Source organism: Anomaloglossus baeobatrachus, unplaced genomic scaffold, assembly GCF_048569485.1.
Source record: "Anomaloglossus baeobatrachus isolate aAnoBae1 unplaced genomic scaffold, aAnoBae1.hap1 Scaffold_253, whole genome shotgun sequence".
NCBI lineage: Eukaryota > Metazoa > Chordata > Amphibia > Anura > Aromobatidae > Anomaloglossus > Anomaloglossus baeobatrachus.
In genome coordinates this window covers 219,755-291,843 of record NW_027442107.1, presented here as the reverse complement: position 1 = coordinate 291,843, position 72,089 = coordinate 219,755, and the positions used below count along the sequence as shown (strand labels likewise).

Sequence of the window (72,089 nt, the reverse complement as noted above, 5' to 3'; positions counted from 1 at the left end):
TTTAGAAACACAGCGAGGGGACTCCAACCACAGTCTCCCTCGTTGCCACTAACTGGGCCACACACACCCCACTTGACTGGCATCGGTTGAGCCCCCTTTTGAAAAAGAAAAAGATGCTTTGCATGAAGCACTCTCAAAAATACGCGTGCCTTTCCCGTCCCCTGGCTGACCCAGGGGAAGAAAAGTCCTCTGAGAGCCATGACTTGTTCATCTTGGTTCTTTTAGAAACACAGCGAGGGGACTCCAACCACAGTCTCCCTCGTTGCCACTCACTGGGCCACACACACCCCACTTGACTGGCATCGGTTGAGCCCCCTTTTGAAAAAGAAAAAGATGCTTTGCATGAAGCACTCTCAAAAATACGCGTGCCTTTCCCGTCCCCTGGCTGACCCCGGGGAAGAAAAGTCCTCTGAGAGCCATGACTTGTTCATCTTGGTTCTTTTAGAAACACAGCGAGGGGACTCCAACCACAGTCTCCCTCGTTGCCACTCACTGGGCCACACACACCCCACTTGACTGGCATCGGTTGAGCCCCCTTTTGAAAAAGAAAAAGATGCTTTGCATGAAGCACTCTCAAAAATACGCGTGCCTTTCCCGTCCCCTGGCTGACCCAGGGGAAGAAAAGTCCTCTGAGAGCCATGACTTGTTCATCTTGGTTCTTTTAGAAACACAGCGAGGGGACTCCAACCACAGTCTCCCTCGTTGCCACTCACTGGGCCACACACACCCCACTTGACTGGCATCGGTTGAGCCCCCTTTTGAAAAAGAAAAAGATGCTTTGCATGAAGCACTCTCAAAAATACGCGTGCCTTTCCCGTCCCCTGGCTGACCCAGGGGAAGAAAAGTCCTCTGAGAGCCATGACTTGTTCATCTTGGTTCTTTTAGAAACACAGCGAGGGGACTCCAACCACAGTCTCCCTCGTTGCCACTCACTGGGCCACACACACCCCACTTGACTGGCATCGGTTGAGCCCCCTTTTGAAAAAGAAAAAGATGCTTTGCATGAAGCACTCTCAAAAATACGCGTGCCTTTCCCGTCCCCTGGCTGACCCCGGGGAAGAAAAGTCCTCTGAGAGCCATGACTTGTTCATCTTGGTTCTTTTAGAAACACAGCGAGGGGACTCCAACCACAGTCTCCCTCGTTGCCACTCACTGGGCCACACACACCCCACTTGACTGGCATCGGTTGAGCCCCCATTTGAAAAAGAAAAAGATGCTTTGCATGAAGCACTCTCAAAAATACGCGTGCCTTTCCCGTCCCCTGGCTGACCCCGGGGAAGAAAAGTCCTCTGAGAGCCATGACTTGTTCATCTTGGTTCTTTTAGAAACACAGCGAGGGGACTCCAACCACAGTCTCCCTCATTGCCACTCACTGGGCCACACACACCCCACTTGACTGGCATCGGTTGAGCCCCCTTTTGAAAAAGAAAAAGATGCTTTGCATGAAGCACTCTCAAAAATACGCGTGCCTTTCCCGTCCCCTGGCTGACCCAGGGGAAGAAAAGTCCTCTGAGAGCCATGACTTGTTCATCTTGGTTCTTTTAGAAACACAGCGAGGGGACTCCAACCACAGTCTCCCTCGTTGCCACTCACTGGGCCACACACACCCCACTTGACTGGCATCGGTTGAGCCCCCTTTTGAAAAAGAAAAAGATGCTTTGCATGAAGCACTCTCAAAAATACGCGTGCCTTTCCCGTCCCCTGGCTGACCAAGGGGAAGAAAAGTCCTCTGAGAGCCATGACTTGTTCATCTTGGTTCTTTTAGAAACACAGCGAGGGGACTCCAACCACAGTCTCCCTCATTGCCACTCACTGGGCCACACACACCCCACTTGACTGGCATCGGTTGAGCCCCCTTTTGAAAAAGAAAAAGATGCTTTGCATGAAGCACTCTCAAAAATACGCGTGCCTTTCCCGTCCCCTGGCTGACCCCGGGGAAGAAAAGTCCTCTGAGAGCCATGACTTGTTCATCTTGGTTCTTTTAGAAACACAGCGAGGGGACTCCAACCACAGTCTCCCTCGTTGCCACTCACTGGGCCACACACACCCCACTTGACTGGCATCGGTTGAGCCCCCTTTTGAAAAAGAAAAAGATGCTTTGCATGAAGCACTCTCAAAAATACGCGTGCCTTTCCCGTCCCCTGGCTGACCCCGGGGAAGAAAAGTCCTCTGAGAGCCATGACTTGTTCATCTTGGTTCTTTTAGAAACACAGCGAGGGGACTCCAACCACAGTCTCCCTCGTTGCCACTCACTGGGCCACACACACCCCACTTGACTGGCATCGGTTGAGCCCCTTTTGAAAAAGAAAAAGATGCTTTGCATGAAGCACTCTCAAAAATACGCGTGCCTTTCCCGTCCCCTGGCTGACCCAGGGGAAGAAAAGTCCTCTGAGAGCCATGACTTGTTCATCTTGGTTCTTTTAGAAACACAGCGAGGGGACTCCAACCACAGTCTCCCTCGTTGCCACTCACTGGGCCACACACACCCCACTTGACTGGCATCGGTTGAGCCCCCTTTTGAAAAAGAAAAAGATGCTTTGCATGAAGCACTCTCAAAAATACGCGTGCCTTTCCCGTCCCCTGGCTGACCCAGGGGAAGAAAAGTCCTCTGAGAGCCATGACTTGTTCTTCTTGGTTCTTTTAGAAACACAGCGAGGGGACTCCAACCACAGTCTCCCTCGTTGCCACTCACTGGGCCACACACACCCCACTTGACTGGCATCGGTTGAGCCCCCTTTTGAAAAAGAAAAAGATGCTTTGCATGAAGCACTCTCAAAAATACGCGTGCCTTTCCCGTCCCCTGGCTGACCCAGGGGAAGAAAAGTCCTCTGAGAGCCATGACTTGTTCATCTTGGTTCTTTTAGAAACACAGCGAGGGGACTCCAACCACAGTCTCCCTCGTTGCCACTCACTGGGCCACACACACCCCACTTGACTGGCATCGGTTGAGCCCCCTTTTGAAAAAGAAAAAGATGCTTTGCATGAAGCACTCTCAAAAATACGCGTGCCTTTCCCGTCCCCTGGCTGACCCCGGGGAAGAAAAGTCCTCTGAGAGCCATGACTTGTTCATCTTGGTTCTTTTAGAAACACAGCGAGGGGACTCCAACCACAGTCTCCCTCGTTGCCACTCACTGGGCCACACACACCCCACTTGACTGGCATCGGTTGAGCCCCCTTTTGAAAAAGAAAAAGATGCTTTGCATGAAGCACTCTCAAAAATACGCGTGCCTTTCCCGTCCCCTGGCTGACCCAGGGGAAGAAAAGTCCTCTGAGAGCCATGACTTGTTCATCTTGGTTCTTTTAGAAACACAGCGAGGGGACTCCAACCACAGTCTCCCTCGTTGCCACTCACTGGGCCACACACACCCCACTTGACTGGCATCGGTTGAGCCCCCTTTTGAAAAAGAAAAAGATGCTTTGCATGAAGCACTCTCAAAAATACGCGTGCCTTTCCCGTCCCCTGGCTGACCCAGGGGAAGAAAAGTCCTCTGAGAGCCATGACTTGTTCATCTTGGTTCTTTTAGAAACACAGCGAGGGGACTCCAACCAGTCTCCCTCGTTGCCACTCACTGGGCCACACACACCCCACTTGACTGGCATCGGTTGAGCCCCCTTTTGAAAAAGAAAAAGATGCTTTGCATGAAGCACTCTCAAAAATACGCGTGCCTTTCCCGTCCCCTGGCTGACCCCGGGGAAGAAAAGTCCTCTGAGAGCCATGACTTGTTCATCTTGGTTCTTTTAGAAACACAGCGAGGGGACTCCAACCACAGTCTCCCTCGTTGCCACTCACTGGGCCACACACACCCCACTTGACTGGCATCGGTTGAGCCCCCTTTTGAAAAAGAAAAAGATGCTTTGCATGAAGCACTCTCAAAAATACGCGTGCCTTTCCCGTCCCCTGGCTGACCCAGGGGAAGAAAAGTCCTCTGAGAGCCATGACTTGTTCATCTTGGTTCTTTTAGAAACACAGCGAGGGGACTCCAACCACAGTCTCCCTCGTTGCCACTCACTGGGCCACACACACCCCACTTGACTGGCATCGGTTGAGCCCCCTTTTGAAAAAGAAAAAGATGCTTTGCATGAAGCACTCTCAAAAATACGCGTGCCTTTCCCGTCCCCTGGCTGACCCCGGGGAAGAAAAGTCCTCTGAGAGCCATGACTTGTTCATCTTGGTTCTTTTAGAAACACAGCGAGGGGACTCCAACCACAGTCTCCCTCGTTGCCACTCACTGGGCCACACACACCCCACTTGACTGGCATCGGTTGAGCCCCCTTTTGAAAAAGAAAAAGATGCTTTGCATGAAGCACTCTCAAAAATACGCGTGCCTTTCCCGTCCCCTGGCTGACCCAGGGGAAGAAAAGTCCTCTGAGAGCCATGACTTGTTCATCTTGGTTCTTTTAGAAACACAGCGAGGGGACTCCAACCACAGTCTCCCTCGTTGCCACTCACTGGGCCACACACACCCCACTTGACTGGCATCGGTTGAGCCCCCTTTTGAAAAAGAAAAAGATGCTTTGCATGAAGCACTCTCAAAAATACGTGTGCCTTTCCCGTCCCCTGGCTGACCCCGGTGAAGAAAAGTCCTCTGAGAGCCATGACTTGTTCATCTTGGTTCTTTTAGAAACACAGCGAGGGGACTCCAACCACAGTCTCCCTCGTTGCCACTCACTGGGCCACACACACCCCACTTGACTGGCATCGGTTGAGCCCCCTTTTGAAAAAGAAAAAGATGCTTTGCATGAAGCACTCTCAAAAATACGCGTGCCTTTCCCGTCCCCTGGCTGACCCCGGGGAAGAAAAGTCCTCTGAGAGCCATGACTTGTTCATCTTGGTTCTTTTAGAAACACAGCGAGGGGACTCCAACCACAGTCTCCCTCATTGCCACTCACTGGGCCACACACACCCCACTTGACTGGCATCGGTTGAGCCCCCTTTTGAAAAAGAAAAAGATGCTTTGCATGAAGCACTCTCAAAAATACGCGTGCCTTTCCCGTCCCCTGGCTGACCCAGGGGAAGAAAAGTCCTCTGAGAGCCATGACTTGTTCATCTTGGTTCTTTTAGAAACACAGCGAGGGGACTCCAACCACAGTCTCCCTCGTTGCCACTCACTGGGCCACACACACCCCACTTGACTGGCATCGGTTGAGCCCCCTTTTGAAAAAGAAAAAGATGCTTTGCATGAAGCACTCTCAAAAATACGCGTGCCTTTCCCGTCCCCTGGCTGACCCAGGGGAAGAAAAGTCCTCTGAGAGCCATGACTTGTTCATCTTGGTTCTTTTAGAAACACAGCGAGGGGACTCCAACCACAGTCTCCCTCGTTGCCACTCACTGGGCCACACACACCCCACTTGACTGGCATCGGTTGAGCCCCCTTTTGAAAAAGAAAAAGATGCTTTGCATGAAGCACTCTCAAAAATACGCGTGCCTTTCCCGTCCCCTGGCTGACCCAGGGGAAGAAAAGTCCTCTGAGAGCCATGACTTGTTCATCTTGGTTCTTTTAGAAACACAGCGAGGGGACTCCAACCACAGTCTCCCTCGTTGCCACTCACTGGGCCACACACACCCCACTTGACTGGCATCGGTTGAGCCCCCTTTTGAAAAAGAAAAAGATGCTTTGCATGAAGCACTCTCAAAAATACGCGTGCCTTTCCCGTCCCCTGGCTGACCCCGGGGAAGAAAAGTCCTCTGAGAGCCATGACTTGTTCATCTTGGTTCTTTTAGAAACACAGCGAGGGGACTCCAACCACAGTCTCCCTCGTTGCCACTCACTGGGCCACACACACCCCACTTGACTGGCATCGGTTGAGCCCCCTTTTGAAAAAGAAAAAGATGCTTTGCATGAAGCACTCTCAAAAATACGCGTGCCTTTCCCGTCCCCTGGCTGACCCCGGGGAAGAAAAGTCCTCTGAGAGCCATGACTTGTTCATCTTGGTTCTTTTAGAAACACAGCGAGGGGACTCCAACCACAGTCTCCCTCGTTGCCACTCACTGGGCCACACACACCCCACTTGACTGGCATCGGTTGAGCCCCCTTTTGAAAAAGAAAAAGATGCTTTGCATGAAGCACTCTCAAAAATACGCGTGCCTTTCCCGTCCCCTGGCTGACCCAGGGGAAGAAAAGTCCTCTGAGAGCCATGACTTGTTCATCTTGGTTCTTTTAGAAACACAGCGAGGGGACTCCAACCACAGTCTCCCTCGTTGCCACTCACTGGGCCACACACACCCCACTTGACTGGCATCGGTTGAGCCCCCTTTTGAAAAAGAAAAAGATGCTTTGCATGAAGCACTCTCAAAAATACGCGTGCCTTTCCCGTCCCCTGGCTGACCCAGGGGAAGAAAAGTCCTCTGAGAGCCATGACTTGTTCATCTTGGTTCTTTTAGAAACACAGCGAGGGGACTCCAACCACAGTCTCCCTCGTTGCCACTCACTGGGCCACACACACCCCACTTGACTGGCATCGGTTGAGCCCCCTTTTGAAAAAGAAAAAGATGCTTTGCATGAAGCACTCTCAAAAATACGCGTGCCTTTCCCGTCCCCTGGCTGACCCCGGGGAAGAAAAGTCCTCTGAGAGCCATGACTTGTTCATCTTGGTTCTTTTAGAAACACAGCGAGGGGACTCCAACCACAGTCTCCCTCGTTGCCACTCACTGGGCCACACACACCCCACTTGACTGGCATCGGTTGAGCCCCCTTTTGAAAAAGAAAAAGATGCTTTGCATGAAGCACTCTCAAAAATACGCGTGCCTTTCCCGTCCCCTGGCTGACCCCGGGGAAGAAAAGTCCTCTGAGAGCCATGACTTGTTCATCTTGGTTCTTTTAGAAACACAGCGAGGGGACTCCAACCACAGTCTCCCTCGTTGCCACTCACTGGGCCACACACACCCCACTTGACTGGCATCGATTGAGCCCCCTTTTGAAAAAGAAAAAGATGCTTTGCATGAAGCACTCTCAAAAATACGCGTGCCTTTCCCGTCCCCTGGCTGACCCAGGGGAAGAAAAGTCCTCTGAGAGCCATGTCCACATTGTCAGTGGACAGACACGTGTGCTTATCTGCCAGCAGACCCACAGCAGCACTGAAGACAGGTTCCGAGAGAACGCTGGCTGCAGGACACGACAAGATCCCCAAGACGTACGTGGCGAGCTCAGGCAATTTATCAAGATTGGAAGCCTAAAATGAGCAGGGCTCAAGTTGCACAATAATGGAATCGATGTTTCCATGCATATACTCATATATCTGTGTGTCCTCCTCTTTTTCCTTGTCCAGCTCTTTTGTTTTCGCATGAGTATATGTCCTTGTCACTTTCCCATGTGTTGTGAGTTGTTTGTGACCTTTTGGACACCTTTGAGGGTGTTTTCTAGGTGTTTTTCTGTGTTTGTGATTGCCTGCCATTGTTTCCTATGCAGTTCGAGTTCGGTTCGTCGAACGTTCGACGAACCGAACTCGAACGGGAGGTCCGTTCGGCGAACCAACCTCGAGCCGAACCGCGACCGGTTCGCTCATCTCTACTTATTAACAGCACTAAACCCTTCTATTATGTCCCTTAGCCTTTTGAGCTTATCCTCTGGTAAGCGGAAGACCATGCCTCTGGTATCGATCTCAGTGCCTAAAAACTGTATTACAGTAGCCAATCAGAATACAAAAGGATGCATAGGAAGCGTGACTTTATTTCAATATTTTAAAACAATCCAATAAAATGAAGAAAAGTCACTCATACAAGATCCACAGAAGTTGTATAATACATACATAAATCAAAACACTATAAGGCCTGTTTCACACGTCAGTGATTCTGGTACGTTTGTGCTTTTTTTTAAACATAACAGAATCACTGAGATACGCAGATCCATTATAATGAATGGGTCTGCTCACACATCAGTGATTTTTCACTGCACGTGTCTCCGTGCGGCGTACCCGCGTGTCCGTGATTGCTGCACGGAGACATGTCCATTTTTTTCTGGCATCACTGATAGGATGTCCATAAGGTGGCAGCAGAGCATAACAGAAAAAGGTGCCTATTGTGCACTGAAAAGACCCAATGTGATGCACCAGACATATAGAGCCCTAATGGATTCACAAATATAAGATATATCATGAATGACTACTGCATAATGAACGCTAGCATGAAAAAAGAAAGGAATCCATAAAAATAAATAAAAAATGGTGCACATATGTTAGAGCCCCACCGAAGGACAAAAAAAGTCTGATGGAAATAGAGAGCATATAGGAACAATAAGAATGTGCAACAGAGAGGAAGGTGAGAATGCAGGATCAATCACTGCCTGTCAGATATTAATAATCAGGGAAATAACTCTGGAGCAGACGCACAAATTAGGGTCTTACCTGGTAAGGTAACAAATAATTAATAGTAGTTGCACTCACCTATTAAGGTTGTGCCAGTCACAACCCCTAAATGCACGTTACAAATGGCGACAGCCGCAGCCCCTAGTAGAAGAGCAATAACGTATAGGAGGAAAATCGGGTGCGTGCCGCGCTGTCACCAAAGGAAACTGATGTTAATTATTTCATCTCTTTATTCTTTTTTCCGGTCAATGTGTTTCAGAGATCACTGTCTCCTTCATCAGGGCAAAAAAAGAACAGTATGCAATCAAAGGAGGAAGAACCTCTATATATACACATATGGAGCTACGTCAGAGGACTGACTGCTGTATTTCAAATACTGCCGGGATGGTCAACTGTTACAATACCGGCCATAAAAGTTCTCAAGTGATATATTGAGAAACATTTATAAAATCACTGGGGTATAGTGTTTCAAATTTCATCAGCTTTTTGAGACAAAAATCAGAAAAAGAAGAAGAAGGACAAAATGAAAAAAAGAAAAAAAAGAAGAAAAAAAAAACAAAAAGGGAGCATTGAGCTCCAGACCCTGTATTGAGTCTTAGAAGTGTAGTGACAAGTGCATCTGTCCACAACCCTGTAAGGGTGAACGGGATGACGGACAAGAAAAATTATGTTCGTGGCAAAAAATGGTGGTGTTGCTATATAAAATTGCATTAAGAATAAAGAAAGGAAAAATTTCTTTATAAAAGTAGTGAAGAAAAAAGTGGAAAAAAGGGGAGTGTAAGCCATTTTACTAATAAATAGTGATGAGCGAGCATGCTTGTTACTACTCGGTACTCGCACGAGTATCACTGTACTCGGTCTACTCGACGGGGACCGAGTAATCTCGCGATACTCGTGCTGTACTCGTGGTCTTCATCCCTGCATGTTGGCGCTCTTTTGAGAGCCAGCCCTCATGCAGGGATTGGCTGGCAGACCACTGCAATGCCACATCCCTGTTAGTTGTGGAATTGCAGTGATTGGCCGGCCTGCACAGCGTGACCGAGCCTTTATACCGGCGGGCGCGCTGTGCTCTGCTCACAGCTATCCAGACAGTCAGTGCAGGGAGAGGGTCGCTGCTTCAGGGAAAGGTTTGCGGCCCTTTATAGCTATTTCCGTAGCAGGGCTGCAAACAGTGTGACCAAAAGTCCTTCTCAGGACTATTCTAGTTGTATACAGGCAGGCAGGGTATAGCCAGGTCGGAGTACAGTAGCAGAGTCCTTCTCAGGACTATTGTTGCTGTATACAGGCAGGGTATAGCCAGGTTGGAATACAGGCTAATGACCAAAAGAGTCCTTGTCAGGACTATTGTAGCAGTATACAGGCAGGCAGGCAGGCAGGCAGGCAGGGTATATAGCCATTCCTAGTGGTGACCGTATACCAGCCTTCATCATATCTGGGGCTGGTGTACACAGTCTAAAACAGTCCTGATAGTGTGAGATAGTGTCATTAATTATTGCTCCTAAAACCTGTGTTAGGTTCTTAGTGCGTCCGTGCTTGCATTTAAAAACCGCACGTGTGTGCCTGTCGGTGGCAGCGTACAGGTGCACTTGTGTGCGTTTTTACCAAACTATTATATAACGCACAAGTGTAGTGTATAATACACGTCAGTCAGCAGTGGCTGATAGTGTCAGAGTTCTCGTCATTAATTTTTGCTCCTAAAACCTGTTAGGTTCTTAGTGCGTCCGTGCTTGCATTTAAAAACCGCACGTGTGTGCCTGTCGGTGGCAGCGTACAGGTGCACAATTTGCACAAACTTTGATATAACGCCCAAGTCTAGTGAATACACGTCAGCACAGAATTGCAAAATGCGCAAGGGCGTTGGCAAGGAACAAGGAAGTGGACGTGATGGTGGTGCAGGCAGAGGCCGAGGTCGTGGGCAAGCTCTAATTTTGCCACAACAAAGGGCCACATCTAGTCGCTCGCACGTCCTGTCCCAAATTCTTGGGGACCGCAGCAGTACACCGCTCTTGAACCAAGACCAGTGTCAACAGGTTGTTAGTTGGATAGCGGATAATGCTTCCAGTCAGATTGGCACCACCACAAACACTCTGTCTTCCACACGGTCAAGTGTCAGTAGCCGTGATACTGCACCGCACATTTCAGAACCTGATCCTCCTTCCTACCACAAGGCTGAGTACACGTCCTCGGACATTAATGATCCCACACTTGGACACTCGGAAGAGCTGTTCACGTTTCCATTCGCACATTCTGGCCTCTCGCCAGCTCATGTTGAAGTGGGTCATGAGGAGATCGTATGTACAGATGGCCAAATATTTGAGCAGCCACGTTCTCACGAAGTTGGCAACGTGTCTCAACAAGGGGTGGACGATGATGAGACACAATTGTCAGGAAGTCAGGAGGAGGAGCAGGGTGCGGAAGAGGAAGACGACGTGGTGGATGATCCAGTAACTGACCCAACCTGGCAGGAGGATATGCAGAGCGAGGACAGCAGTGCACAGGGGGAGGGAGGCGTAGCATCCCAACAGGCAGTAAGAAGCAGGGTGGTGGCTCCAGGCAGAAGTCAGGCAACCGTTCCCCGGAACAACAACACGACACAAGGTGCCTGTACAAATGTTAGGTCTTCCCGAGTCTGGCAGTTTTTTAAGTTGGATCCAGATGATTCTAAAAAGGCCATTGCAACACCTGCCGTGCCAGCATCAGCAGGGGTACCAAAACTAGCAGCCTGACCACCACCAGCATGATCAGGCACATGTCAGCCAAGCACCCGACTTTGTGGGAAGTACAACAGAGTCGAGGAGCAGTGCTTGCTAATGTCACTGCTACGTCTTCGCTGGTTGTGCATGCGAGCCAATCCCCTGTCCATGCTGCCTGCGAACAAGCCTCCTCCGGTCCTGCACCTGCAGTTGCCTACTCAGAAATAACACCATCATCAAGCACGTCCTTGTCCCAGCGCAGCGTTCAGTTATCCATTCAGCAAACCTTTGAATGCAGGCGCAAATACACTGCCAACACCCCACATGCCACAGTTCTAAATACTAACATTTCGCGACTGCTTGCGCTGGAAATGTTGCCTTTTAGGCTGGTGGAGACAGAAGCATTCCGCGACCTGATGGCGGCAGCTGTCCCACGTTACTCGGTCCCCAGCCGCCACTATTTCTCCCGGTGTGCCGTCCCCGCGTTGCATAACCACGTGTCACAAAACATCACACGTGCCCTGAACAACGCTGTTTCACCCAAAGTCCACCTAACCACAGACACGTGGACAAGTGCTTGTGGGCAAGGCCGCTACATCTCGGTGACGGCACACTGGGTTAATATTGTGGAAGCTGGGACCCAGTCTGAGCGAGGGACGGAACACGTCCTTCCCACACCAAGGTTTGCAGGCCCTACCTCAGTCAGTGTTTCACCCACACTCTACAGCTCCGGAATGTCATGCTCTTCAGCCTCCTCCTCCTCCTGCGCATCCTCATCCACTGTACCCTCCACACCAGTCCCAAGCTGGAAGCACTGCAGCACTGCCTCGGCGAAGCGGCAACAGGCTGTGCTGAAGCTAATCTGCATAGGTGACAAATCCCACAATGCAGAAGAGCTGTGGACAGCTCTGAAACAGCAGGCAGATCACTGGCTCACACCTCTGAACCTAAAGCCAGGAAAGGTCGTGTGTGACAATGGCCGGAACCTGGTGGCGGCTTTGAGGCGAGGCCAGCTGACACATGTTCCATGCGTGGCCCATGTGCTCAACCTCGTGGTTCAGCGGTTTCTAAAGTCATACCCAGAGCTGTCTGATCTGCTGGTAAAAGTTCGCCGCCTGTCTGCACATTTTCGAAAGTCACCTACTGCTTCAGCCGGCCTTGCCGGCTTTCAGCGCAGTTTGCATCTTCCGGCTCACAGACTGGTGTGGAATTCAACTCTGCACATGTTGGTCAGGATATGTGAGCAGAAGAGGGCAGTTGTTGAGTACCTGCATCACCTAAGCCGTCGGGAAATGGGTCAAACTCCACACATAACACCTGAGGAGTGGAGATGGATGTCCGACCTATGTACCATCCTCCAAAACTTTGAGGACTCCACCAAGATGGTGAGTGGTGATGACGCCATTATTAGCGTCACCATACCGCTACTCTGCCTTCTAAAACGGTCTCTGCTCAAAACCAAACATGATGCATTGCAGACGGAGCGCGATGAGTTGCAGCAAGAAACAGTAGTGGGTGTGGGTGATAACACACAGCCCAGCCTCGTCTCATCACAACGTGCAGTGGAGGACTATGACGAGGAGGAGGATGAAGACATGGAGCAAATCTCCGGCCAAATTGAGGATATGACATGCACACCAGTCATATCCTCGGTTCAGCGTGGCTGGCCAGAGGACAGGGTAGATGAGGAGGAGGAGGAGGAGGAGGACAGCATGTTCAGTCAACGTGTTGGTCAGGCTACTGAAGTCCTGGCTGTTAAGAGTCTGGCGCACATGGCTGACTTTATGGTAAGCTGCCTGTCTCGTGACCCTCGCGTTAAGAACATCTTGGCCGACAATCATTACTGGTTGGTAACACTGTTAGACCCACGCTACAAGGAGAACTTTATGTCTCTTATTCCCGAGGCGGAGAGGTCAACCAAAATGCAGCAGTTCCGGAAGGCCATAGTCACGGAAGTAGGCAAAGCATTCCCCTCACAAAACGCTAGCGGCATAGGTCAGGAATCAGTGGACAACCAAGGCGTACAGCCGAGAGAGGCACAAGTCCAATCCGCCAGAGGTAGGGGAACAGTCTTTAAGATGTGGGACAGTTTTCTCAGCCCCTCACGTACCACAGCCCCTGAGGTGCGGGGTAGTGCCACAAGAAATCCTAAGTTTGCCCAGATGCTCAAGGAGTACCTTGCAGATCGAACAACTGTACTCCGACATTCCTCTGTGCCTTACAATTATTGGGTATCCAAGGTGGACACGTGGCATGAATTGGCTCTCTACGCCTTGGAAGTCCTGGCCTGCCCTGCCGCTAGCGTTTTGTCAGAGCGTGTTTTTAGTGCCGCAGGTGGAATCATTACAGATAAACGCACCCGCCTGTCAACTGAAAATGCTGACAGGCTGACTCTGATCAAGATGAACAAGGGTTGGATTGGGCCAGACTTCACCACACCACCAGCAAATGAGAGCGGAATTTAAAGTTTGTAACGGGAATTTGCCATGTACCTCCAGTCACCCATGGGTACACACTTCTGGACTTTGGATAATCGCTGGACTGCTCCTCCTTCTCCTCATGCGCCACCATGATGACCGTTACAAGAGTTAGGCCTTTGTTTCAGGTATACCCCCAGTGGTAAATTTTTTCGCCCATTCTTTGCAGAATGGACATTACAACGACAGGAGACCCGCTCCTTTGCAATGGGAACAATGTTTTGAGGCCCTCATGCACGTCTCTATGCAGGGACAACGTGGAGCCTCCCAATTTTTGGCTGCCCTGCCAAAGGGCTATACTATAATACACCCACTTCCTGACAATGGACACTTAATGTTTTGAGGCCCTCATGCACGTCTCTATCCAGGGACAACGTGGAGCCTCCCAATTTTTGGCTGCCCTGCCAAAGGGCTATACTACAAAAGACCCACTTCCTGACAATGGACACTTAATGTTTTGAGGCCCTCATGCACGTCTCTATCCAGGGACAACGTGGAGCCTCCCAATTTTTGGCTGCCCTGCCTAAGGGCTATACTATAATACACCCACTTCCTGACAATGGACACTTAATGTTTTGAGGCCCTCATGCACGTCTCTATCCAGGGACAACGTGGAGCCTCCCAATTTTTGGCTGCCCTGCCAAAGGGCTATACTACAAAAGACCCACTTCCTGACAATGGACACTTAATGTTTTGAGGCCCTCATGCACGTCTCTATCCAGGGACAACGTGGAGCCTCCCAATTTTTGGCTGCCCTGCCTAAGGGCTATACTATAATACACTCACTTCCTGACAATGGACACTTAATGTTTTGAGGCCCTCATGCACGTCTCTATCCAGGGACAACGTGGAGCCTCCCAATTTTTGGCTGCCCTGCCAAAGGGCTATACTATAATACACCCACTTCCTGACAATGGACACTTAATGTTTTGAGGCCCTCATGCACGTCTCTATCCAGGGACAACGTGAAGCCTCCCAATTTTTGGCTGCCCTGCCAAAGGGCTATACTACAAAAGACCCACTTCCTTCCAATGGGCACTTCAGGTTTACAGGCCCTCATGCACGTCTCTATCCAGGGACAACGTGGAGCCTCCCAATTTTTGGCTGCCCTGCCTAAGGGCTATACTATAATACACCCACTTCCTGACAATGGACACTTAATGTTTTGAGGCCCTCATGCATGTCTCTATCCAGGGACAACGTGGAGCCTCCCAATTTTTGGCTGCCCTGCCAAAGGGCTATACTACAAAAGACCCACTTACTTCCAATGGGCACTTCAGGTTTACAGGCCCTCATGCACGTCTCTATCCAGGGACAACGTGGAGCCTCCCAATTTTTGGCTGCCCTGCCAAAGGGCTATACTACAAAAGACCCACTTCCTTCCAATGGGCACTTCAGGTTTACAGGCCCTCATGCACGTCTCTATCCAGGGACAACGTGGAGCCTCCCAATTTTTGGCTGCCCTGCCTAAGGGCTATACTATAATACACCCACTTCCTGACACTGGACACTTAATGTTTTGAGGCCCTCATGCACGTCTCTATCCAGGGACAACGTGGAGCCTCCCAATTTTTGGCTGCCCTGCCTAAGGGCTATACTACAATAGACCCACTTCCTTACAATGGGCACTTCAGGTTTACAGGCCATCATGCACGTCTGTATGCAGGGGCATTGGTGAACCTCACAATTTTGGACTGCCCTGGCAAAGGAAAATACTACAAAGACTCAGTTCCTCAAAATGGGCACATTAGACTCAGAGGCCTTTATGTACGTCTCTTCTCAGGGACATCGGAGTGCCACACAATGTTTTACGTAAAATCTTTCATGTATTGATCTCAAAAAGTAACATACATTAGCTCTATCTCACTATTGGGTATGTGCCCTTAACATTTCCGCTATGAAAAATCATTTTGGTGTCATTTTGGAAGGTTTTCTGGTGAGTCCGTAAAAATGGCGTAAAACGCGGACAAAATTATTCACAGCTGTGACTTTTGAGTGATAAATGCTTCAAGGGGTCTTCCCCATGCTGTTGCCATGTCATTTGAGCACTCTTCGGAGACTTTTGTGCCATTTTTAGGGTTTCTACATGCTGCCGGTGGTCATTTCACAAAAATACTCGGGTCTCCCATAGGATAACATTGGGCTCGGTGCTCGGGCCGAGTACACGAGTATCTTGGGATGCTCGGCCCGAGCTTCGAGCACCCGAGCTTTTTAGTACTCGCTCATCACTACTAATAAACCTAAAAAATAAAAATAAATTGAATAAAAATCATGAATGTTGTGTTATAACAGGAAATTCGGTGTAAGAATGAATATCCGGGATGAGAGTTCAGCGAATGAGTTATAGAAATTGTTACAAAAAGGAGTGTGTACGGTTTATGCGTAAATTTTCAGAATGCGTACATGAAAATTATATGTATGTGAGAATGTCCCCCATGCTTTGTAAAAAGTTATTTATGAAAATGTAAATAAAATATATAAAAATGCCTAATTATTTATAATTTATGAGAAAGATATATATGTATGGAAGAATGTTATAAGGTGTCCAAGAACCATAAAGAAAAAGGGTGCATATATAATGTTAGAGGTCTAGAGTTCCACCAGGCTATATCACCCCTAAAGAAATAGAAAGAAGACCTTACTACCTGTGTACCCCAAAAAAAGCTATATTTCTTAGCCAGGATTATGGTGGAGATATGCACAAGTGAAATAAGAATATAAAGTAATACAATAAGATTATAAAACCAATATGTGTGCATTCATGCACCACCCGGTACGCTACCCTTGCCAAATTGCTCACTCTAGATCCCCACACGATCCATGAAGCCGTTCCCCCGGTCACACCGCCTGCTGCCGGTTCCCACTCATCCCTGGGGGAGTTAGGCGAGTGGTATCGAGAGCTACATGTCGGCACTGATGATACCCCCATACACCACAAGGAAGGGGTATACCGGGTGGTACAGGAGTATGAGCGGGTTTTTAGCAAGCACCCTCTAGATTTTGGGCAGATTAAAGGGGTTCAACACCACATCCCTACCGGTACACACTCCCCTATTAAAGAGAGATACAGGCCTATTCCCCCTGCGCACTACCAATGCGCCAAAGACATGTTGAGGAACATGAAGGAGGCAGGGGTTATTAGGGACAGCTGTAGTCCCTGGGCCGCTCCGTTGGTGCTGGTTAAGAAGAAGGATGGCACCATGCGGATGTGTGTGGATTACCGGAAGATTAACCAGATAACGCATAAGGATGCTTACCCTCTGCCCCGCATCAAAGAGTCCCTGGCCTCGCTGAGAACCGCTAACTACTTCTCCACCCTTGACCTCTGGCAGGTGGCCGTGGCACCGGAAGACCGAGAGAAGACTGCCTATGGGACCGTTTTGCTGTACTTGGATGATGTGATTGTGTACTCACAGACGTATGAAGCCCACCTGGAGCACCGAGCCGAGGTGTTCGCGTCCCTTGCCAAGTATGGGATGAAGTTGAAGCCCTCAAAGTGTCATCTGCTGAAACCCAGAGTGCAGTACCTAGGACATGTGGTTGGTGCGGAAGGTGTCGCCCCAAACCCCGAGAAGATCACCGCCATCCAAGACTGGCCGAGACCGACCACAGTGAGGGAAGTGAGGCAGTTTCTGGGCCTGGTGGGATATTACCGTCGCTTCATTAAGGGGTACACAAAGATGGCTGCCCCCATGCAAGACCTCCTCGTAGGACAGACCAAGGGTGGTAGATCCCGAGTAGCCCCATTGGTGTGGGAAGAAAAGCATGAGGAATCCTTCCGCCAGCTGAGAACAGCCCTGACCGGATAGGAAATCCTAGCGTACCCTGACTACAGCCGCCCATTCATCCTCTACACCGACGCCAGCAATGTGGGCTTGGGGGCTGTTCTATCCCAGGTCCAAGACAGAAGGGAAAAGGTAATAGCTTATGCTAACCGAAAAATCCGACCGACTGAGAGGAACCCTGAGAACTACATCTCCTTCAAGCTTGAGCTCTTGGCACTGGTGTGGGCTATCACCGAACGGTTCCGCCATTACCTGGCAGCAGCCAAGTTCACCGCGTACACAGACAATAACCTGCTGACCCATCTAGATACGGCCAAGCTGGGCGCGTTGGAGCAGCGGTGGGTGACCAGGTTAGCCAACTACGATTTCACCATCAAGTACCGGGCCGGCCGTACCAACGTCAATGCCAATGCACTCTCCCGGATGCCCCACCTGTCGGAAGAGGGGCCAGAGGATGATGACCTCGAAGAGATCGAGTTGCCTGCATTTCACCGGCCATTCACTGAGAAGGTGCACGTCTACCAACAACGGGTGAACCTGGATCCGCTGCCCCGACAGGACTGGCAGGAAGCTCAGGACCAGGCACCTGCTGTCCGCCTGGTCAAGACTCTAGTGGAACAGGGTTCTGCTGGGATAGACCCTGCTGCCCCTGCTGAAGCCCAACATATGTGGCAAGAACGGACCCGGCTATACCTACACCAGGGGAAGTTGTATCGCGAGCTGATTAATCCAAAGACTCACGAGAAGATCCGCCAGCTGGTGATTCCCCAGGCTAACGTGCCCACCGTCCTGCAAGCATACCATGATGGTGCAGTGCACTTCGGGTGGAAGAAGCTAGAGATGTTGTTAAGAGAGCGGTTCTATTGGAGTGGAATGCGGGAATCTGTGGAGGCCTGGTGCCGAGAATGTGGCCCTTGCGCATTGAGAAGGAAGGACGAGGCCAGCCAGAAGGCACCCCTACACCCGATCATTACACACCAACCGCTGGAGCTGGTTGCCCTTGACCATGTAAAGCTCACCCCCAGCCGAAGTGGGTACACCTACGCTCTGACCATCGTAGACCACTACTCGAGGTTCCTGGTGGTTGTCCCAGTTAAGGACTTAACCGGCTGCACCGCTGCTAAGGCTTTCCAGGCTTATTTCTGTTGACCGCATTGGTACCCGGAGAGGGTGCTTACCGACCAGGGTCCGGCCTTTGAAGCAGAGGTATTCCAGGAATTCTGCCAGTTGTACGGCTGCAAGAAAATCCGGACCACGCCTTACCACGCCCAAACCAATGGCATTTGTGAAAAGATGAACCACTTGGTCCTGGGCCTCCTCAAGACGTTACCACTGGAAGAGCGGAACCTGTGGCTGGAGAAGCTACCTGACCTGGTCGATATGTACAACAACATCCCTTCCAGCTCTACGAAATGCACTCCAGCATACCTGATGAGAGCTCATCCCGGCCGGCTACCAGTGGATCTGGAAATGGGCTTGGAAGCTTCAGAAGCACTCCTGTCGACAGCTGAATGGGACACTCGGCGGAGGACACAGTACCGACAGGTCCAGGAGTATGTTGAAAAGAACTTGTGCCGGAGTCGGGGACAACAGGAGCAGTGCTTCAACAAGAAGGCGCCTGCCGGTTCCTTCCAACCTGGGGATGTAGTGCTGAAGCGGAAAAGAAGGGCCCACAAGCTGGATGATCAATGGGAAAAAACCCCGTATGTAGTCCAGCCCACAGGATGGGAGAATGGGAAGGCCTACCAGATCAGCCGTGACCAGGGGGGGACTTTGGCCACGGTTTCCCGAGACCACCTGAAGAAGTGCCCACCAGCATTGAGAGTAGCGGATGAGGCTCCAGTTCCCAGTCCAGTGGAGAAGGAAAAAGAGGTAATCCACACCATGATGGGTGATTTTCCAGCAGACTGGCCTACACAGAACGGTGCGGTGATCCTTCCAGTGATACTGTTCCCACAACCCGTGGATGAAGAAATGATGGAAACGGTTAACCGCGAGCCAGTGCCCAGGGATGTACCTGTACCCAGCTCCCCTACGCCTCCGCCTGCCCCACATGATAGCAGGGAGGAGGAACTGACTGTTCCCTCTGCCCCACTGCCTGTCACCACTGACACCGGACCCCGAAGGTCCACTCGCCCCAACCTAGGTAGACCCCCACTTAGGTACAGGGAAACTACTCTTTAAAAGGGGGGGGCTTTATGTGTTGAGTGTACCAGTTTGAAAGTTTTAAATGATAAGTAAAGATGATCAACCAAAGAAGTTTACCTGATTGAACCGTGATTAAACCGGCCGTTGCCGGCAACTGTTGTCCCCGTAGGGACTGTGCAACCATTGCGTAAGGAACTGCTTACGGACAAGCCCGAGAACTTGCAGGGCAACCACAAACTTAGTGCAATGTAAATAAAAATGTTTGTTGGCTTGACACCGTTACCGCCTCCGGAGAGGCTGATTTGGGAGGATGGGCCTGGAGGAAAGGGATGGCCTAGGCCCGCCACTACCGTAACCGGTGGCGATCCTCCGGGGGTTCAGGGGTCCCCTTGGACGTGGGCCCCCTGAAAGAGACAGAACCCGCTCGGGCAACTTGGTGCTGGACTGGGGTCAAGGGGTGCTGCCCGCTTCTTAGGGGCAGCATCAGGGCCAGGTTGTTTGGGTGGGAGAAGAGCGGAAGCTGTACCGTTGTAAAATGTTTATGATGCTTTTACATGTTTTACCGTTTTATTCTTTTTCAGTTGTGAAAATAAAACCGGTGATGGACGGGCAGCCCGCGGACGGTCTGCATTTTACTATAGGGGAATGTGGCGCCCTGGACAAGCCAGGTCGTCACAGGTACTACACCAACACACTCTACACTCCGGCTAGGCACACCGAAGCTAAACACAAATCCTAGTTGCCTTCCTCCAGGGGCTGATGTCCACACCAGGGGGTGGGCCAGGCGGTTGATCCCACCCACCGAGGAGTTCACAGTCCTGGAGGCGGGAAAAGGAGTCAGATTAGAGATCAGTTTTGGAGTTAGAGAAGTGAAGAGGAGAGGAGACTGACCGTGTCCGGGTGTGTGGCCCGGGCACTCAGCAAGGTTGGCAGACGGTGGTGACCTTCTGCAGGAGAGGCTGATTGGAGTGAACCGTACGGACCGGGGATGGGCGGTGGCCCGCCGGTACCAGATCGGGGAGTGAAGAGAAGCCAGCACCATCCGGCAGGGCCTACGGACCCCGACCAGGCTAGGAGTCGCCGTAAAACCGGTCAAATCCGTTAGCGACAGGAACCTCCAGGGTTTCCCAGCAGTCAAGACCCGATTGAAGGCAACAGCTCACACCGTAGAGGGAAGCACAGTCACCGCCAAGGCTACAGTTCCCAGGGCCAGAGCCTGCGGGCAAAAGGGGCTCCCTCAGCATCCATCCAAGCTGGGGAGCGGGTTACCGGTGGGAAGCCCGCTAGATTTTGGGGGAATAAAAGGGGTCCAACACCACATCCCCACAGGTGCACACCCACCCATCAAAGAGAGCTATAAGCCAATACCACCTTCACATTGCCAGTGTACCAAGGACATGTTGAGCAACATGAAGGCGGCTGGGGTTATCCGTGACAGTTGTAGCCTTTGGGCAGCTCTGTTGATCCTGTTAAAAAAGAAGGACGGCACCACTCCCCGTATTGAGGAATCGCTAGCTGCATTGAGAACTGCAAATTATTTTTCTACCCTTGATCTCACTAGTCACTATTGGCAAGTGTCCGTTGCTGAGGCAGACTGGGAGAAGACCGCCTTCGCCACCCCTATGGGTCTCTGCGAGTTCAAAAGCATGCCCTTCGAGCTGTGCAATGCGCCAGGAACCTTCCAGAGGCTGATGGAATGCTGCTTGGGACAAGATTTTAGGGTGTATAAAAAGGGAGATTAGATCCCGTGATCCCAACGTATTGTTACACCTCTATAAATCACTTGTAAGGCTACATCTGGAATATGGGAACCAGTTTTGGGCTCCACATTTTAATAAGGACATTCAGAAGTTAGAGTCAGTTCAAAGGTGGGCAACTAGACTACTACAAGGAATGGAAGGCCTCCCATATGATGACAAGTTGAAAAAGTTATTAAGTGATTATTGGCTGCAATGGGGCTTTCTGGCTGGTGCCAGCCTCTCTTCTTAGCACACAGGAACCACAATCCCTACACCATGCTTCAATGGATTCTCTCATCCCAGCCCAGTAAAACTACATATTTTACACAGTCATAAGCAGCCAAAAGGGATCTATTCTATTCAATTGCAAATGATCTAGATAAGACTGAGAATAAGATACTGCACGGGACATAGCAGAGTTGGTCAAGTTGAGTGGAGATGAGTTTGCTATTTGGCACAGCTTTTTGCATCAATAAAGCAAGTAAAAGGTGTGAAAGATAAAAAAAAGGGTGAAAGTGTGAAAAGTGAATTGGCCAAATTGAGGTGCATATAAAGTTTTTGCTTTCTTTCAATTCACTAATGGGGCTCATTTGAATCAGGTGAATTGAGTTCTGCTTTTGGAAACTGGGTTAAGAAGGGGTGCACCGGTCCTGGAGGTACTGCAATACCAGGTCAATGCGTGCAGTGGACAGAGCAAGATTTTTTCCATCTCCTTGTTCTAAAAATCCATTTAATATATGGTCCCCAGAGAGGGGACGTATCAGATATTAAACTGATAAGAACAGATTTAATTTTTTTTTTTTCTGTTTATCAGTAGGACTTCAAAATAACAAAGGTGATCGCCTCCCGTTGCCTGGGAACCGTCCAGGCACAAGAGGGCTATGTGTCACCAGAAGGCGCACACACTTCCTCAAGGCCGGCAGACGTGCAATCCCAGGCACCTTCCAGTACCGACCAAGGTAGCGTCCTCCGAAACTACACTTGATCTTAGCCAAAAGGCCGAGAAGCTATAACCCGAATTGGTTACGGCCTTGAGTGGCACCCTGGCCTATACCGGACACATCTTAGGGAGAGGGAGACAAACCCACGCCTACAGAAGACATTTTGTCACCCAAGCCAACCCTTGAAAAGGCTGTTTTGCAGAGCAAAAACAAGAAGAATGGTGCTTTTTGCAGCCGCCGCCCACTGCAATGAATCTGAATAACTCCTCCTTTTGGACACAAGCACCTCCCCTCCCCCTTGCAGTCTTTCCAATTCATGATACAAAAAGACGGACGGACAGGACAGGACAGGACAGGCTGCCTGACTTTCCGTCACTGCCACCCTTTGCCATCCTTGCCCGTAGAAAGCCCTTTCATCATCCCCAAACCCTAATCTTTTCCCTTCCCTTCCCAGATGCGTCTCACTCCCTTTCATTAGGAAGTGAGCGCAGCCTTTTCTCCGTTCTGCACATGCGCGACGTTAAACACAAATGCGCAGGCGTGCGTTCCATTACCCTCACTGCATTCCACTCCCATACAGGAAGTGGGCGCAGTTATTACTACGGTCGCACATAAAAGAACCCACGGCCACCACTGCACATAGCTGACTCCACCACAGGACACCCACTTCTACACCAACGCAGGTAAGACAGGATCGGCACCTCTATGCTCCCGTTACAATCAGGCTCAGTCACCATGTGATAACGCTCTCAACTCTTTAGTTGCAGGCTCCCCTTGCTTCACCTCCACTGGCTGTGCTGCCATTTCCTCTCCCACCTGGAAGGTATACTTTATTCCACTATTTTCCTGTTTCTCTCTTCCCCCTTTTCCCATAACCTACTTTTATCTGCATTTGTGGGGTATCTATATGCTATTTACATCATAGTTTTATTCATTAATATGGAAGGGAAGAGTGCCCATGAGAGTGTTGAACTGCGGAGAGCAAGAGATTAAGCTGCTCCGATTTGCCACCATTGATAAGCTGTTCTCAGTAGATACACATGCTATCCAAACAGCAGCATCCACCATTGCTTCAGCCCACCCATTCAGTGACAGCTCACCAAGTCAGCCAGAGGAGTGGTGTAAGGAATTACACGTAGGCACTGACTCCACACCTTCACATCACAAGAAGGGGGTCTACAGGCTAGTGCAAGAATACGAGCAAGTCTTCAGCAAACATCCGCTAGACTTTTGAAGAATAAAAGGGGTCAAACACTACATCCCCACAAGTGCACACCCACCCATCAAAGAGAGATATAAGCCAAAACTACCTGCACATTACCAGTGTACCAAGGACATGTTGAGCAACATGAAGGAGGCTGGGGTTATCCGTGACAGTTGTAGCCTCTGGGCAGCTCCGTTGGTCCTGTTAAAGAAGAAGGACAGCACCACTCCCCTGTATTGAGGAATAGCTAGCTGCATTGAGAACTGCAAATTATTTTTCTACCCTTGATCTCACTAGTCGCTATTGGCAAGTGTCCGTTGCTGAGGCAGACCGGGAGAAGACCGCCTTTGCCACCCCGATGGGTCTCTGCGAGTTCAAAAGCATGCCCTTCGAGCTGTGCAATTTGCCAGGAACCTTCCAGAGGCTGATGGAATGCTGCTTGGGACACCGAAACTTTGAAACGGTACTGCTATACCTTTATGATGTTATTGTTTATTCTAAAGCAAACAAGATTTTAGGGTGTATAAAAAGGGAGATTAGATCCGGTGATCCCAACGTATTGTTACCCCTCTATAAATCACTTGTAAGGCCACATCTGGAATATGGGGTAAAGTCCTGAGCAGGTTGATAACCATTGGTTTGAGCATGGTAGGGTGTAGTGCGCATCTTCCTGCATCGGTAAAAGCTGCAGAAGTCCTTGAAGATTTCCGCTTCAAAGGCTGTGCCTTGATCTGTGAGGACTCTCTCTGAGTAGCCATGAGGTCTGCATAAGTGTGCTTGGAAGACCTTCGCTGCAGTATGGGCCATTAGATCTTTGACTTGTACCACAACCATAAATCTCGAGTAGTTGTCTACCATCGTAAGTGCATACGTGAGCTCGCCTCGATATTCTGCAACAAAACTCCCTTTTTCGATTTCAGTTTCAGCAAACACTCCTCTTCCTGTAGAAAATATTTATCATTACCTAAGACAGTCATTCTAATGCATGACAATATTAAGGCAATTTAGTTAAAACTTGTTTTAACTCACCTTTAAGGGGATTGATGTATTTCATGGTCAATCCAGGTTTGTCAGTGATGGCACTGACATAATGTATGGCGTCTTTTTCGGGCGTTATCCTTTGCCTTTTCATTGTGAAAATCCAGTTGCCTATATCAAAGCAAATTCTACTACTTGTAAAGTATTCAAACGCACAAAAATCTGTTATAGATATACAGATTTTCAGAAAAGCTCAAGAGAGTCAGAAATAAAAAATACTTTTTCTTTATTTAGATATTTTCACTATTAAAATTACATATATACAAAACTCCACTGTATAGTACCCATGGACTGGTCAAAACAGGTCAGAAAAATCATAAGCCCGCATTAACAAATGGATTAAGAATTCATAATGCCCTATACTTGAAATAAACATATATAAGGCTCTAATGAAAATTCAAACTTCTTTTTTCCAAATGCAGGGTTATTCAGTAAACAGTAGACATAGTTACATCATGTGGTAAGTGATACTAAAGTGCACATACCATTATAACATTATCCTATACTACTCTGGGATTCACAATCTATTTAATACACTCCCAAGTTATTGTGGATAGGAACCGGGTTGTAATACTATTGGGGTTGCACCATAATATGCCACCCAGCTTTCAATGAGAGCAGTAAACCCACTGAACCACCACAGAGATAACTAATGTCCGTTACCTGTTAGGGAGACCTGAATTCCACGTCCTGCGACCCCAACACGTGTTGGGGTCGCAGGACGTGGAATTCAGGTCTCCCTAACAGGTAACGGACATTAGTTATCTCTGTGGTGGTTCAGTGGGTTTACTGCTCTCATTGAAAGCTGGGTGGCATATTATGGTGCAACCCCAATAGTATTACAACCCGGTTCCTATCCACAATAACTTGGGAGTGTATTAAATAGATTGTGAATCCCAGAGTAGTATAGGATAATGTTATAATGGTATGTGCACTTTAGTATCACTTACCACATGATGTAACTATGTCTACTGTTTACTGAATAACCCTGCATTTGGAAAAAAGAAGTTTGAATTTTCATTAGAGCCTTATATATGTTTATTTCAAGTATAGGGCATTATGAATTCTTAATCCATTTGTTAATGCGGGCTTATGATTTTTCTGACCTGTTTTGACCAGTCCATAGGTACTATACAGTGGAGTTTTGTATATATGTAATTTTAATAGTGAAAATATCTAAATAAAGAAAAAGTATTTTTTATTTCTGACTCTCTTGAGCTTTTCTGAAAATCTGTATATCTATAACAGATTTTTGTGCGTTTGAATTTGTAATTGAAGCTTTACCACAGTGGTGGTGGGAGTATGTTACAAGAGGCAAAATTGTGAGTTACTTGTAAAGTATGCAGAAAATGAAATGTAGAACATATAACATCAACTGCTTAGGAACGCATCATAGGTTAGTACTTAAAAGGATATTGTCATGTTCTAGTCATAATGCAAGCTGGACATTTTTCATGTTACCCTGTAATCGCCAGCCTGTTCTAATGCTCACAAGCCAAGATATAGGCTCAGCTGCTAAGGCTTCCCTCTGCCTTCTGAATGAAACTTGAATATGTCTGGGTCACTGTGTATATAGCAGGTGCTCAGAAAAAATAAGAGTCAATTCAATAGAAATAGCTCTGGCACACTATAGTGATCAATAACGTAAGAAAAGAACTCTTGGAATGCTGAAAATTCTTTATTTGTGCAAAAGGATAATTCATCCAACGTTTCGACCTTGTTTTTAGGTCTTTATCAAGGATAAAGTTATCTAAGATCATAAAGGGTTACAAAACCATATAAACACGTAATTAGTACATAGTACAACATAACAGTACAATATATTGCTACTTGAGAGTACAATGGGTCAAATGACCATGATGCACATACAAAAAATTTTTCCAAAGCCATAGTGAAAACATTTGTACTGAGGAAAGAAAATTTCCACATGACCTATCTGGAGAAACATTCTGGATCAAACAACCAAAAATAGTCAAGCAGGTAAATACACACCTATATGGATAACAGGATGATATGTGTTCAATTGTATAGCGTCATTGCCATTAAGGTACAAATGGAAAACTTGCAATCCTATATAGTGAAGGAAATGAACACATATCATATCAAAGAACACAGGAACATGGGTGTGAGAAAAACCTCAATGTTTATACTTTGTTCTTTATAATGGTGTGAACATGTATATGTCTCAGTACCTTATGCACTTGAGAATTCTAGTGAGTAGATCATGAAAGCCTATTTCAGAACTGGAATCGGTAAATAATTGTAGGTGGAATCTAAATGAAAAGATGGTACAAGTGTTATCATGACACGTGGGCTATAACACAATGGACCGTGTGACAAAGAAGAAAGGAGAGAAAGAAGAGGAAGAAAATGCAACTACCTGTAACATTACGTGATAGTCACTGGTAAGTATCACTTGACAATTCAAGTGAAAAAGGATTCCTTTATTAAAGGGTTCTCAGTCGCCTCAGGATCATGAAATACTAGGGTAAATGATATGAGAATGGGTAAGAAGCACCACTAAAGGAAATATGAGATGCAGGACATATATCTATAAACCCCTGAACTACATGATAGAAATAAAAAGAAGAAAAAAGAAAAAAAAGAAGAAAGAAGAAGAACACATAGAATGCGGAAAGAGAATGGGTACAACTACCTGAGTTACTGCAGGGAGGCCCCTGGTTGGTATTGTGAGGGTTAGTGGAATTCCTTCACTGAAGGGTTCTCAGTTGCCTCAGGTTCGTGAAAAATGCTATAGACAAATAATGCCCGGAGAAAAGGGGTTCATATACAGCGAATAATGGTAATACAAGGTACATGTGTCACATGTAATAGTATATATATATATATTGTACTAAGCTCTACACCAGAAATAGAAAGTAGTCCCTCTGCCTTCTGTCTAGGTGCCCTGAGTTATGTCCTGTAAACTGTCACAGGGACCCAGACACACATGTGTAGTAGGGGAATATCCCTGCTGAGATGCCAGTGCTAGAGCACTCGTTTGCTGTGGAGTTGAACGCTATGTGAGCAGTTCTTACCTTCAATGAGCAGAAGTCTCTTTTTTCAGATTTCAATATCTCTGTGGGTATCTGGCAGAAATATGGAATACTCTTTACTGCTAAGACCCTGTACACCACTCCCACTAAAGGGGGCTTTACACGCTGCGACATCGCTAATGCGGAGTCGTTGGGGTCACGGAATTTGTGACGCACATCCGGCCGCATTAGCGATGTTGCTGCGTGTGACACCGATGAGCGATTTTGCATCGCTGCAAAAACGTGCAAAATCGCTCATCGGTGACATGGGTCTCCATTCTCGATTATCGTTACTGCAGCAGTAACGATGTAGTTCGTCGCTCCTGCGGCAGCACACATCGCTCCGTGTGACACCGCAGAAACGAGGAACCTCTCCTTACCTGCCTCCCAGCCGCTATGAGGAAGGAAGGAGGTGGGCGGGATGTTCCGGCCACTCATCTCCGCCCCTCCGCTGCTATTGGGCGGTCGCTCAGTGACGTCGCTGTGACGCCGCACGGACCGCCCCCTTAGAAAGGAGGCGGTTCGCCGGTCACAGCGACGTCGCCGGGCAGGTAAGTATGTGTGACGGGTCTGGTCGGTGTTGTGCAGCATGGGCAGCAATTTGCCCGTGTCGCGCAACAGATGGGGGCGGGTATCCACACTAGCGATATCGGGACCGATATCGCAGTGTGTAAAGTAGCCTTTAATAAACTGTGTAAAGGATTTTAAGTAAAAATCCACAATAAACCAGCGCTAGATGGGTTTTTATAATTTTATTAATAGACCACAAATAAAAAATTTTTTGCTATCCTTGTTTCAAGACAGAGTATTTGATAATATACAATACACTGATTATTACTAAAACCAAGGACCACATAAAACAAGGACCACATAAAATAAAAAATGAAAGTAATGAGAATAAAATTCTTTTGTATAACCAATTAACTTCGAGGTGATACAATATTCACATTGATTTAGTTTTACCAGTCTAATGTAATGCCCCGGCCGGTGGCATATATTTTGTTTGGTTAATAATTTAGACTTATACAATGAAAGATGTACTATACCACCCCTGGCTAACTTACAAGTTTTAAGTTGTACAATATAAGTTTGCGACGTTATATTCGCCCCCAGGGCCTGGGGGAATAAACCTCACAACAACTTGACCGCAAAAAACACCCCGGATTTCTCCGTTGATTAGGCTGGAACCGCTATGTACAGGATTGACCTGTTAGACTTCCAGAGCGGACGTTTTGAGGCCAGTGGCCGCGACTAGTGCTGGCTCTGGGGGAGATGTATGGTTACCGACATCCCTCTTTACAGAGCCTTTATAACACTTCACAAGGCCACAAACCAGCCGGTCCCGTATTCTCCCAAATGTACTTTCGAAATCAAGCAGTACGAAGCCACTGAAAGCACCAAGATGTTGGCTGCGGACAACAATAAGATCAGCGGTAACTACTCAGCCTCTCCAGCGGGCAGTCCAGACAGTATCCAGTGTCAGCTGACTGATTCCACACAGGAGGAAGTTGCTTGGCAGGTTAGCACCACACAAGGCTCCGATCTGCTTCCAAACGAGCAATGCAGAACCGCTGGAGGTACCAATGTATCCTGGTTGCAGACAAAGGAAATGTCAGCGGTAACCTCTCAACCTCTCCAGCAGGCAATCCGTACCGTGTCCAGTGGAAGCCGGTTGATTCCACACGAGGGAGAGATTACTTGGCAGGTTATCACCGCACAGGTGAGGTAGGCAAAAACAGAGTCCTGATCCGACGCGCGTTTCGGGGGCGTGTAACGGCCCCCTTCCTCAAGGATAACTCAGCTGTTGCCTAGAGCACTATTTATGCATATATTTAATTGGTTATAATTTGCATAAAATTAAACAATGTTTAAATTCAACCAACATTCAATGACCACTACATATATCAATTTGTGAAAGACCGTTCATAATAGCCATATAATATAATTATGTGCAAAGGTTTTTCTAAAGGTTTTTCTAAAAACACCTATATATAGCCTTGCTTGTATCATCATATACTGGGAAGACAATGTGTATATATGCATATGCTTTTTTTCAACAATAAATTTAACAAAAGGACATCATAAAGGTGTAATATAAATTTGCTATAATATGAAAAGCCCCTTATATCTACACCAACCTTGGGCAAGTGAAGCACCAATTTTAATATATATTATGCATATATACACATATATCTCCATGACAATCGCTTTTTTTTTTTTTTTTTTCCTTCTCTCCGTATTATTATCAGTACCTATTACTCCTCTACCTATAAAAATATAAATTAATTAAAAGCAAACAGTTCTATATCATTATTGAGTCCATATGGTTTCAAGGTGTTCAATTCAAAAATCCATTGGCTTTCTGCTCGTGACATTTTTTTAATGAAATCGCCACCTCTCCAATCCTTAGTTATTTTTTGTACGCCCCATACTTGGGATCCTTTAAAGGACCCTCCATGTTTTAACACATAATGTCTGGATAGGGGGTGCTTAGTACATTTATTTTTAACACTTCTAATGTGCTCACCCACCCTTTTCCATAGGGGTCTAATAGTTCTCTCAATGTATTTTTTCTGACAGGGACATTGAATGCAATATACTACTCCCTTTGATTGACATGTAATAAATTCTCTAATCATGACTTCTGACTGCCCCTGTAAGAAGGATTTCCGTGAAATATTTTTTGTATTCTTACATACTATACAGCTTTTGCATGGAAAAAAACCTTTCAGGCCAAATAATCCTCCCTTATTAGGTGCTGTAAGATTACGTATGGTGGGTGCCACTAAATTGCCAATATTGTTTGCCTTCCTATATATGAATATAACGTCGCAAACTTATATTGTACAACTTAAAACTTGTAAGTTAGCCAGGGGTGGTATAGTACATCTTTCATTGTATAAGTCTAAATTATTAACCAAACAAAATATATGCCACCGGCCGGGGCATTACATTAGACTGGTAAAACTAAATCAATGTGAATATTGTATCACCTCGAAGTTAATTGGTTATACAAAAGAATTTTATTCTCATTACTTTCATTTTTTATTTTATGTGGTCCTTGTTTTATGTGGTCCTTGGTTTTAGTAATAATCAGTGTATTGTATATTATCAAATACTCTGTCTTGAAACAAGGATAGCAAAAAATTTTTTATTTGTGGTCTATTAATAAAATTATAAAAACCCATCTAGCGCTGGTTTATTGTGGATTTTTACTTAAAATCCTTTACACAGTTTATAAAAGGCTACTTTACACACTGCGATATCGGTCCCGATATCGCTAGTGTGGATACCCGCCCCCATCTGTTGCGCGACACGGGCAAATCGCTGCCCATGCTGCACAACACCGACCAGACCCGTCACACATACTTACCTGCCCAGCGACGTCGCTGTGACCGGCGAACCGCCTCCTTTCTAAGGGGGCGGTCCGTGCGGCGTCACAGCGACGTCACTGAGCGACCGCCCAATAGCAGCAGAGGGGCGGAGATGAGTGGCCGGAACATCCCGCCCACCTCCTTCCTTCCTCATAGCGGCTGGGAGGCAGGTAAGGAGAGGTTCCTCGTTTCTGCGGTGTCACACGGAGCGATGTGTGCTGCCGCAGGAGCGACGAACTACATCGTTACTGCTGCAGTAACGATAATCGAGAATGGAGACCCATGTCACCGATGAGCGATTTTGCACGTTTTTGCAGCGATGCAAAATCGCTCATCGGTGTCACACGCAGCAACATCGCTAATGCGGCCGGATGTGCGTCACAAATTCCGTGACCCCAACGACTCCGCATTAGCGATGTCGCAGCGTGTAAAGCCCCCTTTAGTGGGAGTGGTGTACAGGGTCTTAGCAGCAAAGAGTATTCCATATTTCTGCCAGATACCCACAGAGATATTGAAATCTGAAAAAAGAGACTTCTGCTCATTGAAGGTAAGAACTGCTCACATAGCGTTCAACTCCACAGCAAACGAGTGCTCTAGCACTGGCATCTCAGCAGGGATATTCCCCTACTACACATGTGTGTCTGGGTCCCTGTGACAGTTTACAGGACATAACTCAGGGCACCTAGACAGAAGGCAGAGGGACTACTTTCTATTTCTGGTGTAGAGCTTAGTACAATATATATATATATATACTATTACATGTGACACATGTACCTTGTATTACCATTATTCGCTGTATATGAACCCCTTTTCTCCGGGCATTATTTGTCTATAGCATTTTTCACGAACCTGAGGCAACTGAGAACCCTTCAGTGAAGGAATTCCACTAACCCTCACAATACCAACCAGGGGCCTCCCTGCAGTAACTCAGGTAGTTGTACCCATTCTCTTTCCGCATTCTATGTGTTCTTCTTCTTTCTTCTTTTTTTTCTTTTTTCTTCTTTTTATTTCTATCATGTAGTTCAGGGGTTTATAGATATATGTCCTGCATCTCATATTTCCTTTAGTGGTGCTTCTTACCCATTCTCATATCATTTACCCTAGTATTTCATGATCCTGAGGCGACTGAGAACCCTTTAATAAAGGAATCCTTTTTCATTTGAATTGTCAAGTGATACTTACCAGTGACTATCACGTAATGTTACAGGTAGTTGCATTTTCTTCCTCTTCTTTCTCTCCTTTCTTCTTTGTCACACGGTCCATTGTGTTATAGCCCACGTGTCATGATAACACTTGTACCATCTTTTCATTTAGATTCCACCTACAATTATTTACCGATTCCAGTTCTGAAATAGGCTTTCATGATCTACTCACTAGAATTCTCAAGTGCATAAGGTACTGAGACATATACATGTTCACACCATTATAAAGAACAAAGTATAAACATTGAGGTTTTTCTCACACCCATGTTCCTGTGTTCTTTGATATGATATGTGTTCATTTCCTTCACTATATAGGATTGCAAGTTTTCCATTTGTACCTTAATGGCAATGACGCTATACAATTGAACACATATCATCCTGTTATCCATATAGGTGTGTATTTACCTGCTTGACTATTTTTGGTTGTTTGATCCAGAATGTTTCTCCAGATAGGTCATGTGGAAATTTTCTTTCCTCAGTACAAATGTTTTCACTATGGCTTTGGAAAAATTTTTTGTATGTGCATCATGGTCATTTGACCCATTGTACTCTCAAGTAGCAATATATTGTACTGTTATGTTGTACTATGTACTAATTACGTGTTTATATGGTTTTGTAACCCTTTATGATCTTAGATAACTTTATCCTTGATAAAGACCTAAAAACAAGGTCGAAACGTTGGATGAATTATCCTTTTGCACAAATAAAGAATTTTCAGCATTCCAAGAGTTCTTTTCTTACGTTATTGATCACTATAGTGTGCCAGAGCTATTTCTATTGAATTGACTCTTATTTTTTCTGAGCACCTGCTATATACACAGTGACCCAGACATATTCAAGTTTCATTCAGAAGGCAGAGGGAAGCCTTAGCAGCTGAGCCTATATCTTGGCTTGTGAGCATTAGAACAGGCCGGCGATTACAGGGTAACATGAAAAATGTCCAGCTTGCATTATGACTAGAACATGACAATATCCTTTTAAGTACTAACCTATGATGCGTTCCTAAGCAGTTGATGTTATATGTTCTACATTTCATTTTCTGCATACTTTACAAGTAGTAGAATTTGCTTTGATATAGGCAACTGGATTTTCACAATGAAAAGGCAAAGGATAACGCCCGAAAAAGACGCCATACATTATGTCAGTGCCATCACTGACAAACCTGGATTGACCATGAAATACATCAATCCCCTTAAAGGTGAGTTAAAACAAGTTTTAACTAAATTGCCTTAATATTGTCATGCATTAGAATGACTGTCTTAGGTAATGATAAATATTTTCTACAGGAAGAGGAGTGTTTGCTGAAACTGAAATCGAAAAAGGGAGTTTTGTTGCAGAATATCGAGGCGAGCTCACGTATGCACTTACGATGGTAGACAACTACTCGAGATTTATGGTTGTGGTACAAGTCAAAGATCTAATGGCCCATACTGCAGCGAAGGTCTTCCAAGCACACTTATGCAGACCTCATGGCTACTCAGAGAGAGTCCTCACAGATCAAGGCACAGCCTTTGAAGCGGAAATCTTCAAGGACTTCTGCAGCTTTTACCGATGCAGGAAGATGCGCACTACACCCTACCATGCTCAAACCAATGGTTATCAACCTGCTCAGGACTTTACCCCATATTCCAGATGTGGCCTTACAAGTGATTTATAGAGGGGTAACAATACGTTGGGATCACCGGATCTAATCTCCCTTTTTATACACCCTAAAATCTTGTTTGCTTTAGAATAAACAATAACATCATAAAGGTATAGCAGTACCGTTTCAAAGTTTCGGTGTCCCAAGCAGCATTCCATCAGCCTCTGGAAGGTTCCTGGCAAATTGCACAGCTCGAAGGGCATGCTTTTGAACTCGCAGAGACCCATCGGGGTGGCAAAGGCGGTCTTCTCCCGGTCTGCCTCAGCAACGGACACTTGCCAATAGCGACTAGTGAGATCAAGGGTAGAAAAATAATTTGCAGTTCTCAATGCAGCTAGCTATTCCTCAATACAGGGGAGTGGTGCTGTCCTTCTTCTTTAACAGGACCAACGGAGCTGCCCAGAGGCTACAACTGTCACGGATAACCCCAGCCTCCTTCATGTTGCTCAACATGTCCTTGGTACACTGGTAATGTGCAGGTAGTTTTGGCTTATATCTCTCTTTGATGGGTGGGTGTGCACTTGTGGGGATGTAGTGTTTGACCCCTTTTATTCTTCAAAAGTCTAGCGGATGTTTGCTGAAGACTTGCTCGTATTCTTGCACTAGCCTGTAGACCCCCTTCTTGTGATGTGAAGGTGTGGAGTCAGTGCCTACGTGTAATTCCTTACACCACTCCTCTGGCTGACTTGGTGAGCTGTCACTGAATGGGTGGGCTGAAGCAATGGTGGATGCTGCTGTTTGGATAGCATGTGTATCTACTGAGAACAGCTTATCAATGGTGGCAAATCGGAGCAGCTTAATCTCTTGCTCTCCGCAGTTCAACACTCTCATGGGCACTCTTCCCTTCCATATTAATGAATAAAACTATGATGTAAATAGCATATAGATACCCCACAGATGCAGATAAAAGTAGGTTATGGGAAAAGGGGGAAGAGAGAAACAGGAAAATAGTGGAATAAAGTATACCTTCCAGGTGGGAGAGGAAATGGCAGCACAGCCAGTGGAGGTGAAGCAAGGGGAGCCTGCAACTAAAGAGTTGAGAGCGTTATCACATGGTGACTGAGCCTGATTGTAACGGGAGCATAGAGGTGCCGATCCTGTCTTACCTGCGTTGGTGTAGAAGTGGGTGTCCTGTGGTGGAGTCAGCTATGTGCAGTGGTGGCCGTGGGTTCTTTTATGTGCGACCGTAGTAATAACTGCGCCCACTTCCTGTATGGGAGTGGAATGCAGTGAGGGTAATGGAACGCACGCCTGCGCATTTGTGTTTAACGTCGCGCATGTGCAGAACGGAGAAAAGGCTGCGCTCACTTCCTAATGAAAGGGAGTGAGACGCATCTGGGAAGGGAAGGGAAAAGATTAGGGTTTGGGGATGATGAAAGGGCTTTCTACGGGCAAGGATGGCAAAGGGTGGCAGTGACGGAAAGTCAGGCAGCCTGTCCTGTCCTGTCCTGTCCGTCCGTCTTTTTGTATCATGAATTGGAAAGACTGCAAGGGGGAGGGGAGGTGCTTGTGTCCAAAAGGAGGAGTTATTCAGATTCATTGCAGTGGGCGGCGGCTGCAAAAAGCACCATTCTTCTTGTTTTTGCTCTGCAAAACAGCCTTTTCAAGGGTTGGCTTGGGTGACAAAATGTCTTCTGTAGGCGTGGGTTTGTCTCCCTCTCCCTAAGATGTGTCCGGTATAGGCCAGGGTGCCACTCAAGGCCGTAACCAATTCGGGTTATAGCTTCTCGGCCTTTTGGCTAAGATCAAGTGTAGTTTCGGAGGACGCTACCTTGGTCGGTACTGGAAGGTGCCTGGGATTGCACGTCTGCCGGCCTTGAGGAAGTGTGTGCGCCTTCTGGTGACACATAGCCCTCTTGTGCCTGGACGGTTCCCAGGCAACGGGAGGCGATCACCTTTGTTAATTTGAAGTCCTACTGATAAACAGAAAAAAAAAAATTAAATCTGTTCTTATCAGTTTAATATCTGATACGTCCCCTCTCTGGGGACCATATATTAAATGGATTTTTAGAACAAGGAGATGGAAAAAATCTTGCTCTGTCCACTCCACGCATTGACCTGGTATTGCAGTACCTCCAGGACCGGTGCACCCCTTCTTAACCCAGTTTCCAAAAGCAGAACTCAATTCACCTGATTCAAATGAGCCCCATTAGTGAATTGAAAGAAAGCAAAAACTTTATATGCACCTCAATTTGGCCAATTCACTTTACACACTTTCACCCTTTTTTTTATCTTTCACACCTTTTACTTGCTTTATTGATGCAAAAAGCTGTGCCAAATAGCAAACTCATCTCCACTCAACTTGACCAACTCTGCTATGTCCCGTGCAGTATCTTATTCTCAGTCTTATCTAGATCATTTGCAATTGAATAGAATAGATCCCTTTTGGCTGCTTATGACTGTGTAAAATATGTAGTTTTACTGGGCTGGGATGAGAGAATCCATTGAAGCATGGTGTAGGGATTGTGGTTCCTGTGTGCTAAGAAGAGAGGCTGGCACCAGCCAGAAAGCCCCATTGCAGCCAATAATCACTTAATAACTTTTTCAACTTGTCATCATATGGGAGGCCTTCCATTCCTTGTAGTAGTCTAGTTGCCCACCTTTGAACTGACTCTAACTTCTGAATGTCCTTTTTAAAATGTGGAGCCCAAAACTGGTTCCCATATTCCAGATGTAGCCTTACAAGTGATTTATAGAGGTGTAACAATACGTTGGGATCACGGGATCTAATCTCCCTTTTTATACACCCTAAAATCTTGTCCCAAGCAGCATTCCATCAGCCTCTGGAAGGTTCCTGGCGCATTGCACAGCTCGAAGGGCATGCTTTTGAACTCGCAGAGACCCATAGGGGTGGCGAAGGCGGTCTTCTCCCGGTCTGCCTCAGCAACGGACACTTGCCAATAGTGACTAGTGAGATCAAGGGTAGAAAAATAATTTGCAGTTCTCAATGCAGCTAGCGATTCCTCAATACGGGGAGTGGTGCCGTCCTTCTTTTTTAACAGGATCAACAGAGCTGCCCAAAGGCTACAACTGTCACGGATAACCCCAGCCGCCTTCATGTTGCTCAACATGTCCTTGGTACACTGGCAATGTGAAGGTGGTATTGGCTTATAGCTCTCTTTGATGGGTGGGTGTGCACCTGTGGGGATGTGGTGTTGGACCCCTTTTATTCCCCCAAAATCTAGCGGGCTTCCCACCGGTAACCCGCTCCCCAGCTTGGATGGATGCTGAGGGAGCCCCTTTTGCCCGCAGGCTCTGGCCCTGGGAACTGTAGCCTTGGCGGTGACTGTGCTTCCCTCTACGGTGTGAGCTGTTGCCTTCAATCGGGTCTTGACTGCTGGGAAACCCTGGAGGTTCCTGTCGCTAACGGATTTGACCGGTTTTACGGCGACTCCTAGCCTGGTCGGGGTCCGTAGGCCCTGCCGGATGGTGCTGGCTTCTCTTCACTCCCCGATCTGGTACCGGCGGGCCACCGCCCATCCCCGGTCCGTACGGTTCACTCCAATCAGCCTCTCCTGCAGAAGGTCACCACCGTCTGCCAACCTTGCTGAGTGCCCGGGCCACACACCCGGACACGGTCAGTCTCCTCTCCTCTTCACTTCTCTAACTCCAAAACTGATCTCTAATCTGACTCCTTTTCCCGCCTCCAGGACTGTGAACTCCTCGGTGGGTGGGATCAACCGCCTGGCCCACCCCCTGGTGTGGACATCAGCCCCTGGAGGAAGGCAACTAGGATTTGTGTTTAGCTTCGGTGTGCCTAGCCGGAGTGTAGAGTGTGTTGGTGTAGTACCTGTGACGACCTGGCTTGTCCAGGGCGCCACATTCCCCTATAGTAAAATGCAGACCGTCCGCGGGCTGCCCGTCCATCACCGGTTTTATTTTCACAACTGAAAAAGAATAAAACGGTAAAACATGTAAAAGCATCATAAACATTTTACAACGGTACAGCTTCCGCTCTTCTCCCACCCAAACAACCTGGCCCTGATGCTGCCCCTAAGAAGCGGGCAGCACCCCTTGACCCCAGTCCAGCACCAAGTTGCCCGAGCGGGTTCTGTCTCTTTCAGGGGGCCCACGTCCAAGGGGACCCCTGAACCCCCGGAGGATCGCCACCGGTTACGGTAGTGGCGGGCCTAGGCCATCCCTTTCCTCCAGGCCCATCCTCCCAAATCAGCCTCTCCGGAGGCGGTAACGGTGTCAAGCCAACAAACATTTTTATTTACATTGCACTAAGTTTGTGGTTGCCCTGCAAGTTCTCGGGCTTGTCCGTAAGCAGTTCCTTACGCAATGGTTGCACAGTCCCTACGGGGACAACAGTTGCCGGCAACGGCCGGTTTAATCACGGTTCAATCAGGTAAACTTCTTTGGTTGATCATCTTTACTTATCATTTAAAACTTTCAAACTGGTACACTCAACACATAAAGCCCCCCCCTTTTAAAGAGTAGTTTCCCTGTACCTAAGTGGGGGTCTACCTAGGTTGGGGCGAGTGGACCTTCGGGGTCCGGTGTCAGTGGTGACAGGCAGTGGGGCAGAGGGAACAGTCAGTTCCTCCTCCCTGCTATCATGTGGGGCAGGCGGAGGCGTAGGGGAGCTGGGTACAGGTACATCCCTGGGCACTGGCTCGCGGTTAACCGTTTCCATCATTTCTTCATCCACGGGTTGTGGGAACAGTATCACTGGAAGGATCACCGCACCGTTCTGTGTAGGCCAGTCTGCTGGAAAATCACCCATCATGGTGTGGATTACCTCTTTTTCCTTCTCCACTGGACTGGGAACTGGAGCCTCATCCGCTACTCTCAATGCTGGTGGGCACTTCTTCAGGTGGTCTCGGGAAACCGTGGCCAAAGTCCCCCCCTGGTCACGGCTGATCTGGTAGGCCTTCCCATTCTCCCATCCTGTGGGCTGGACTACATACGGGGTTTTTTCCCATTGATCATCCAGCTTGTGGGCCCTTCTTTTTCGCTTCAGCACTACATCCCCAGGTTGGAAGGAACCGGCAGGCGCCTTCTTGTTGAAGCACTGCTCCTGTTGTCCCCGACTCCGGCACAAGTTCTTTTCAACATACTCCTGGACCTGTCGGTACTGTGTCCTCCGCCGAGTGTCCCATTCAGCTGTCGACAGGAGTGCTTCTGAAGCTTCCAAGCCCATTTCCAGATCCACTGGTAGCCGGCCGGGACGAGCTCTCATCAGGTATGCTGGAGTGCATTTCGTAGAGCTGGAAGGGATGTTGTTGTACATATCGACCAGGTCAGGTAGCTTCTCCAGCCACAGGTTCCGCTCTTCCAGTGGTAACGTCTTGAGGAGGCCCAGGACCAAGTGGTTCATCTTTTCACAAATGCCATTGGTTTGGGCGTGGTAAGGCGTGGTCCGGATTTTCTTGCAGCCGTACAACTGGCAGAATTCCTGGAATACCTCTGCTTCAAAGGCCGGACCCTGGTCGGTAAGCACCCTCTCCGGGTACCAATGCGGTCAACAGAAATAAGCCTGGAAAGCCTTAGCAGCGGTGCGGCCGGTTAAGTCCTTAACTGGGACAACCACCAGGAACCTCGAGTAGTGGTCTACGATGGTCAGAGCGTAGGTGTACCCACTTCGGCTGGGGGTGAGCTTTACATGGTCAAGGGCAACCAGCTCCAGCGGTTGGTGTGTAATGATCGGGTGTAGGGGTGCCTTCTGGCTGGCCTCGTCCTTCCTTCTCAATGCGCAAGGGCCACATTCTCGGCACCAGGCCTCCACAGATTCCCGCATTCCACTCCAATAGAACCGCTCTCTTAACAACATCTCTAGCTTCTTCCACCCGAAGTGCACTGCACCATCATGGTATGCTTGCAGGACGGTGGGCACGTTAGCCTGGGGAATCACCAGCTGGCGGATCTTCTCGTGAGTCTTTGGATTAATCAGCTCGCGATACAACTTCTCCTGGTGTAGGTATAGCCGGGTCCGTTCTTGCCACAGACGTTGGGCTTCGGCAGGGGAAGCAGGGTCTATCCCAGCAGAACCCTGTTCCACTAGAGTCTTGACCAGGCGGACAGCAGGTGCCTGGTCCTGAGCTTCCTGCCAGTCCTGTCGGGGCAGCGGATCCAGGTTCACCCGTTGTTGGTAGACGTGCACCTTCTCAGTGAATGGCCGGTGAAATGCAGGCAACTCGATCTCTTCGAGGTCATCATCCTCTGGCCCCTCTTCCGACAGGTGGGGCATCCGGGAGAGTGCATTGGCATTGACGTTGGTACGGCCGGCCCGGTACTTGATGGTGAAATCGTAGTTGGCTAACCTGGTCACCCACCGCTGCTCCAACGCGCCCAGCTTGGCCGTATCTAGATGGGTCAGCAGGTTATTGTCTGTGTACGCGGTGAACTTGGCTGCTGTCAGGTAATGGCGGAACCGCTCGGTGATAGCCCACACCAGTGCCAAGAGCTCAAGCTTGAAGGAGATGTAGTTCTCAGGGTTCCTCTCAGTCGGTCGGAGTTTTCGGCTAGCATAAGCTATTACCTTTTCCCTTCTGTCTTGGACCTGGGATAGAACAGCCCCCAAGCCCACATTGCTGGCGTCGGTGTAGAGGATGAATGGGCGGCTGTAGTCAGGGTACGCTAGGATTTCCTCTCCGGTCAGGGCTGTTCTCAGCTGGCGGAAGGATTCCTCATGCTTTTCTTCCCACACCAATGGGGCTACTAGGGATCTACCACCCTTGGTCTGTCCTACGAGGAGGTCTTACATGGGGGCAGCCATCTTTGTGTACCCCTTAATGAAGCGACGGTAATATCCCACCAGGCCCAGAAACTGCCTCACTTCCCTCACTGTGGTCGGTCTCGGCCAGTCATCATAGTATCATAGTTTTAAGGTTGAAGGGAGACTCTAAGTCCATCTAGTTCAACCCGTAGCCTAACATGTTGATCCAGAGGAAGGCAAAAAACCCCAATGTGGCAAACAAGTTCCAATGGGGAAAAAATTTCCTTCCTGACTCCACATCCAGCAATCAGACTAGTTCCCTGGATCAATACCCTGTCATAAAATCTAATATACATAACTGGTTATATTAAATTTTTCAAGAAAGGCATCCAGGCTCTGCTTAAATGTTAGTAGTGAATCACTCATTACAACATCATGCGGCAGAGAATTCCATAGTCTCACTGCTCGTACAGTAAAGAATCCTCGTCTGTGATTATGATTAAACCTTCTTTCCTCAAGACGTAGCGGATGCCCCCGTGTTCCAGTCGCAGGCCTAGGTGTAAATAGATCTTTGGAAAGGTCTCTGTACTGTCCCCTCATATATTTATACATTGTGATTAGATCTCCCCTAAGCCTTCGTTTTTCCAGACTAAATAACCCCAAGTTTAATAACCTGTCTTCGTATTGCATCCCCCCCATTCCTCTAATAATCTTGGTCGCTCTTCTTTGCACCCTCTCCAGTTCAGCTATGTCCTTCTTATATATCGGTGACCAGAATTGTACACAGTATTCTACGTGCGGTCGCACTAGTGACTTGTACAGAGGTAGAACTATATTTTTTTCATGAACACTTATACCTCTTTTAATACATCCCATTATTTTATTAGCCCTGGCAGCAGCTGCCTGACACTGTCCACTAAAGTGAAGTTTACCATCCACCCATACACCCAAGTCTTTTTCTGTGTCTGTTTTACCCAGTGTTCTACAATTAAGTACATAATCATAAATGTTATTTCCTCTACCCAAGTGCATGACCTTACATTTATCTACATTAAACTTCAATTGCCACTTCTCAGCCCAATCCTCCAATTTACATAAATCTCCCTGTAATATAAAATTATCCTCCTCTGTATTGATTACCCTGCAGAGTTTAGTATCATCTGCAAATATTGAAATTCTACTCCGCATGCCCCCAACAAGGTCATTTAAAAAATATGTTGAAAAGAAGCGGGCCCAATACTGACCCCTGTGGTACCCCACTATGAACTGAGACCCAGTCCGAGTACGTACCATTAATAACCACCCTTTGTTTCCTATCACTGAGCCAGTTTTTAACCCAGTTACACATATTTCCCCTATCCCCATTATTCTCATTTTATGTACCTTTTATGTACCTTATGTAGTCTTGGATGGCGGTGATCTTCTCGGGGTTGGGGGCGACACCTTCCGCACCAACCACATGTCCTAGGTACTGCACTCTGGGTTTCAGCAGATGACACTTTGAGGGCTTCAACTTCATCCCATACTTGGCAAGGGACGCGAACACCTCGGCTAGGTGCTCCAGGTGGGCTTCATACGTCTGTGAGTACACAATCACATCATCCAAGTACAGCAAAACGGTCCCATAGGCAGTCTTCTCTCGGTCTTCCGGTGCCACGGCCACCTGCCAGTACCCGCTGGTGAGGTCAAGGGTGGAGAAGTAGTTAGCGGTTCTCAGCGAGGCCAGGGACTCTTTGATGCGGGGCAGAGGGTAAGCATCCTTATGCGTTATCTGGTTAATCTTCCGGTAATCCACACACATCCGCATGGTGCCATCCTTCTTCTTAACCAGCACCAACGGAGCGGCCCAGGGACTACAGCTGTCCCTAATAACCCCTGCCTCCTTCATGTTCCTCAACATGTCTTTGGCGCATTGGTAGTGCGCAGGGGGAATAGGCCTGTATCTCTCTTTAATAGGGGAGTGTGTACCGGTAGGGATGTGGTGTTGAACCCCTTTAATCTGCCCAAAATCTAGAGGGTGCTTGCTAAAAACCCGCTCATACTCCTGTACCACCCGGTATACCCCTTCCTTGTGGTGTATGGGGGTATCATCAGTGCCGACATGTAGCTCTCGATACCACTCGCCTAACTCCCCCAGGGATGAGTGGGAACCGGCAGCAGGCGGTGTGACCGGGGGAACGGCTTCATGGATCGTGTGGGGATCTAGAGTGAGCAATTTGGCAAGGGTAGCGTACCGGGTGGTGCATGAATGCACACATATTGGTTTTATAATCTTATTGTATTACTTTATATTCTTATTTCACTTGTGCATATCTCCACCATAATCCTGGCTAAGAAATATAGCTTTTTTTGGGGTACACAGGTAGTAAGGTCTTCTTTCTATTTCTTTAGGGGTGATATAGCCTGGTGGAACTCTAGACCTCTAACATTATATATGCACCCTTTTTCTTTATGGTTCTTGGACACCTTATAACATTCTTCCATACATATATATCTTTCTCATAAATTATAAATAATTAGGCATTTTTATATATTTTATTTACATTTTCATAAATAACTTTTTACAACGCATGGGGGACATTCTCACATACATATAATTTTCATGTACGCATTCTGAAAATTTACGCATAAACCGTACACACTCCTTTTTGTAACAATTTCTATAACTCATTCGCTGAACTCTCATCCCGGATATTCATTCTTACACCGAATTTCCTGTTATAACACAACATTCATGATTTTTATTCAATTTATTTTTATTTTTTAGGTTTATTAGTAGTGATGAGCGAGTACTAAAAAGCTCGGGTGCTCGAAGCTCGGGCCGAGCCTCCCAAGATACTCGTGTACTCGGCCCGAGCACCGAGCCCAATGTTATCCTATGGGAGACCCGAGTATTTTTGTGAAATGACCACCGGCAGCATGTAGAAACCCTAAAAATGGCACAAAAGTCTCCGAAGAGTGCTCAAATGACATGGCAACAGCATGGGGAAGACCCCTTGAAGCATTTATCACTCAAAAGTCACAGCTGTGAATAATTTTGTCCGCGTTTTACGCCATTTTTACGGACTCACCAGAAAACCTTCCAAAATGACACCAAAATGATTTTTCATAGCGGAAATGTTAAGGGCACATACCCAATAGTGAGATAGAGCTAATGTATGTTACTTTTTGAGATCAATACATGAAAGATTTTACGTAAAACATTGTGTGGCACTCCGATGTCCCTGAGAAGAGACGTACATAAAGGCCTCTGAGTCTAATGTGCCCATTTTGAGGAACTGAGTCTTTGTAGTATTTTCCTTTGCCAGGGCAGTCCAAAATTGTGAGGTTCACCAATGCCCCTGCATACAGACGTGCATGATGGCCTGTAAACCTGAAGTGCCCATTGTAAGGAAGTGGGTCTATTGTAGTATAGCCCAAAGGCAGGGCAGCCAAAAATTGGGAGGCTCCACGTTGTCCCTGGATAGAGACGTGCATGAGGGCCTCAAAACATTAAGTGTCCAGTGTCAGGAAGTGGGTGTATTATAGTATAGCCCTTAGGCAGGGCAGCCAAAAATTGGGAGGCTCCACGTTGTCCCTGGATAGAGACGTGCATGAGGGCCTGTAAACCTGAAGTGCCCATTGGAAGGAAGTGGGTCTTTTGTAGTATAGCCCTTTGGCAGGGCAGCCAAAAATTGGGAGGCTCCACGTTGTCCCTGGATAGAGACGTGCTTGAGGGCTTGTAAACCTGAAGTGCCCATTGGAAGGAAGTGGGTCTTTTGTAGTATAGCCCTTTGGCAGGGCAGCCAAAAATTGGGAGGCTCCACGTTGTCCCTGGATAGAGACATGCATGAGGGCCTCAAAACATTAAGTGTCCATTGTCAGGAAGTGGGTGTATTATAGTATAGCCCTTAGGCAGGGCAGCCAAAAATTGGGAGGCTCCACGTTGTCCCTGGATAGAGACGTGCATGAGGGCCTGTAAACCTGAAGTGCCCATTGGAAGGAAGTGGGTCTTTTGTAGTATAGCCCTTTGGCAGGGCAGCCAAAAATTGGGAGGCTCCACGTTGTCCCTGGATAGAGACGTGCATGAGGGCCTCAAAACATTAAGTGTCCATTGTCAGGAAGTGGGTGTATTATAGTATAGCCCTTTGGCAGGGCAGCCAAAAATTGGGAGGCTCCACGTTGTCCCTGGATAGAGACGTGCATGAGGGCCTCAAAACATTAAGTGTCCATTGTCAGGAAGTGGGTGTATTATAGTATAGCCCTTAGGCAGGGCAGCCAAAAATTGGGAGGCTCCACGTTGTCCCTGGATAGAGACGTGCATGAGGGCCTCAAAACATTAAGTGTCCATTGTCAGGAAGTGGGTCTTTTGTAGTATAGCCCTTTGGCAGGGCAGCCAAAAATTGGGAGGCTCCACGTTGTCCCTGGATAGAGACGTGCATGAGGGCCTCAAAACATTAAGTGTCCATTGTCAGGAAGTGGGTGTATTATAGTATAGCCCTTTGGCAGGGCAGCCAAAAATTGGGAGGCTCCACGTTGTCCCTGGATAGAGACGTGCATGAGGGCCTCAAAACATTAAGTGTCCATTGTCAGGAAGTGGGTGTATTATAGTATAGCCCTTTGGCAGGGCAGCCAAAAATTGGGAGGCTCCACGTTGTCCCTGGATAGAGACGTGCATGAGGGCCTCAAAACATTAAGTGTCCATTGTCAGGAAGTGGGTGTATTATAGTATAGCCCTTAGGCAGGGCAGCCAAAAATTGGGAGGCTCCACGTTGTCCCTGGATAGAGACGTGCATGAGGGCCTCAAAACATTAAGTGTCCATTGTCAGGAAGTGGGTCTTTTGTAGTATAGCCCTTTGGCAGGGCAGCCAAAAATTGGGAGGCTCCACGTTGTCCCTGGATAGAGACGTGCATGAGGGCCTCAAAACATTAAGTGTCCATTGTCAGGAAGTGGGTGTATTATAGTATAGCCCTTAGGCAGGGCAGCCAAAAATTGGGAGGCTCCACGTTGTCCCTGGATAGAGACGTGCATGAGGGCCTCAAAACATTAAGTGTCCATTGTCAGGAAGTGGGTCTTTTGTAGTATAGCCCTTTGGCAGGGCAGCCAAAAATTGGGAGGCTCCACGTTGTCCCTGGATAGAGACGTGCATGAGGGCCTCAAAACATTAAGTGTCCATTGTCAGGAAGTGGGTGTATTATAGTATAGCCCTTTGGCAGGGCAGCCAAAAATTGGGAGGCTCCACGTTGTCCCTGCATAGAGACGTGCATGAGGGCCTCAAAACATTGTTCCCATTGCAAAGGAGCGGGTCTCCTGTCGTTGTAATGTCCATTCTGCAAAGAATGGGCGAAAAAATTTACCACTGGGGGTATACCTGAAACAAAGGCCTAACTCTTGTAACGGTCATCATGGTGGCGCATGAGGAGAAGGAGGAGCAGTCCAGCGATTATCCAAAGTCCAGAAGTGTGTACCCATGGGTGACTGGAGGTACATGGCAAATTCCCGTTACAAACTTTAAATTCCGCTCTCATTTGCTGGTGGTGTGGTGAAGTCTGGCCCAATCCAACCCTTGTTCATCTTGATCAGAGTCAGCCTGTCAGCATTTTCAGTTGACAGGCGGGTGCGTTTATCTGTAATGATTCCACCTGCGGCACTAAAAACACGCTCTGACAAAACGCTAGCGGCAGGGCAGGCCAGGACTTCCAAGGCGTAGAGAGCCAATTCATGCCACGTGTCCACCTTGGATACCCAATAATTGTAAGGCACAGAGGAATGTCGGAGTACAGTTGTTCGATCTGCAAGGTACTCCTTGAGCATCTGGGCAAACTTAGGATTTCTTGTGGCACTACCCCGCACCTCAGGGGCTGTGGTACGTGAGGGGCTGAGAAAACTGTCCCACATCTTAAAGACTGTTCCCCTACCTCTGGCGGATTGGACTTGTGCCTCTCTCGGCTGTACGCCTTGGTTGTCCACTGATTCCTGACCTATGCCGCTAGCGTTTTGGTGAGGGGAATGCTTTGCCTACTTCCGTGACTATGGCCTTCCGGAACTGCTGCATTTTGGTTGACCTCTCCGCCTCGGGAATAAGAGACATAAAGTTCTCCTTGTAGCGTGGGTCTAACAGTGTTACCAACCAGTAATGATTGTCGGCCAAGATGTTCTTAACGCGAGGGTCACGAGACAGGCAGCTTACCATAAAGTCAGCCATGTGCGCCAGACTCTTAACAGCCAGGACTTCAGTAGCCTGACCAACACGTTGACTGAACATGCTGTCCTCCTCCTTCTCCTCCTCCTCCTCCTCATCTACCCTGTCCTCTGGCCAGCCACGCTGAACCAAGGATATGACTGGTGTGCATGTCATATCCTCAATTTGGCCGGAGATTTGCTCCATGTCTTCATCCTCCTCCTCGTCATAGTCCTCCACTGCACGTTGTGATGAGACGAGGCTGGGCTGTGTGTTATCACCCACACCCACTACTGTTTCTTGCTGCAACTCATCGCGCTCCGCCTGCAATGCATCATGTTTGGTTTTGAGCAGAGACCGTTTTAGAAGGCAGAGTAGCGGTATGGTGACGCTAATAATGGCGTCATCACCACTCACCATCTTGGTGGAGTCCTCAAAGTTTTGGAGGATGGTACATAGGTCGGACATCCATCTCCACTCCTCAGGTGTTATGTGTGGAGTTTGACCCATTTCCCGACGGCTTAGGTGATGCAGGTACTCAACAACTGCCCTCTTCTGCTCACATATCCTGACCAACATGTGCAGAGTTGAATTCCAACGCGTAGGGACATCACACACCAGTCTGTGAGCCGAAAGATGCAAACTGCGCTGAAAGCCGGCAAGGCCGGCTGAAGCAGTAGGTGACTTTCGAAAATGTGCAGACAGGCGGCGAACTTTTACCAGAAGATCAGACAGCTCTGGGTATGACTTTAGAAACCGCTGAACCACGAGGTTGAGCACATGGACCACGCATGGAACATGTGTCAGCTGGCCTCGCCTCAAAGCCGCCACCAGGTTCCGGCCATTGTCACACACGACCTTTCCTGGCTTTAGGTTCAGAGGTGTGAGCCAGTGATCTGCCTGCTGTTTCAGAGCTGTCCACAGCTCTTCTGCATTGTGGGGTTTGTCACCTATGCAGATTAGCTTCAGCACAGCCTGTTGCCGCTTCGCCGAGGCAGTGCTGCAGTGCTTCCAGCTTGGGACTGGTGTGGAGGACACAGTGGATGAGGATGCGCAGGAGGAGGAGGAGGCTGAAGAGCATGACATTCCGGAGCTGTAGAGTGTGGGTGAAACACTGACTGAGGTAGGGCCTGCAAACCTTGGTGTGGGAAGGACGTGTTCCGTCCCTCGCTCAGACTGGGTCCCAGCTTCCACAATATTAACCCAGTGTGCCGTCAACGAGATGTAGCGGCCTTGCCCACAAGCACTTGTCCACGTGTCTGTGGTTAGGTGGACTTTGGGTGAAACAGCGTTGTTCAGGGCACGTGTGATGTTTTGTGACACGTGGTTATGCAACGCGGGGACGGCACACCGGGAGAAATAGTGGCGGCTGGGGACCGAGTAACGTGGGACAGCTGCCGCCATCAGGTCGCGGAATGCTTCTGTCTCCACCAGCCTTAAAGGCAACATTTCCAGCGCAAGCAGTCGCGAAATGTTAGCATTTAGAACTGTGGCATGTGGGGTGTTGGCAGTGTATTTGCGCCTGCGTTCAAAGGTTTGCTGAATGGATAACTGAACGCTGCGCTGGGACAAGGACGTGCTTGATGATGGTGTTATTTCTGAGTAGGCAACTGCAGGTGCAGGACCGGAGGAGGCTTGTTCGCAGGCAGCATGGACAGGGGATTGGCTCGCATGCACAACCAGCGAAGACGTAGCAGTGACATTAGCAAGCACTGCTCCTCGACTCTGTTGTACTTCCCACAAAGTCGGATGCTTGGCTGACATGTGCCTGATCATGCTGGTGGTGGTCAGGCTGCTAGTTTTGGTACCCCTGCTGATGCTGGCACGGCAGGTGTTGCAAATGGCCTTTTTAGAATCATCTGGATCCAACTTAAAAAACTGCCAGACTCGGGAAGACCTAACATTTGTACAGGCACCTTGTGTCGTGTTGTTGTTCCGGGGAACGGTTGCCTGACTTCTGCCTGGAGCCACCACCCTGCTTCTTACTGCCTGTTGGGATGCTACGCCTCCCTCCCCCTGTGCACTGCTGTCCTCGCTCTGCATATCCTCCTGCCAGGTTGGGTCAGTTACTGGATCATCCACCACGTCGTCTTCCTCTTCCGCACCCTGCTCCTCCTCCTGACTTCCTGACAATTGTGTCTCATCATCGTCCACCCCTTGTTGAGACACGTTGCCAACTTCGTGAGAACGTGGCTGCTCAAATATTTGGCCATCTGTACATACGATCTCCTCATGACCCACTTCAACATGAGCTGGCGAGAGGCCAGAATGTGCGAATGGAAATGTGAACAGCTCTTCCGAGTGTTCAAGTGTGGGATCATTAATGTCCGAGGACGTGTACTCAGCCTTGTGGTAGGAAGGAGGATCAGGTTCTGAAATGTGCGGTGCAGTATCACGGCTACTGTTACGGTTGCTGCGAGCACTGGAGACTATGTCCAGATTTCTTGCTACTGCACATGTGCGAGCGCTGGAGACTAAGTCCAGATTTCTTGCTACTGCACATGTGCGAGCGCTGGAGACAAAGTCCAGATTTCTTGCTACTGCACATGTGCGAGCGCTGGAGACTAAGTCCAGATTTCTTGCTACTGCACATGTGCGAGCGCCGGAGACTAAGTCCAATCTTGGAGCCATTGCACATGTGCGGGTGACATCATCGCTGACACGAGGTCACATGTCTCTGACACCTTCTATGCCGATTGGTCGCTGGTCATGTGCTTGTGACGTCTTGCTCGGTGATAGGCCAGCATGACGTCACTCCTGTCGTTCTGGCAGCGGATTGGCTCTGGTGTCCTCCATCTTGGATGAGGCACAGAGTCTATATAAGACCCTGACACACGCCGCATGGTGCTCAGTCCTCTTGGTTCATGCATATGAGTAGACGCTCTGTGCGCATTCCTCTAGGCATTCCTCTGTCTATGCTAGGTGAGCGCTACCGGCAGGGTAGCGTTCTTATACCTTACAGCTTCGGCTGCTGTCCGTATCCTTACCTCTTAGGGGAGCGGACATAGGCAGGTGCCTGAGGCACATGGTCTGGCTGGGCCTTGTGATTCTACTAGTAGGTGGACGTTGCCGCTAGGGTAACGTTCCTTATACTGCGTCTGGCAGTTGTTCGTATCCTCGCACACTAGGGGAGCGAACAGAGGTAGGAGCTTTGTGCGGCTTACGCTGCTGTTCGTCTCTTTTGCACCACTAGAAGAGCGGACCTAGGCAGGTGCCATATCTAGTGGTTCGTGTCCTCGCACACTAGTGGAGCGAACGCAGGTAGGAGCTTTGTGCGGCTTATGCTGCTGTTCGTCTCTTTTGCACCACTAGAAGAGCGGACCTAGGTAGGTGCCATTTCGCACACATTGCCTTTGTCTCTGTGATTATTAACAGAGATCATTCCACACACCCTCCAAGTAAGGGAGGAATTGCTTTACTTACTTATTATATCCTTCTGTGAGTTAACAGAGGTATTGCACTCTGCCATAGTCTGCAGCAAAGTCTTTGCACGGTGGACCCTGACTGTCTGATACTCCTTTCGGTTATTATCAGACAGCCCCCCGTAACATTAGGACTGAGCCAAGGGTCTGGCAGTTATGGCAGAATATCAGCAGTTACACCGTTACATACAAGTACTTGAGTCACGGCTCAAGAGTATAGAGGATAAACCTCAGACCATGGTGACATCTGCACATGATCCTCGACTTGCTCTGCCAAACAGATATTCTGGCGATGCCAGATCATGTCGTGGTTTCATTAGTCAGTGTCAGATACACCTAGAGGTCAACTCTTCTCGCGTCTCTACGGAGAGGTCCAGAGTAGGCTTTATCATCTCCTTACTTCAGGACAAAGCCTTAGAATGGGCGACTCCCCTATGGGAGCGCTCTGATGTGGTTACTCTGAGACATCAAGACTTTCTTGATGCTCTTAAGGCGGTATTCATGGGTCCGCAGGTTACCCATGATGCGGCCCTGAGACTGTTAGATCTATCTCAGGGTTCGTTATCCACTAGTTCTTATGCCATTGCTTTTAGAACTCTGGTGGCAGAACTAGATTGGCCAGAGAAGGTGTTGATTCCTATCTTCTGGAGAGGGTTGGCAGGTTATGTCAAGGATGCCCTTGCTACTCGTGAGGTCCCTGCTTCTCTGGAGGACTTGATCACAGTAGCAACGAGGATCGATGTACGCAATAAGGAACGTAGACTCGAGGTCTCTTCCTCACGCCCTAAGCATCGGGCTATTCCAGTTGTTGAGGGTCCACTACCATCTTCCTCAGCATCTGAAACATCTCCCACTCCTATGGAGTTAGGTCATACGTTCTCCAGACTACGCAAGTCTGGTCCTCCTATATGTTACGTATGTCGTCAGGCTGGGCACTATGCCAACAAGTGTCCTAGTCGTCAGGGAAACTCCCTGGCCTAGTAACCATTAGAGGGGGGTTACTAGAGACGTCTTCTGCACCCTCTAAGTGTTGTATCCCAGGTCAGCTTTCGTTATCTGAGAATACATGGCCTATTATGGCTTTTGTGGATTCCGGAGCTGACGGGATTTTTGTGTCCTCAGGATTTGTAAAGGGACACAATATTCCCTCTATCATGTTAAAGGCGCCTATTCCTGTCCGTGTTGTTAATGGAACTATGTTGTCTGACTCCATTACATTGAGGACAGTTCCCTTGCGCCTTTCCCTGTCTCAGGGTCACATAGAGGAGATTTCTTTTCTTGTTTTGCCTGAGGGTATAGACGACGTCCTTCTGGGTCTTCCATGGCTTCGGACTCATGCTCCTCACATTGACTGGGAGTCTGACAGCATTATTAGTTGGGGTTCGAAATGTCAGTCCCGATGTCTTCCCTTACCACCTAAGGTCGTTGCGGTTGCATCAACTGATCTCTCTCCCATACCTACACCCTATTTGGATTTCGCTGACGTGTTCTCCAAACAGGGTGCTGAGGTTCTTCCACCCCATAGGCCGTATGACTGTGCCATAGACCTTATCCCAGGTTCGGTTCCACCTAAAGGCAGGGTTTACCCACTGTCGATACCTGAGTCTGAGGCCATGTCGACCTATATAAGAGAGAGTTTAGAGAAGGGGTTCATTCGTAAGTCTGTCTCTTCCGCGGGAGCTGGGTTTTTCTTTGTTCGGAAGAAAGAGGGTGATTTGCGTCCCTGCATAGATTACAGGGGTCTCAACGCAATCACAATAAAGAACAAATACCCATTACCTTTAATTTCGGAGCTCTTTGACAGACTGAGAGGAGCTCAAGTTTTTACGAAGTTGGATCTGCGGGGTGCGTATAACTTGGTACGAATTCGAAAGGGTGACGAATGGAAGACCGCTTTTAACACCCGAGACGGTCACTATGAATACCTCGTCATGCCTTTTGGGTTATGTAATGCACCCGCAGTATTTCAGGACTTCGTAAACGATGTGTTCAGGGATTTACTGTTATCCTCAGTAGTGGTGTATCTGGACGACATCCTGATTTTTTCTCCTGATCTGGAGACTCATCGTCAGGATGTCGTTCGTGTCCTTTCCCGTTTAAGGGAGCACTCATTGTTTGCTAAACTCGAGAAATGTGTATTCGAGCAGTCCTCATTGCCTTTTTTGGGTTACATTATCTCACAAGAGGGTCTGGCTATGGATCCTGCGAAGCTCTCTGCTGTCCTGCAATGGTCCGAACCTCATTCCTTGAAGGCGGTGCAACGCTTCTTAGGATTCATAAATTATTACAGGCAGTTCATACCCCATTTTTCTACTTTGGTGGCCCCTTTGGTGGCCTTGACTAAGAAAGGTGCTAATCCCAAAGCCTGGTCTACTGAGACATCTCAGGCTTTTGAGGCAGTAAAAAGACACTTTTCAACTGCTCCCGTTCTTCAAAGACCCGATGAGAATAAGCCCTTCCTCTTAGAGGTTGATGCCTCTTCAGTGGGTGCTGGTGCGGTCTTGTATCAAAAGAACGGTGCAGGTAGAAAAAGGCCGTGTTTCTTCTTTGCTAAAACCTTTTCACCGGCAGAGAGAAACTATACCATTGGGGATAGGGAACTGCTCGCCTTGAGATTAGCCTTGGAGGAGTGGCGTCACTTGCTGGAAGGAGCGAAACATCCTTTCCAGGTCTATACAGACCATAAGAATCTGACGTACTTACAAACCGCTCAGCGTCTGAATCCTCGCCAAGCCCGCTGGTCCTTGTTTTTCTCCCGCTTTCACTTCTCCATCAACTATCTGTCTGGGAGTAAGAATAACAAGGCAGACGCCCTGTCTCGCTCTATGCTTTCTACCCAGGAAGAGATTGACGAACCTCGTCTTATCCTTCCCTCCAGGGTTTTTCATACGCTCTCCCCTGTGACGTTAGACCAAATCCCACTGGGCAAGACCTTTGTTCCGCCTGATCGACAGAATGATATACTGTCATGGGCCCACACCTCAAAGGTGGGTGGGCATTTTGGTATTAGGCGGACACGAGAGTTACTGGAGAGGTGGTATTGGTGGCCACACTTAGCCAGCCACGTCAAGAGATATGTCGGTTCCTGCTACTCATGTGCTCGCAACCGTCCATTACGGCAGAGACCGGCTGGGCTCTTGCATCCTTTACCAGTGCCAGATAGACCATGGGAGGTGGTAGGCATGGACTTTGTGGGTGATCTTCCATGTTCACAGGGACATAGATTTGTGTGGGTCATTACGGACCATTTCTCCCGGATGGTTCATCTCGTACCGTTATCGAGAATCCCATCTTCCAGGGTACTAGCCAAACTATTCCTCAAGCATGTCTTTAGGCTTCACGGGATGCCAGATCGTATCATTTGTGATAGAGGCCCGCAATTTACTTCCCGTTTCTGGCGAGATCTTTGTAGCCTTCTGCAAATTGAGTTGAATCTCTCTTCGGCATACCATCCGGAGACTAATGGTTTGGTTGAACGTACCAATCAATCTATGATTATATACCTTCGACACTTTGTTGCTGAGAACCACGATAACTGGTCCTCCCTCCTACCCTGGGCAGAATTTGCCCTTAACAATTCGCTGGCTGAGGCCACTGGGCAGACACCGTTCGTACTCAATAATGGGCAACACCCTAGGGTACCGGTACCGTTTCCCGCTGCTGCACCTCCTCCTCTTGTGGCCGACTGGGCAACTAATGCCAGAGAGGTTTGGGATCGGACTCAAGAGTCGATCCAAGCAGCTAAGGACCGTATGAAGACGGTGTCCGATCGGTTTCGTCGCCCGGCTCCTGTCTTTTCTCCAGGGGACTTTGTGTGGCTCTCTGCAAAACACGTGAGACTTAGAGTGAGCGCTGTCAAATTTGCTCCTCGCTTCCTGGGTCCTTATGAGGTTCTTCGACAGGTAAATCCTATAGTCTATCAATTGAAGTTACCTGTCCATCTTAGGATTCATGACAAATTCCATGTCTCACTGCTAAAGCCGGCTATTTTACCTCACGCTCGTGAAGTGCACTCTCCTGCCTCTGATTCCTCTCGCTCTAGCTATGAGGTACGAGCCATAGTTGGTTCTAAGATGGTAAGAGGGCGCAGGTTCTTCTTGATAGATTGGGAGGGCTATGGCCCGGAACATCGCTCTTGGGAGCCTGAGGAGGCTGTCCATGCTCCCGACTTAGTTGCCGATTACCTGCGTCGCCGGGAGGGGGGCCCTTGAGGGGGAGGTACTGTTACGGTTGCTGCGAGCACTGGAGACTATGTCCAGATTTCTTGCTACTGCACATGTGCGAGCGCTGGAGACTAAGTCCAGATTTCTTGCTACTGCACATGTGCGAGCGCTGGAGACAAAGTCCAGATTTCTTGCTACTGCACATGTGCGAGCGCTGGAGACTAAGTCCAGATTTCTTGCTACTGCACATGTGCGAGCGCCGGAGACTAAGTCCAATCTTGGAGCCATTGCACATGTGCGGGTGACATCATCGCTGACACGAGGTCACATGTCTCTGACACCTTCTATGCCGATTGGTCGCTGGTCATGTGCTTGTGACGTCTTGCTCGGTGATAGGCCAGCATGACGTCACTCCTGTCGTTCTGGCAGCGGATTGGCTCTGGTGTCCTCCATCTTGGACGAGGCACAGAGTCTATATAAGACCCTGACACACGCCGCATGGTGCTCAGTCCTCTTGGTTCATGCATATGAGTAGACGCTCTGTGCGCATTCCTCTAGGCATTCCTCTGTCTATGCTAGGTGAGCGCTACCGGCAGGGTAGCGTTCTTATACCTTACAGCTTCGGCTGCTGTCCGTATCCTTACCTCTTAGGGGAGCGGACATAGGCAGGTGCCTGAGGCACATGGTCTGGCTGGGCCTTGTGATTCTACTAGTAGGTGGACGTTGCCGCTAGGGTAACGTTCCTTATACTGCGTCTGGCAGTTGTTCGTATCCTCGCACACTAGGGGAGCGAACAGAGGTAGGAGCTTTGTGCGGCTTACGCTGCTGTTCGTCTCTTTTGCACCACTAGAAGAGCGGACCTAGGCAGGTGCCATATCTAGTGGTTCGTGTCCTCGCACACTAGTGGAGCGAACGCAGGTAGGAGCTTTGTGCGGCTTATGCTGCTGTTCGTCTTTTTTGCACCACTAGAAGAGCGGACCTAGGTAGGTGCCATTTCGCACACATTGCCTTTGTCTCTGTGATTATTAACAGAGATCATTCCACACACCCTCCAAGTAAGGGAGGAATTGCTTTACTTACATATTATATCCTTCTGTGAGTTAACAGAGGTATTGCACTCTGCCATAGTCTGCAGCAAAGTCTTTGCACGGTGGACCCTGACTGTCTGATACTCCTTTCGGTTATTATCAGACAGCCCCCCGTAACAGCTACTGACACTTGACCGTGTGGAAGACAGAGTGTTTGTGGTGGTGCCAATCTGACTGGAAGCATTATCCGCTATCCAACTAACAACCTGTTGACACTGGTCTTGGTTCAAGAGCGGTGTACTGCTGCGGTCCCCAAGAATTTGGGACAGGACGTGCGAGCGACTAGATGTGGCCCTTTGTTGTGGCAAAATTAGAGCTTGCCCACGACCTCGGCCTCTGCCTGCACCACCATCACGTCCACTTCCTTGTTCCTTGCCAACGCCCTTGCGCATTTTGCAATGCTGTGCTGACGTGTATTCACTAGACTTGGGCGTTATATCAAAGTTTGTGCAAATTGTGCACCTGTACGCTGCCACCGACAGGCACACACGTGCGGTTTTTAAATGCAAGCACGGACGCACTAAGAACCTAACAGGTTTTAGGAGCAAAAATTAATGACGAGAACTCTGACACTATCAGCCACTGCTGACTGACGTGTATTATACACTACACTTGTGCGTTATATAATAGTTTGGTAAAAACGCACACAAGTGCACCTGTACGCTGCCACCGACAGGCACACACGTGCGGTTTTTAAATGCAAGTACGGACGCACTAAGAACCTAACACAGGTTTTAGGAGCAAAAATTAATGACGAGAACTCTGACACTATCAGCCACTGCTGACTGACGTGTATTATACACTACACTTGTGCGTTATATAATAGTTTGGTAAAAACGCACACAAGTGCACCTGTACGCTGCCACCGACAGGCACACACGTGCGGTTTTTAAATGCAAGCACGGACGCACTAAGAACCTAACACAGGTTTTAGGAGCAAAAATTAATGACGAGAACTCTGACACTATCAGCCACTGCTGACTGACGTGTATTATACACTACACTTGTGCGTTATATAATAGTTTGGTAAAAACGCACACAAGTGCACCTGTACGCTGCCACCGACAGGCACACACGTGCGGTTTTTAAATGCAAGCACGGACGCACTAAGAACCTAACACAGGTTTTAGGAGCAAAAATTAATGACGAGAACTCTGACACTATCAGCCACTGCTGACTGACGTGTATTATACACTACACTTGTGCGTTATATAATAGTTTGGTAAAAACGCACACAAGTGCACCTGTACGCTGCCACCGACAGGCACACACGTGCGGTTTTTAAATGCAAGCACGGACGCACTAAGAACCTAACAGGTTTTAGGAGCGACAATTGCTGAGAAGTCTGACACTATCAGGACTGTTTTAGACTGTGTACACCAGCCCCAGATATGATGAAGGCTGGTATACGGTCACCACTAGGAATGGCTATATACCCTGCCTGCCTGCCTGCCTGCCTGTATACTGCTACAATAGTCCTGACAAGGACTCTTTTGGTCACTAGCCTGTATTCCAACCTGGCTATACCCTGCCTGTATACAGCAACAATAGTCCTGAGAAGGACTCTGCTACTGTACTCCGACCTGGCTATACCCTGCCTGCCTGTATACAACTAGAATAGTCCTGAGAAGGACTTTTGGTCACACTGTTTGCAGCCCTGCTACGGAAATAGCTATAAAGGGCCGCAAACCTTTCCCTGAAGCAGCGACCCTCTCCCTGCACTGACTGTCTGGATAGCTGTGAGCAGAGCACAGCGCGCCCCGCCGGTATAAAGGCTCGGTCACGCTGTGCAGGCCGGCCAATCACTGCAATTCCACAACTAACAGGGCTGTGGCATTGCAGTGGTCTGCCAGCCAATCCCTGCATGAGGGCTGGCTCTCAAAAGAGCGCCAACATGCAGGGATGAAGACCACGAGTACAGCACGAGTATCGCGAGATTACTCGGTCCCCGTCGAGTAGACCGAGTACAGTGATACTCGTGCGAGTACCGAGTAGTAACAAGCATGCTCGCTCATCACTATTTATTAGTAAAATGGCTTACACTCCCCTTTTTTCCACTTTTTTCTTCACTACTTTTATAAAGAAATTTTTCCTTTCTTTATTCTTAATGCAATTTTATATAGCAACACCACCATTTTTTGCCACGAACATAATTTTTCTTGTCCGTCATCCCGTTCACCCTTACAGGGTTGTGGACAGATGCACTTGTCACTACACTTCTAAGACTCAATACAGGGTCTGGAGCTCAATGCTCCCTTTTTGTTTTTTTTTTCTTCTTTTTTTTCTTTTTTTCATTTTGTCCTTCTTCTTCTTCTTTTTCTGATTTTTGTCTCAAAAAGCTGATGAAATTTGAAACACTATACCCCAGTGATTTTATAAATGTTTCTCAATATATCACTTGAGAACTTTTATGGCCGGTATTGTAACAGTTGACCATCCCGGCAGTATTTGAAATACAGCAGTCAGTCCTCTGACGTAGCTCCATATGTGTATATATAGAGGTTCTTCCTCCTTTGATTGCATACTGTTCTTTTTTTGCCCTGATGAAGGAGACAGTGATCTCTGAAACACATTGACCGGAAAAAAGAATAAAGAGATGAAATAATTAACATCAGTTTCCTTTGGTGACAGCGCGGCACGCACCCGATTTTCCTCCTATACGTTATTGCTCTTCTACTAGGGGCTGCGGCTGTCGCCATTTGTAACGTGCATTTAGGGGTTGTGACTGGCACAACCTTAATAGGTGAGTGCAACTACTATTAATTATTTGTTACCTTACCAGGTAAGACCCTAATTTGTGCGTCTGCTCCAGAGTTATTTCCCTGATTATTAATATCTGACAGGCAGTGATTGATCCTGCATTCTCACCTTCCTCTCTGTTGCACATTCTTATTGTTCCTATATGCTCTCTATTTCCATCAGACTTTTTTTGTCCTTCGGTGGGGCTCTAACATATGTGCACCATTTATTATTTATTTTTATGGATTCCTTTCTTTTTTCATGCTAGCGTTCATTATGCAGTAGTCATTCATGATATATCTTATATTTGTGAATCCATTAGGGCTCTATATGTCTGGTGCATCACATTGGGTCTTTTCAGTGCACAATAGGCACCTTTTTCTGTTATGCTCTGCTGCCACCTTATGGACATCCTATCAGTGATGCCAGAAAAAAATGGACATGTCTCCGTGCAGCAATCACGGACACGCGGGTACGCCGCACGGAGACACGTGCAGTGAAAAATCACTGATGTGTGAGCAGACCCATTCATTATAATGGATCTGCGTATCTCAGTGATTCTGTTATGTTTAAAAAAAAGCACAAACGTACCAGAATCACTGACGTGTGAAACAGGCCTTATAGTGTTTTGATTTATGTATGTATTATACAACTTCTGTGGATCTTGTATGAGTGACTTTTCTTCATTTTATTGGATTGTTTTAAAATATTGAAATAAAGTCACGCTTCCTATGCATCCTTTTGTATTCTGATTGGCTACTATAATACAGTTTTTAGGCACTGAGATTGATACCAGAGGCATGGTCTTCCGCTTACCAGAGGATAAGCTCAAAAGGCTAAGGGACATAATAGAAGGGTTTAGTGCTGTTAATAAGGTGGCATTAAGATAAATGAAATATATCTTCTCGGTCTTCTCGTTTTCTTGCTGAGTTGTGCCAATGGACAGAGTTTTTTCTAGACATTTGCTATTGGAAACTCAGGGAACCAAAGCTCCTGGATAGAGTTGAGCGCGGTTCGTGGTTCGTGGTTCTCCAGTTCTAGGCTCGAGTGATTTTGGGGCATGTTCTAGATCGAACTAGAACTCGAGCTTTTTGCAAAAGCTCGATAGTTCTAAAAACGTTCGAGAACGGTTCTAGCAGCCAAAAAACAGCTAAATCATAGCTTGGTTTCTGCTGTAATAGTGTATGTCACTCTGTGAATCAAACTATTATCACATTTCAGTGTATAGTGTGCGTGAACAGCGCCTTCAGATCACTGCTGTTTCTATAATGGCGATCGCCATTTTTTTTTTTTTTTTCTTGTCTTCCTTCCCTAAGTGCGCGCGTCTTGTGGGGCGGGCCAGCATGTCAGCCAATCACAGACACACACACAGCTAAGTTGACTTTGAGCCAGAGAAGCAACGGCATGTGTGATAGGATCTGCATGTCACATGTCCCTGCATTATAAAACCGGACATTTTCTTCACGGACGCCATTATCTGCCTTCTGCGTCTTTGGTGTCAGACATCACTGTCGCAGCTCCGTCCTCCTGAGTCCTATAGCCGATACAGCTGTATGCGCTGCATACACAGCGTTAGACAGCATAGGGAGAGCACTTTATAGCAGTCCTTTTAAGGGCTCAAACCGGCAGGGTCAGAGAGCCATAGGTGACAGGTCCTGCAAACAGCAACAGCATCTGTGTAGCCAAGGTCAGGGATTTCCTCCCTGCATTTCACCATTAGGAGGGAATAGAAAGGCAGGCTTCCATTCCTCTACCCAGAGCACCACAATCCTGCCACTGTACCCTCCTGTCCTCTGCACACTCCAACTCATTATAACTAAGCCATTATACTAGCAAACACTCAGTGTACCTAGTGGCATCCTATCTGTGGCTATTGGACTTTGCTATAGTCCCACTAGTGCAAAGACATTTGCAGAGCACGTCTGCCTGCATTGCACACTCCAACTTTTTTAAACTAAGCAATTTTACTAGCAAACACTCAGTGTACCTAGTGACATCCTATACGTGGCTATTGGACTTTGCTATAGTCCCACTAGTGCCAAGACATTTGCAGAGCGCATCTGCCTGCGTTGCACACTCCAACTAATTTTAACTTAGCCATTATACTAGCAAACACTCAGTGTACCTAGTGGCATCCTATACGTGGCTATTGGACTTTGCTATAGTCCCACTAGTGCCAAGACATTTGCAGAGCGCATCTGCCTGCGTTGCACACTCCAACTAATTATAAGTAAGCCATTATACTAGCAAACACTCAGTGTACCTAGTGGCATCCTATCTGTGGCTATTGGACTTTGCTATAGTCCCACTAGTGCAAAGACATTTGCAGAGCACGTCTGCCTGCATTGCACACTCCAACTTTTTTAAACTAAGCAATTTTACTAGCAAACACTCAGTGTACCTAGTGGCATCCTATACGTGGCTATTGGACTTTGCTATACTCCCACTAGTGCCAAGACATTTGCAGAGCGCATCTGCCTGCGTTGCACACTCCAACTAATTATAAGTAAGCCATTATACTAGCAAACACTCAGTGTACCTAGTGGCATCCTATCTGTGGCTATTGGACTTTGCTATAGTCCCACTAGTGCAAAGACATTTGCAGAGCACGTCTGCCTGCATTGCACACTCCAACTTTTTTAAACTAAGCAATTTTACTAGCAAACACTCAGTGTACCTAGTGGCATCCTATACGTGGCTATTGGACTTTGCTATAGTCCCACTAGTGCCAAGACATTTGCAGAGCGCATCTGCCTGCGTTGCACACTCCAACTAATTATAAGTAAGCCATTATACTAGCAAACACTCAGTGTACCTAGTGGCATCCTATCTGTGGCTAAGTTAAAATTAGTTGGAGTGTGCAACGCAGGCAGATGCGCTCTGCAAATGTCTTGGCACTAGTGGGACTATAGCAAGGTCCAATAGCCACGTATAGGATGCCACTAGGTACACTGAGTGTTTGCTAGTATAATGGCTTACTTATAATTAGTTGGAGTGTGCAACGCAGGCAGATGCGCTCTGCAAATGTCTTTGCACTAGTGGGACTATAGCAAAGTCCAATAGCCACAGATAGGATGCCACTAGGTACACTGAGTGTTTGCTAGTATAATGGCTTAGTTATAATGAGTTGGAGTGTGCAGAGGACAGGAGGGTACAGTGGCAGGATTGTGGTGCTCTGGGTAGAGGAATGGAAGCCTGCCTTTCTATTCCCTCCTAATGGTGAAATGCAGGGAGGAAATCCCTGACCTTAGCTACACAGATGCTGTTGCTGTTTGCAGGACCTGTCACCTATGGCTCTCTGACCCTGCCGGTTTGAGCCCTTAAAAGGACTGCTATAAAGTGCTCTCCCTATGCTGTCTAACGCTGTGTATGCAGCGCATACAGCTGTATCGGCTATAGGACTCAGGAGGACGGAGCTGCGACAGTGATGTCTGACACCAAAGACGCAGAAGGCAGATAATGGCGTCCGTGAAGAAAATGTCCGGTTTTATAATGCAGGGACATGTGACATGCAGATCCTATCACACATGCCGTTGCTTCTCTGGCTCAAAGTCAACTTAGCTGTGTGTGTGTCTGTGATTGGCTGACATGCTGGCCTGCCCCACAAGACGCGCGCACTTAGGGAAGGAAGACAAGAAAAAAAAAAAAAAATGGCGATCGCCATTATAGAAACAGCAGTGATCTGAAGGCGCTGTTCACGCACACTATACACTGAAATGTGATAATAGTTTGATTCACAGAGTGACTTACACTATTACAGCAGAAACCAAGCTATGATTTAGCTGTTTTTTGGCTGCTAGAACCGTTCTCGAACGTTTCTAGAACTATCGAGCTTTTGCAAAAAGCTCGAGTTCTAGTTCGATCTAGAACATGCCCCAAAATCACTCGAGCCTAGAACTGGAGAACCACGAACCACGAACCGCGCTCAACTCTATCCAGGAGCTTTGGTTCCCTGAGTTTCCAATAGCAAATGTCTAGAAAAAACTCTGTCCATTGGCACAACTCAGCAAGAAAACGAGAAGACCGAGAAGATATATTTCATTTATCTTAATGCCACCTTATTAACAGCACTAAACCCTTCTATTATGTCCCTTAGCCTTTTGAGCTTATCCTCTGGTAAGCGGAAGACCATGCCTCTGGTATCGATCTCAGTGCCTAAAAACTGTATTATAGTAGCCAATCAGAATACAAAAGGATGCATAGGAAGCGTGACTTTATTTCAATATTTTAAAACAATCCAATAAAATGAAGAAAAGTCACTCATACAAGATCCACAGAAGTTGTATAATACATACATAAATCAAAACACTATAAGGCCTGTTTCACACGTCAGTGATTCTGGTACGTTTGTGCTTTTTTTTAAACATAACAGAATCACTGAGATACGCAGATCCATTATAATGAATGGGTCTGCTCACACATCAGTGATTTTTCACTGCACGTGTCTCCGTGCGGCGTACCCGCGTGTCCGTGATTGCTGCACGGAGACATGTCCATTTTTTTCTGGCATCACTGATAGGATGTCCATAAGGTGGCAGCAGAGCATAACAGAAAAAGGTGCCTATTGTGCACTGAAAAGACCCAATGTGATGCACCAGACATATAGAGCCCTAATGGATTCACAAATATAAGATATATCATGAATGACTACTGCATAATGAACGCTAGCATGAAAAAAGAAAGGAATCCATAAAAATAAATAATAAATGGTGCACATATGTTAGAGCCCCACCGAAGGACAAAAAAAGTCTGATGGAAATAGAGAGCATATAGGAACAATAAGAATGTGCAACAGAAAGGAATGTGAGAATGCAGGATCAATCACTGCCTGTCAGATATTAATAATCAGGGAAATAACTCTGGAGCAGACGCACAAATTAGGGTCTTACCTGGTAAGGTAACAAATAATTAATAGTAGTTGCACTCACCTATTAAGGTTGTGCCAGTCACAACCCCTAAATGCACGTTACAAATGGCGACAGCCGCAGCCCCTAGTAGAAGAGCAATAACGTATAGGAGGAAAATCGGGTGCGTGCCGCGCTGTCACCAAAGGAAACTGATGTTAATTATTTCATCTCTTTATTCTTTTTTCCGGTCAATGTGTTTCAGAGATCACTGTCTCCTTCATCAGGGCAAAAAAAGAACAGTATGCAATCAAAGGAGGAAGAACCTCTATATATACACATATGGAGCTACGTCAGAGGACTGACTGCTGTATTTCAAATACTGCCGGGATGGTCAACTGTTACAATACCGGCCATAAAAGTTCTCAAGTGATATATTGAGAAACATTTATAAAATCACTGAGGTATAGTGTTTCAAATTTCATCAGCTTTTTGAGACAAAAATCAGAAAAAGAAGAAGAAGAAGGACAAAATGAAAAAAAGAAAAAAAAGAAGAAAAAAAAAACAAAAAGGGAGCATTGAGCTCCAGACCCTGTATTGAGTCTTAGAAGTGTAGTGACAAGTGCATCTGTCCACAACCCTGTAAGGGTGAACGGGATGACGGACAAGAAAAATTATGTTCGTGGCAAAAAATGGTGGTGTTGCTATATAAAATTGCATTAAGAATAAAGAAAGGAAAAATTTCTTTATAAAAGTAGTGAAGAAAAAAGTGGAAAAAAGGGGAGTGTAAGCCATTTTACTAATAAATAGTGATGAGCGAGCATGCTTGTTACTACTCGGTACTCGCACGAGTATCACTGTACTCGGTCTACTCGACGGGGACCGAGTAATCTCGCGATACTCGTGCTGTACTCGTGGTCTTCATCCCTGCATGTTGGCGCTCTTTTGAGAGCCAGCCCTCATGCAGGGATTGGCTGGCAGACCACTGCAATGCCACAGCCCTGTTAGTTGTGGAATTGCAGTGATTGGCCGGCCTGCACAGCGTGACCGAGCCTTTATACCGGCGGGCGCGCTGTGCTCTGCTCACAGCTATCCAGACAGTCAGTGCAGGGAGAGGGTCGCTGCTTCAGGGAAAGGTTTGCGGCCCTTTATAGCTATTTCCGTAGCAGGGCTGCAAACAGTGTGACCAAAAGTCCTTCTCAGGACTATTCTAGTTGTATACAGGTAGGCAGGGTATAGCCAGGTCGGAGTACAGTAGCAGAGTCCTTCTCAGGACTATTGTTGCTGTATACAGGCAGGGTATAGCCAGGTTGGAATACAGGCTAGTGACCAAAAGAGTCCTTGTCAGGACTATTGTAGCAGTATACAGGCAGGCAGGCAGGCAGGCAGGCAGGGTATATAGCCATTCCTAGTGGTGACCGTATACCAGCCTTCATCATATCTGGGGCTGGTGTACACAGTCTAAAACAGTCCTGATAGTGTCAGATAGTGTCATTAATTTTTGCTCCTAAAACCTGTTAGGTTCTTAGTGCGTCCGTGCTTGCATTTAAAAACCGCACGTGTGTGCCTGTCGGTGGCAGCGTACAGGTGCACTTGTGTGCGTTTTTACCAAACTATTATATAACGCACAAGTGTAGTGTATAATACACGTCAGTCAGCAGTGGCTGATAGTGTCAGAGTTCTCGTCATTAATTTTTGCTCCTAAAACCTGTTAGGTTCTTAGTGCGTCCGTGCTTGCATTTAAAAACCGCACGTGTGTGCCTGTCGGTGGCAGCGTACAGGTGCACAATTTGCACAAACTTTGATATAACGCCCAAGTCTAGTGAATACACGTCAGCACAGCATTGCAAAATGCGCAAGGGCGTTGGCAAGGAACAAGGAAGTGGACGTGATGGTGGTGCAGGCAGAGGCCGAGGTCGTGGGCAAGCTCTAATTTTGCCACAACAAAGGGCCACATCTAGTCGCTCGCACGTCCTGTCCCAAATTCTTGGGGACCGCAGCAGTACACCGCTCTTGAACCAAGACCAGTGTCAACAGGTTGTTAGTTGGATAGCGGATAATGCTTCCAGTCAGATTGGCACCACCACAAACACTCTGTCTTCCACACGGTCAAGTGTCAGTAGCCGTGATACTGCACCGCACATTTCAGAACCTGATCCTCCTTCCTACCACAAGGCTGAGTACACGTCCTCGGACATTAATGATCCCACACTTGGACACTCGGAAGAGCTGTTCACGTTTCCATTCGCACATTCTGGCCTCTCGCCAGCTCATGTTGAAGTGGGTCATGAGGAGATCGTATGTACAGATGGCCAAATATTTGAGCAGCCACGTTCTCACGAAGTTGGCAACGTGTCTCAACAAGGGGTGGACGATGATGAGACACAATTGTCAGGAAGTCAGGAGGAGGAGCAGTGTGCGGAAGAGGAAGACGACGTGGTGGATGATCCAGTAACTGACCCAACCTGGCAGGAGGATATGCAGAGCGAGGACAGCAGTGCACAGGGGGAGGGAGGCGTAGCATCCCAACAGGCAGTAAGAAGCAGGGTGGTGGCTCCAGGCAGAAGTCAGGCAACCGTTCCCCGGAACAACAACACGACACAAGGTGCCTGTACAAATGTTAGGTCTTCCCGAGTCTGGCAGTTTTTTAAGTTGGATCCAGATGATTCTAAAAAGGCCATTTGCAACACCTGCCGTGCCAGCATCAGCAGGGGTACCAAAACTAGCAGCCTGACCACCACCAGCATGATCAGGCACATGTCAGCCAAGCACCCGACTTTGTGGGAAGTACAACAGAGTCGAGGAGCAGTGCTTGCTAATGTCACTGCTACGTCTTCGCTGGTTGTGCATGCGAGCCAATCCCCTGTCCATGCTGCCTGCGAACAAGCCTCCTCCGGTCCTGCACCTGCAGTTGCCTACTCAGAAATAACACCATCATCAAGCACGTCCTTGTCCCAGCGCAGCGTTCAGTTATCCATTCAGCAAACCTTTGAACGCAGGCGCAAATACACTGCCAACACCCCACATGCCACAGTTCTAAATGCTAACATTTCGCGACTGCTTGCGCTGGAAATGTTGCCTTTTAGGCTGGTGGAGACAGAAGCATTCCGCGACCTGATGGCGGCAGCTGTCCCACATTACTCGGTCCCCAGCCGCCACTATTTCTCCCGGTGTGCCGTCCCCGCGTTGCATAACCACGTGTCACAAAACATCACACGTGCCCTGAACAACGCTGTTTCACCCAAAGTCCACCTAACCACAGACACGTGGACAAGTGCTTGTGGGCAAGGCCGCTACATCTCGTTGACGGCACACTGGGTTAATATTGTGGAAGCTGGGACCCAGTCTGAGCGAGGGACGGAACACGTCCTTCCCACACCAAGGTTTGCAGGCCCTACCTCAGTCAGTGTTTCACCCACACTCTACAGCTCCGGAATGTCATGCTCTTCAGCCTCCTCCTCCTCCTGCGCATCCTCATCCACTGTACCCTCCACACCAGTCCCAAGCTGGAAGCACTGCAGCACTGCCTCGGCGAAGCGGCAACAGGCTGTGCTGAAGCTAATCTGCATAGGTGACAAACCCCACAATGCAGAAGAGCTGTGGACAGCTCTGAAACAGCAGGCAGATCACTGGCTCACACCTCTGAACCTAAAGCCAGGAAAGGTCGTGTGTGACAATGGCCGGAACCTGGTGGCGGCTTTGAGGCGAGGCCAGCTGACACATGTTCCATGCGTGGCCCATGTGCTCAACCTCGTGGTTCAGCGGTTTCTAAAGTCATACCCAGAGCTGTCTGATCTGCTGGTAAAAGTTCGCCGCCTGTCTGCACATTTTCGAAAGTCACCTACTGCTTCAGCCGGCCTTGCCGGCTTTCAGCGCAGTTTGCATCTTCCGGCTCACAGACTGGTGTGTGATGTCCCCACGCGTTGGAATTCAACTCTGCACATGTTGGTCAGGATATGTGAGCAGAAGAGGGCAGTTGTTGAGTACCTGCATCACCTAAGCCGTCGGGAAATGGGTCAAACTCCACACATAACACCTGAGGAGTGGAGATGGATGTCCGACCTATGTACCATCCTCCAAAACTTTGAGGACTCCACCAAGATGGTGAGTGGTGATGACGCCATTATTAGCATCACCATACCGCTACTCTGCCTTCTAAAACGGTCTCTGCTCAAAACCAAACATGATGCATTGCAGGCAGAGCGCGATGAGTTGCAGCAAGAAACAGTAGTGGGTGTGGGTGATAACACACAGCCCAGCCTCGTCTCATCACAACGTGCAGTGGAGGACTATGACGAGGAGGAGGATGAAGACATGGAGCAAATCTCCGGCCAAATTGAGGATATGACATGCACACCAGTCATATCCTCGGTTCAGCGTGGCTGGCCAGAGGACAGGGTAGATGAGGAGGAGGAGGAGGAGGAGGAGGAGGACAGCATGTTCAGTCAACGTGTTGGTCAGGCTACTGAAGTCCTGGCTGTTAAGAGTCTGGCGCACATGGCTGACTTTATGGTAAGCTGCCTGTCTCGTGACCCTCGCGTTAAGAACATCTTGGCCGACAATCATTACTGGTTGGTAACACTGTTAGACCCACGCTACAAGGAGAACTTTATGTCTCTTATTCCCGAGGCGGAGAGGTCAACCAAAATGCAGCAGTTCCGGAAGGCCATAGTCACGGAAGTAGGCAAAGCATTCCCCTCACAAAACGCTAGCGGCATAGGTCAGGAATCAGTGGACAACCAAGGCGTACAGCCGAGAGAGGCACAAGTCCAATCCGCCAGAGGTAGGGGAACAGTCTTTAAGATGTGGGACAGTTTTCTCAGCCCCTCACGTACCACAGCCCCTGAGGTGCGGGGTAGTGCCACAAGAAATCCTAAGTTTGCCCAGATGCTCAAGGAGTACCTTGCAGATCGAACAACTGTACTCCGACATTCCTCTGTGCCTTACAATTATTGGGTATCCAAGGTGGACACGTGGCATGAATTGGCTCTCTACGCCTTGGAAGTCCTGGCCTGCCCTGCCGCTAGCGTTTTGTCAGAGCGTGTTTTTAGTGCCGCAGGTGGAATCATTACAGATAAACGCACCCGCCTGTCAACTGAAAATGCTGACAGGCTGACTCTGATCAAGATGAACAAGGGTTGGATTGGGCCAGACTTCACCACACCACCAGCAAATGAGAGCGGAATTTAAAGTTTGTAACGGGAATTTGCCATGTACCTCCAGTCACCCATGGGTACACACTTCTGGACTTTGGATAATCGCTGGACTGCTCCTCCTTCTCCTCATGCGCCACCATGATGACCGTTACAAGAGTTAGGCCTTTGTTTCAGGTATACCCCCAGTGGTAAATTTTTTCGCCCATTCTTTGCAGAATGGACATAACAACGACAGGAGACCCGCTCCTTTGCAATGGGAACAATGTTTTGAGGCCCTCATGCACGTCTCTATGCAGGGACAACGTGGAGCCTCCCAATTTTTGGCTGCCCTGCCAAAGGGCTATACTATAATACACCCACTTCCTGACAATGGACACTTAATGTTTTGAGGCCCTCATGCACGTCTCTATCCAGGGACAACGTGGAGCCTCCCAATTTTTGGCTGCCCTGCCAAAGGGCTATACTACAAAAGACCCACTTCCTGACAATGGACACTTAATGTTTTGAGGCCCTCATGCACGTCTCTATCCAGGGACAACGTGGAGCCTCCCAATTTTTGGCTGCCCTGCCTAAGGGCTATACTATAATACACCCACTTCCTGACAATGGACACTTAATGTTTTGAGGCCCTCATGCACGTCTCTATCCAGGGACAACGTGGAGCCTCCCAATTTTTGGCTGCCCTGCCAAAGGGCTATACTACAAAAGACCCACTTCCTGACAATGGACACTAAATGTTTTGAGGCCCTCATGCACGTCTCTATCCAGGGACAACGTGGAGCCTCCCAATTTTTGGCTGCCCTGCCTAAGGGCTATACTATAATACACCCACTTCCTGACAATGGACACTTAATGTTTTGAGGCCCTCATGCACGTCTCTATCCAGGGACAACGTGGAGCCTCCCAATTTTTGGCTGCCCTGCCAAAGGGCTATACTATAATACACCCACTTCCTGACAATGGACACTTAATGTTTTGAGGCCCTCATGCACGTCTCTATCCAGGGACAACGTGGAGCCTCCCAATTTTTGGCTGCCCTGCCAAAGGGCTATACTACAAAAGACCCACTTCCTTCCAATGGGCACTTCAGGTTTACAGGCCCTCATGCACGTCTCTATCCAGGGACAACGTGGAGCCTCCCAATTTTTGGCTGCCCTGCCTAAGGGCTATACTATAATACACCCACTTCCTGACAATGGACACTTAATGTTTTGAGGCCCTCATGCATGTCTCTATCCAGGGACAACGTGGAGCCTCCCAATTATTGGCTGCCCTGCCAAAGGGCTATACTACAAAAGACCCACTTCCTTCCAATGGGCACTTCAGGTTTACAGGCCCTCATGCACGTCTCTATCCAGGGACAACGTGGAGCCTCCCAATTTTTGGCTGCCCTGCCAAAGGGCTATACTACAAAAGACCCACTTCCTTCCAATGGGCACTTCAGGTTTACAGGCCCTCATGCACGTCTCTATCCAGGGACAACGTGGAGCCTCCCAATTTTTGGCTGCCCTGCCTAAGGGCTATACTATAATACACCCACTTCCTGACACTGGACACTTAATGTTTTGAGGCCCTCATGCACGTCTCTATCCAGGGACAACGTGGAGCCTCCCAATTTTTGGCTGCCCTGCCTAAGGGCTATACTACAATAGACCCACTTCCTTACAATGGGCACTTCAGGTTTACAGGCCATCATGCACGTCTGTATGCAGGGGCATTGGTGAACCTCACAATTTTGGACTGCCCTGGCAAAGGAAAATACTACAAAGACTCAGTTCCTCAAAATGGGCACATTAGACTCAGAGGCCTTTATGTACGTCTCTTCTCAGGGACATCGGAGTGCCACACAATGTTTTACGTAAAATCTTTCATGTATTGATCTCAAAAAGTAACATACATTAGCTCTATCTCACTATTGGGTATGTGCCCTTAACATTTCCGCTATGAAAAATCATTTTGGTGTCATTTTGGAAGGTTTTCTGGTGAGTCCGTAAAAATGGCGTAAAACGCGGACAAAATTATTCACAGCTGTGACTTTTGAGTGATAAATGCTTCAAGGGGTCTTCCCCATGCTGTTGCCATGTCATTTGAGCACTCTTCGGAGACTTTTGTGCCATTTTTAGGGTTTCTACATGCTGCCGGTGGTCATTTCACAAAAATACTCGGGTCTCCCATAGGATAACATTGGGCTCGGTGCTCGGGCCGAGTACACGAGTATCTTGGGAGGCTCGGCCCGAGCTTCGAGCACCCGAGCTTTTTAGTACTCGCTCATCACTACTAATAAACCTAAAAAATAAAAATAAATTGAATAAAAATCATGAATGTTGTGTTATAACAGGAAATTCGGTGTAAGAATGAATATCCGGGATGAGAGTTCAGCGAATGAGTTATAGAAATTGTTACAAAAAGGAGTGTGTACGGTTTATGCGTAAATTTTCAGAATGCGTACATGAAAATTATATGTATGTGAGAATGTCCCCCATGCTTTGTAAAAAGTTATTTATGAAAATGTAAATAAAATATATAAAAATGCCTAATTATTTATAATTTATGAGAAAGATATATATGTATGGAAGAATGTTATAAGGTGTCCAAGAACCATAAAGAAAAAGGGTGCATATATAATGTTAGAGGTCTAGAGTTCCACCAGGCTATATCACCCCTAAAGAAATAGAAAGAAGACCTTACTACCTGTGTACCCCAAAAAAAGCTATATTTCTTAGCCAGGATTATGGTGGAGATATGCACAAGTGAAATAAGAATATAAAGTAATACAATAAGATTATAAAACCAATATGTGTGCATTCATGCACCACCCGGTACGCTACCCTTGCCAAATTGCTCACTCTAGATCCCCACACGATCCATGAAGCCGTTCCCCCGGTCACACCGCCTGCTGCCGGTTCCCACTCATCCCTGGGGGAGTTAGGCGAGTGGTATCGAGAGCTACATGTCGGCACTGATGATACCCCCATACACCACAAGGAAGGGGTATACCGGGTGGTACAGGAGTATGAGCGGGTTTTTAGCAAGCACCCTCTAGATTTTGGGCAGATTAAAGGGGTTCAACACCACATCCCTACCGGTACACACTCCCCTATTAAAGAGAGATACAGGCCTATTCCCCCTGCGCACTACCAATGCGCCAAAGACATGTTGAGGAACATGAAGGAGGCAGGGGTTATTAGGGACAGCTGTAGTCCCTGGGCCGCTCCGTTGGTGCTGGTTAAGAAGAAGGATGGCACCATGCGGATGTGTGTGGATTACCGGAAGATTAACCAGATAACGCATAAGGATGCTTACCCTCTGCCCCGCATCAAAGAGTCCCTGGCCTCGCTGAGAACCGCTAACTACTTCTCCACCCTTGACCTCACCAGCGGGTACTGGCAGGTGGCCGTGGCACCGGAAGACCGAGAGAAGACTGCCTATGGGACCGTTTTGCTGTACTTGGATGATGTGATTGTGTACTCACAGACGTATGAAGCCCACCTGGAGCACCTAGCCGAGGTGTTCGCGTCCCTTGCCAAGTATGGGATGAAGTTGAAGCCCTCAAAGTGTCATCTGCTGAAACCCAGAGTGCAGTACCTAGGACATGTGGTTGGTGCGGAAGGTGTCGCCCCCAACCCCGAGAAGATCACCGCCATCCAAGACTGGCCGAGACCGACCACAGTGAGGGAAGTGAGGCAGTTTCTGGGCCTGGTGGGATATTACCGTCGCTTCATTAAGGGGTACACAAAGATGGCTGCCCCCATGCAAGACCTCCTCGTAGGACAGACCAAGGGTGGTAGATCCCTAGTAGCCCCATTGGTGTGGGAAGAAAAGCATGAGGAATCCTTCCGCCAGCTGAGAACAGCCCTGACCGGAGAGGAAATCCTAGCGTACCCTGACTACAGCCGCCCATTCATCCTCTACACCGACGCCAGCAATGTGGGCTTGGGGGCTGTTCTATCCCAGGTCCAAGACAGAAGGGAAAAGGTAATAGCTTATGCTAGCCGAAAACTCCGACCGACTGAGAGGAACCCTGAGAACTACATCTCCTTCAAGCTTGAGCTCTTGGCACTGGTGTGGGCTATCACCGAGCGGTTCCGCCATTACCTGGCAGCAGCCAAGTTCACCGCGTACACAGACAATAACCTGCTGACCCATCTAGATACGGCCAAGATGGGCGCGTTGGAGCAGCGGTGGGTGACCAGGTTAGCCAACTACGATTTCACCATCAAGTACCGGGCCGGCCGTACCAACGTCAATGCCAATGCACTCTCCCGGATGCCCCACC

General features: G+C 48.1%; 2 pseudogenes; one reads left to right on the top strand and one right to left on the bottom strand.

The window, feature by feature from the left end:
- Nucleotides 1–21,777: 21,777 nt before the first annotated feature.
- Nucleotides 21,778–21,983, bottom strand: LOC142262765 (U2 spliceosomal RNA; annotated as a pseudogene).
- Nucleotides 21,984–35,469: 13,486 nt separating this feature from the next.
- LOC142262764 (U2 spliceosomal RNA) lies at nucleotides 35,470–35,674 on the top strand (annotated as a pseudogene).
- The last annotated feature ends 36,415 nt before the right edge of the window (nucleotides 35,675–72,089 follow it).